The sequence below is a fragment of the Nannobrachium achirus genome (genome assembly GCF_963921795.1).
Source record: "Nannobrachium achirus genome assembly, chromosome: 24".
NCBI lineage: Eukaryota > Metazoa > Chordata > Actinopteri > Myctophiformes > Myctophidae > Nannobrachium > Nannobrachium achirus.
In genome coordinates, this window is record NC_137831.1 from 36761607 (window position 1) to 36822554 (window position 60948).

Genomic DNA, 60948 nt, shown 5'->3' on the forward strand with positions numbered 1-60948 from the left:
CCTATTGTATTTAAAACCCAGCGATTTATTTTAAAACATTAGTCTTTTTGCAGATATAAATTAACAATAAAACATACATAAACCATGCTTTTACCAGTAGACATTCGAGTACTTTTTCCAAGCAGCCACACAGACGAGAGGGGTGCATCTCTCCACTCCGACATGTCTCCTTTCCGACATGTCTCCATTCCGACACTAACCCTATCTCTACCCCTACCCTAAACCTTAGGCCCATGGGGAGTGTCGCCACTCCGACAATAAGAAGTCCATTTCGGAGTGGCGACATGTCGGAATGGAGAGAGCCTCCCAGACGAGAGACACGGAAAAGAAACACTCAATGCAAAGGGAAGGTCCCTCGACCATGCTCTCTCTCTCTCTTTAAGTAGGATAGAGTGAGCTTGATTCAATACAGAGAGAGAGAGTTCACCAGCGAATGTTCGCTAAATTCGACACAAGGGCGAATACAAAACAGACGCCTTTTCGCTTTTTCGAAATTCGCTTTGGTGTGGACGCTTCCATTGACTTTATAAGGTTTCTTTTTTAAAGTGAATTATACGCTAATTCGCCAGCGGTGTGTACGGACCTTTACCGAGGTACTCAGGGTCCATCTTCACCTTCATCTTCAGGTTGGCCTCCCCAGACTCCACCACACAGTCCACCACTGCCTCATCTGGAATAGAAAAACATCATGGGTTGGGTTGTAGAAGGTTGAATGTAAAAGGGAGGGAACAAATCAATTCAGGTTTATTTGTGTAGCAAACGCCATACACAAATTATATTATAATATACATTATGCCATGGGTTAATAAATATGTATTTCAAAAGAAGGAAAAAAAGTAACAATTTAAACATTTAATAAATAAAATAAAATACAATCGTAACATTTCTATGAATATGGGAAACGGGCAGCTCCTCAATAAACTCCAGAACAGGGTGGTCTGGGGGAGGGGGTTTAGGGATATCGAATCTGCTGTTGTATAAGGCCTTTTGTCTGCGGCATTTCGCAAAGTGGTCACTCCTGGTTCAATGTGGAAGGATATCGGTGTTATGCTCTTCCTCTGACTATGCCTCGGCGTTATAGTGAAATACGACTAGATTCTGCCAAGCGCCACCCAGCCTGCGTGTGATTGGTTGAAAGCCTTGCATGCAGCAGCCCAACCCCACTAGTCCCTTGGAGCAGTCGGTCGCAAAAGCAGTCCCCACTACAATATTTACTATTCAGGACCCCCTGGTTTACAACTTCTAACGGCGCTGAGTCGGCTCATGCGACCTTCGCAATGCTCGACATGGCGACTCGCTCGCTACCGCTCACTTGGCGGTGTCTCACGTGGCTCAAGGTCACCTGAGGCGGCGCACCTCCGTCAAGGTCAATAACTATACGGGAGGTGTGGATTGAGAGTCTAGTGATTAGCAAGCCAAGCCACTGAGGCCGGTGCCGAAATAGGGCATTCAGTCTGTAATAGAATAGGACAACACCCAACCCCTGTAAAAAAAAAGAAAGAAACACAGCCAAAAGCCCCGCCCAGTCGGGGAGGGGAAGCCTCGCGTACGGTAGGGGACAGAAAGTGACAACTGGCCAATCACAGTGCATCTTTTCCGGGACTTAGCAGAATCTAGTTAGCCTCGCGTAGCCAGGCTTACTCATCTGCGAAGAGAAAAGCCTGGTGACAATATCAGGCAGGGACTGTTCAACTTCCGCCGTGAGAATTTCAACGGAAAACGCATGACGTAACTTCCGTTAAACACAGCATTTCCGCCACTTCCGCTAGAACCAACTGTAAGTCATATTGTGGCCGGGGTGGAATATAGATGTGTTTCACTATCTACCCTCAAGTGTTCAATGTCATCCATTGTGTCTTGACCCATTTAGGCCTAACTTTATTTAACGCTTTAACTATTGATATACAATTAGCAGATATACAAGCTCACAGCGCGGCACCGAGTGCTGCACTGCAAGCTTGTAGATCTGCCATTTTTGAAAAAGACGTGAACGTTTGTAACTCAAATTTTGCTTCTAGGTGGTCCCTGGAACTTAATATTTTGAGATGGGGGTCCGTGGCCAAATACATATCATTTTGGGGGTCCTTCACATGAAAAATGTTGAGCACCACTGACATAGAAACAGTTTTTTTCAAAAAACCTTCAAAGACTTTTCTCGATTTTTCAAAAAATAGCAGATCTACAAGCTCGCAGCGCGGCACTCGGTGCCGCGCTGTGAGCTTGTATATCTGCTATTTTTCAATAGTTAAAGCACAAAATAATGCGTTCCCAGTTCCCCCTATGAAGAACATTCATGGGGTCCCGCAGTGAATCCTTGTACCCAGGGCCCAGAATTTGGTGTGACACCCCTGGGGCCAAAGCAAAATAGGAGGATTTAAGTGCTTAACTCATACTGTGCCCAGGCCACAAGGTGCCGCTAGAGTGCCAGACATTTCTGTATAGGCCTTCGCTCTAACATCCGTCTACAGAGGCAGTAGTGTCTTGTGATTTCACTGCACCCACTGCTATGGATGACGAGAGGAGGAAGTTAGCTAACAGTTAGCTATTAGCTTCTTTATTTTTTAGAAGCCCGATCTGAAGCTATTTTAGTCGCAAAAAAACTATGTCGCTGCACTGGGATTCTGGGAACACAGTTCAGAGAAAAAGGTCTCTAAAGTTTGTATTGAAGTGGGCGGCGCGGTGTGGCAGCGTTGCCCGATTACGGGCCGATGTAAACAGAGTCGCGGCCCCGGCCATGGATGGAAAATTAGACCGGGGCTTCGTTGAGGCCTCCGATTAATTAATTCGTTTTATTAAATATCCCGGACTAGTCCGGGATAGGCACCCCGGAATACGTCGCGCCGCCGACAGTATAGATTGAGTTTTTTTGGGGGGGCTCTAAACTTTATTTTAAACCATTTTCAATGGAATAAATCGTCGGACCATCTAGGATCACTCGTTGGAAAGCGTAGGACGAGCCAAGACCACCCACATCTCTACAAGCAGCTCAGGGTAAGTAAAATAGCAAAAAAAAAAACATTGTATTGGATTGAAATAAAGCCAAACTTGTTCGAGATAGGCACAAAAAGGGTTAAGAGTAGAACAGAGTCTTGAGCCTGGATTTAAAAGATTCAACCGAGTGGGCAGATCTAATGGAGAAAGGAATACTGTTCAACAGCTTTAAGGCTGCAACAGCAAAAGGTGTGGTCAACTCTGAGATTCAGGGCGGATTCACACTGCGGTCTCGGGACCGGTCTCGAGGCTACTTGGCAGATGTTTAGACCGGTTTTGACAGTGTGAAACCTGCGGTTTTCCTCAGAACCGGATAGCCTCGAAACCACCTCAAGAGGTAGTCTCGAGGCTGCTTGATGCGACCTTGTGAATGGTGAGCTGCAGTGTGAAGCAACCGTCCACAAAACCGGTTTTGATGTTGAACGTGACCTCATATAAATTCGACGAGTCAGGCGTCGCCACAAATAAACACTAGGTAACAGTTGTCGACATGGCCATAAGATCAGCGACGCGTTAGATTGCTTGCTTGCTGGAGATTTGCGCAGACGCTGACATCCAAACGCAATTAGACAATACCCACAAAAATGCAGACATATTTTCGGTAATCAGTGAGTAGGCCTATATGCGTGAGCGTGGATTTAACAGAACAATAGAACAATGCCGTGCTAAAGTCAAGTGGCTCAAACTACACTATCATAAAGTTAAGGATGCTCTGCTAAAAACTGGCAGCTCCACAGATGAAAAAGATACATTTATTTAACCCTGACATCCTAGACCTAGAATCACAACCCATCACCCGTCCAATAAATCCGAGTCCGTCAACACCGCCAACTTCTCTTCATCATCATCATCATCATCATCATCAGCAGCACCAGTAGCATCTCCGACTCCACTCTCCAGCCGAAGACAGCACGGGCATGTCCCGTTTTGGTGTCGTAGCGTTAATACTAGTGTACCAACGCTTTTTCGCCTCGTTTCTTTTTCTTTGAGGAAGCCACTGATTTGCACTCACTAGCACACTTGTTCTAATGTAATGTGCAGTGCATGCAGTGTGCCTGCTTGACGTGCTTGTTACCCTTAATGTGAACATTAATTAAGCCACACTGTGGCTTGTGAAAGCGTTTCAATTGTAGGCTATGTTGATTATTAAATAATAAAAATAATAACGTGCGCTGCGCTGGAAGTCTGACACAGTGACTCGCTCATCATCATTCATTCATTTCTGCGCCTGGAAAATAGCAGATCTACAAGCTCACAACGCGTCGCGGATGCGAGGCATTGTGAGCTGGTAGATCAGCGAACGTCACTCGACGCCTACTATACAGGTCTATTGATATGCAAATAGGCTTGTTTCTTTGTTAAACAGTTCTCGAGGTGTGAACTTCGGGGGGTGCGAGACCCCGACTCAGAAAAGGTTTGGTCGTCGGGGATCACTGCAACACTGTTCCACACTGCGCTGTCGCGCGTCATTGGATTGTTACATCAACTTTCGTGCCTGAATTTCTTGGCGACCAGAATCAGCAATGTCGCATAGTTGATGACGTCTGTATTCAACAGCGAGGCACTATGTGCATACCGCCACCTATAGGATCGGGACGTATTGCTAGTGATCTCCAGGGAGGCCAGAAGGCATGCCAATGTGAATGCTGGCCAGCGTGAACCAGCAACCGTTTTCAGAATCAGTTCTAATCAAACGGATTGCAGTGTGAATCCGCCCTTAGTCTAGTTCTCGGGGTGTCGGCTGACCTGAGGGGCCTGGTGGTGGGGGGAAAGGATAGAAGGTCAGCAATGGAAGAGGAGGCCAGCCCGTTAAGAGCTTTGTAAATAAATAGGAGAGCTGAAAATGTATTCTAAACCGCACAGGCAGCCAGGATGAGGGTAATATGGTCTCTCTATCTGGTACCATTTTGGAGACGGTACAGGGATCGATGAAATTGTTTTGAAAATCATTGCATTTTCTGCAGACATGAACAACGGGTGTAAAAAAAGTGTTTGTCAAAGACAGGACAGTGACCAAAAATGCACCCAAATAGAATGCAACCGCTGAGATGCTACAGAACTTTTTCAGCAGCTGAGATCATGGTTGATGTGCATATGATATTCACAAGAGATGGTGACTCAATTCCCTTTCCTTTATATTGCGAATTATTTGGGAACACATTTTAGTGTAGTACAGTACAGTACATGTACAGTATGTAGCAACATATTTGTTTTTGTAATTCTTTTAATAATATTTGATTTTATTCAGAAAGCTTCAGGCCTAAATGGGTTAACCCATTTAGACCTAAAACACCTTCTAAAACATAACCTAAGGTTTATGAAAACCTTCAAAGACAATGTTATTTATTTAAATGAATTATGTTGCTATATAGCAAATACTAATGACACAGAGTTGGCATCCGGTTTGAAACAACTTAACGGTGGCACCGGGTCTAAATGGGTTAATGACTTCCGATGTCATTTGTTTATCCTGTATGCGCGCATCCACTGTCCCCAGTGACCCACCCACTCACCCAGTACAAAGTCCTGTAAATGCTCGGGTAATCGTCTCTGTCTCTTCACCCGTCCTGGGCGCTCTGGACACACAGCCCTGGCTGATGAGGTTGGAGAACTCATCTTCTCCTGCAGGCTGGACTCCACAGACTGGTCTAGAATGAAGGAATAGAATGACTAAAAATACAGGCCATGATTTGACACGTCCTAAGGTGACTTCACACCAAAGAGACTACAAGAAACTCTTTCCAACTCCTGGCAGACTAGCAGTCTGTGGCATTTAGTGGCACAAACTAAGCACAAACTCTAGTCGGCAGAAAGAACATTGTTTTTGCAATGATCTCTGTCTGCCAGTGTGTTGCCAGGTCTGCTTATTATAAGCGACTCTAGGTCTTCCTGTAAAGTCGATTGTAAATATTCATAGTTGCAGGTTGCTTTTGTTAATGTTTATTTTCCTTAGTGTAGTTGCTTATTTGGGTCTTGCTTACAAAGCTGATGTAATAGGGCTGGTGGTAATAAAAAAAAGGTCGCTTCTTTTGGGCTTGTTTTCATAGCTTGTTTCACTCCGAATGTGTCAAATGTGGCAACACACTTACAGCCCTGTTAGCAAACAAACAAAAGCATTCAGTTCTAGCTTTGCTGATCGATTGGTATAGGAATATTATTTCTATGTATTTGATGTATTGATGTTGAAGTACTGATGTATTTATTACCTTTGCTTATTGTAAGTCACTCTGGACTGCTAGTGTCTGCTAAATGCCTAAATTGAATGTGAAACATAAGGAACCCTATTGATGAGGTGCTGTGGCATTTTCATCTGCTTGCCATGCAGTACCACCGGGAAGACAAAGTTACTTCCTTCACAGGTCTTACCAATTATATTATTGTGATATTCTGGCCACAATACTGCTATAGTGAGAAGTAGAAGAATAACAGATCAAGAACAAAAAACTAAAAAGGAAGGAGTGAGAGAGAACATAAAATGTACCGATGTCCAGATGATCTTCAGGTTCCTGTTTGATAGGAATACTCCTGTCTGTCTCTGGAGATTTCTTTTCCGGCAGGCTGGACTCCACAGACTGGTCTGGAATGAAGGAATGGTACAAGGACTTAGATGTGACATGGGTTTTATGGAATGTAGATAAAGGTTGAATGTACAACATGAAACAGGGGAGGTCTTTTTCAGAGCCCCTACATACAGGCCAAAGCTTCAAGGGATCCGAGTGTTAAATTTTGAAATGTCATGCCCAGTGCAAACCTCTAATTTGGTGTAGTATTCTTTTTAACTGGACCGACCTCACTGCAATGTCACATGACTGTGTGGTCAGAAAAGGTATTGCAGGCTGCATACAGACAGACACGCATACACACACGGCCACGTATAGGAGACGGTGTGACCACCGCTCAAAAAACTAAAGCCCTCTTGACTATTTGTCTCCACCAGCCGAAGGCATGGGGGAGAGTATGTTTTCCCCTTCGTCCGTCCGTGCGTCCTCGCAGTTTGTGTGCACCTAATCTCAGTCGCCGTTGGCTCGGTCGCTGCCAAAGTGAGCACACACATTCCCTGGATGCCAATCTAGAACCTCTGCCCTAAGTTTTTCAAATGGGCCTTTTCTAGTGCCACCTAGTGGCCGATGTTCGCAAAACACATTTCTGTGCACTACTCTTACAGATTTTGTCCAAAAATCCTACAAATCGGTAGGCAGTATCTCGACAGTCATGTGATCGACACAGATCTGTCCGATTTTGCATATTCCATCCTGATTGGCTAAGATTGGCTTCCAAAGTTTGTAGGATTGAGCCGTTTTGAACAAAATGCCTCAAATCCCAAACGCAAAGTGCAATTATCATGAAATCGCGCACACACGTTCCCACTAGGTCGAGGAAGAAATGCTTCATGGTGGCGCTATAACAGGCCGATTTGTGGTTTTACCTATAACTCCACCGATCAGTTTCAAACTTTGTAAGCGCACTCTCTAGAGGCCAAGGAAAAACCCTTTCCCTGCATTTTTCACATCAGCCTTTTATAGCGCCACCAGGAGGCCGACTTATGTAAAACACAATTCTTCCTATTATTCCTTGAGATTTTATCCAAAAATCATGCAAATCGGTACACAGTATCTCTATAGTCATGTGATCAAGTCCGATCCGTCTGATATTTCATATTCCATCCTAATTGGCTAATATTGGCTTCCAAAGTTTGCAGGATTGCTCAGTTTTTGAACACAATGCCTCAAATCATGCATGCAGTGTCCGATTGCCATGAAAAGTCTAAGGCAGGGGTCTTCAACAGGGGGTCCGGGACCCCTAGGGGGTTCCCAGAGTTACTGCAGGGGGTCCTCCAAATCTTTGTGTGATAGAATTTATTTTTCCTCTTTTTTATATTAACCACTTGAACTATAGTGTCCATATTCTGAGAACTTTAGTCAAAAATAGCAGATCTACAAGCTCACAACGCCTCGAGCTGCTCGGCTATTCTTGGCAAAGAGCTTTGGTGTAGAGGTGAAAAAGAGCAGACTAAGTACAGAGTGAAAGGTCAAGTTTATTAAGTATCGACGGTTCAAGTGGTTAAATATCTGAAAACACAAATTGACATGAATCCAAAATACAATGATGATTGTGCTGTCAAACAATGAAACTATATGAAACTATGAAGAGGTTTTGGTGGTCCCTGCTTCATCTCTCTCTCAACTAAGGGGTCCTTGGCCTGAAAACGTTGAAGACCCCTGGTCTAAGGTGAAGAACATATGCCAGCCTTTTTACATTGGCCTATTATACAGTAGCACCACCAGGACGCATGGCCTGGTGGAGACCTGTGCTCGGAAGAGCACTGCTTCTAGTTGTTCCTGGCTTTACTATGTCTCTCCCCACTAAACAGTATGCATTTCTGCCTTGCTGTAGACAGCTATAGGGCTGTCACGATTATGACATTTTACATGACGATTAATTGTCACTTAAATAATTGCGATTAACTTAATTTAATTGTGTTTTTGTTGTTGAAAATTGTAATTCTGTCTGGCTTGAAGGATTTGAATTTGCACTTGGCAGATATGACACAAGTTCACACAACCTAAATATACAAAGAAATGACTTACATATTTGACAATTTTACTGTACAGTATACTTTAAAAAAAAGAACATTCATAGTGGAAATAGACGATCTTCAAGCTCACAACAGGTTGCATCGCGAGTCGCAACGTGTTGAGAGCTTTGGAAATGTTTGAAAATTAAAAAATTTCAATGTAAACGTAACATATTGACATTATAGGACAATCTGGGACATCAGGCCTAATATAGCCTTTACCAATCAGAAGTCTGTCTTCTACACTACTAAACCACTTGAACAATTCAGTTCACCCCATTTTCTTTTTTTTTCTTCTTTTTCTTCCTACTGATTACTCATGCCATCGAGACTTGAGTTCAATAATATTGTTTTGTATTCGTCGAATTCCTAAAACAAAAATGTGATTATAGTAAATGTTGATTCCAGATGGGGACCCCAAAGCATTTGGAATCAATGGGGATACATTTATTGAAATCAATTTATTTTCTTAGGAATGCGTCAAGTACAAAAGATATTATTGAACTCAAGTCTCCATAGCGTGACTAATCAATAGAAAAAAATCATTTTGGGGCTGAACTACTGCTTTAATGACAGTTTCAATATATTTTCGGTTAACTGCCCAGCCCTGGCACAGTGCCCAGCAAGAGAGATCCAAAAAGTGCACACACAGGGAAATGACATTTGGACAGTTATGACCTTTTCACAACTGGAATAGTGAACAGTAGCCTAGCACAGCTAAACAATCCAGTCCACCCATGTTAACACACAGTGGGGATGTACTGCGGTTAGTTAGCTGCATTAGTATATAGTCTGGCTATGCCAGGCTATGTGGACAGGGCCCCAAAGAAAGAGCAGGAGTCTTACCGATGTCCGGGTCGTCTTCAGGTTCGGGTTTAGCAGGAACAGGGCTGGCTGGTGGAGAACTCATCTTCAGCTGCAGACTGGATAGGCCTCCACAGACTGGTCTGGAATGGAGGAATAGATAAGGAACTTTAATGTGACATTTTGTTGTAAATTAGGGGTCTTATTATGAACTTTGAATCTTTGTCACTCATGTGTTCTGAGTTTCTGACTTTCCAAGGAGTAGTGAATACAATGTACAGTAGGAGACAGGCACGTGCACACATAGACATCAAAGGGGGCTTGAGCCCCTGCCCTTTTACCCGTCTGTAAAAAAGTGCCCTCTCCAGACCATGAATGCAGTTTTTACTATGGTGAAAGAAATGCAAATGTCCTCTTTCCATGCCATACCTGAAGGCAACATTCAAGAGAATTGCCTAGTTCAAACTCTCCTGAACTTGAATGCAGCGTCTTATGTTGAAAGAATGGCCCTATCTGTGTAGAAATGCATGCCATTAACGCCACATCTCCAGTATTGACTTGATTACTTAGTTCAGTGTGGTATCACACACCGAAAATAGCCGACCTCCAAGCTCACAACGCGTCGCGGAGCTTGGAGGTCTGCTATTTTCGATATTTTCACCAAAACGCCCTTTTAGAAATTTCAGCCCCTGCCTCTCTAACATACTCTGCACGTCCCTGGTAGGAGATGTGCACTGTTGGCACAGAATCACATAAAGTATACATAACACCTGACCAAACCTAGTTCTATTGATCTTTAACATCATTTCTCCGTATTACGGTTGTGGAAAAGGTTAATAAAGAATTGAATTTCCATGTGTGCACTGTTTGGATCTCTTTGGCTGGGCACTATCCTTCGAGAATCCCTCAAGAGCAGTGGTTCCCATACGCACCGTGTTGTGAGCTTGTAGATCAACCATTTTCACTACTTCTTGAACATTTGTTTTCTAATTTATGGAATTTCTTACATTTATTTTTATTTATTCATTCTTTTGAGAAAATTTGACATTTTTTAAGATTTAAATAAAACTAGCCCTTACCCGTTCAAAGATATGAGCTCCAAAATGATGTGCAGTGTGTGGGTTATGGGATGTGCACTGTGCACACAGTATATGAGGGATGGAAAGTAACTTTAACTGGTGCTTGCATGATGTAGGAGCATCAATGTAAGAAACCCGTTTCGTTTAATGGCTACAGACCTGCCTGCACACCCCCAGTGTGTGTGTCTGTGTGTGTGTGTGTGTGTGTGTGTGTGTGTGTGGGTTTGTGTGTGATTGTGCATGGCCTGAACAACAGCGCCCCTCCCTTAACATGTTTGGTCACAAAAGGTACTGTAGGCTAAATAGATATAGATACACCATAAAAATGCTAATATACAGCATACGATTTGTGAAAGTGACAAACGGGCTTCACAGTTATGTCAGGTGTGTTCATATGCACATGATGGTGATGCGATTTCAGATCAATTGCTCCAGCCACCGAGGAGAAACGCTGTGACAGACAGACAGACACTCACTCACTCACTCACTCAGACATTCGCAAAATTATAGTATAGATGTTCAGAAATAATTATACCAGTAAGACTCCCTAATCGGGAGATAAGCAACCGTTGGTCGCTTATCTCTACAAATAGGCCAAAAATTAGTTGTACCAAAATCGTCCTGATGGTGGCGCTAGATGGGACAGATGCGTTTTGATTACATGACTGTAGAGATACTGTGCGATTTGCGTGATTTTAGGGCAAAATCTGTAGGAGCAGTGTCCAAAAATGTGTTTGAAAAAATCGGCCTGATGTTGGCGCTATATGGGACAGGTCCATGTTGATGACATGAGTGTAGACCGTGTACCGATTTGTGTGATTTTAGGGCAAAATCTGTAGGAGCAGTGTCGGTCGCAATAAAAAAATCAAACCTCGGTTCGAAGTGAAGCGGTGAACTTTTATTCTATGTGTTCTAGAGTTATGAACTCTGTGATCTATACATTCTTTATATTCTGAATGAATTAATGATTTTGTCTGGAGGGCCGAATTGTCATGTGAAGCTTGACCAATCCTCAAAGTATCCGATCATCAGACCGGGACGGACACTACACACATACGTACGTACGTACGTACGTACGTACGTACGTACGGACGGACGGACGGACGGGCGGGACAGATAAAACCTATTCATTCTTAACTGAAATGGCCATATATGGACATGGGACACACATTTTGCTTTTTGAAAAAGCCTATTCATTCTGGACTGATATTCTGGACATACGAGACAGAAAAAACCTGTTCATTCTGGACTGGAGTGACCATATATGGACATGAGGTGACATACATTTTGTTTTTAAAAAAGCCTGTTCATTCTGGACTGAGATGACCATATATGGACATTAAACACACATTTTGTTTTTGAAAAAACCTGTTCATTCTGGACTGAAATGACCATATATGGGCGTGGGACACACAAAGCCACTCATTGGAAGCGGTTCTCACCGCTTAAAAAATGTAGGAGACAAAAATAAAGTGTTATTTAGGCCTACTTGTGACGTGACCCATGAAAATGTGCCCACCGTTTGGGAGTCCCTCAGGCCAGTGGTTTTGCGCCAGGGCAATACAAAATATGTTGTTCAATTCCCCCCCCCCCCCCTGACTGTTTTGAAAATAGCCAAGCTACACACTCACAATGCCTGCATATCGTAGAAAGTGGGTTTAAATAGTTTTAAACAAATTGTGATTCTATAACATAGTATCACAATTTGGTTGGGGACAGGCTGTCACAATTATTACTTCTAATCACAATTATTTGACATAATCTATTTTTTTTGTCATGATCGTCATATTGTTTCCATGATGTTTCATATATTTTCAAACATTTTCCAAAACAGTGGAAATGGCAGATCTACAAGCTCACAACCTGTCGCGATGCAACACGCTGAGAGCTTGTAGATCGGTTATTTCCACAATCAATGTTCTTTTTAAAGTAGGCCTATGAAGTTGTCAAATATGTCAGTCATTTCTTTGTAGGCTATATTTAGGTTATGTGTCATATCTGCCATGTGCAAAGCCTAAAAGCCAAACAAAAAACACAATTAAATTGTAAATCGCAATCATTTGAGTGACAATTAATCGTCAAGTAAAACGTCATAGGCTAAACGTGACAGCCCTAGCTGGGGACCCCCTGGAACCTCCTCAAGGACCCCTGGGGGTGCCAGCTCCCCACTTTGGGAACCCTCCTATTTCAGACGTTGCTGTCGTCATAGCTTGGCCCCCATTCGTGACCTCCCCTCCCCCTCTCTATGTTGTAGATCTCTCAGAAAACAGTCTGTTTTTAACCCATTTCCAAACGTCCTATCACACATTTAAAGGCAGTTCCATACGACATACATACATATTTGTGTGAATACAGTGCGGTAAAATGTATATCCGTTGCGAAACAACTTTTTAAACCGTGTTTCTTTCTTGACCGTCACCGCCCGTGTACCGTGGTTAAACTAAAGGCGGAAGCGCGTTCCCGTTCAGCAGCATTGTGAGCTTGTAGATCTTCTATTTTCAAAAATACGTGTATAGTAGACCTATACGTTTGAAAACTTCAAATGGGACATTCTGAGTACTATCTACTTGTGTTAGGCTACTTTAAGTAGGCTACATTTTAGGCCAATACTTTTGTATGTTTTACATTACTCAGTAGGTCTATCTATCCCACTACATCTTGTTGAATCCAAATATTGTAGGCTACTTTCACCCCACAACGTTTAAAAATCTTTTGAAGATATAAATGATATTATAACATAACATACATTAACCACTTTAGCCCTATTTTAGACGTATAGGCTATTTGAAAATAGCAGATCTAAACGCTCACAACGCGTCGCACCGCGACGCGTTCTGAGCTTGTAGATCTGCTATTTTCAAAGATTTTGTACTTTTACATTTGGTACTTTAAGTACATTTCGCTGCCAACACTTTCGTATTTTTACTCAAATAAGTAGCCTACATTTTGAATTCCAGACTTTTACTTGTAACGGAATATGTTTTACACTGCAGTAACTATTGATACTTTTACTCAAGTAACAAATGTGAGCGGTACTTTTTTCCACCACTAGGGGGGAGCTAATCTGGTAGCCACGGGGCTACTTGTTGTTTAGCCCCTGTAAACTAAAGCCAAACGGCTTGTTTCTTACCTTTATAAATGAATGGCGCAGTTCAACGTCCAACAGTGAAGTGATGTGGTGTCGTGTTGAGTATTACCGGTATAAGCCTTTAGATACATACATCAGCACGTATCATCCAATTGTTTTGATCTGTTTAAAGAGACAGTCCACCGATCCTCGCGGAGAGAAAAACAATCACTCCGTTTCTCGTCTTCAGTTCTTGCAGTCTCTATGTTTGGAGGACCTCTGGTCGAGGAAAGTGCTGACCATATGTCCCACGTACTGCCTGTATGAAAAGAATCCCGCTCTCTTTCTCTCTTTTTAGCTCGAGACCCAAAACAAGACAGAAATTAGACTTCCCCCGGGACTCGAACTAGTGAAAATGGCAGATCTACAAGCGCAAAAATAGCAGATCTATTAGGAGTGAAATACTAGCTCGAGTGAAAATAGCAGATCTACAAGCGCACAAAGCATCACGGACTCTACAGTCTGCATGTTCGAAGGACCCCTGCTTTCGGAAAGGGCTGACCAGTCCCATGGACTGCCTGTATGAAAATAATCTCTCTCTCTCTCTCTTTCTCTCTCCCAAAAGAGAAATTGGACATTTCCCCGGACTCAAACTAGTGAAAACTGAAAATAGCAGATCTATTAGTGAAATAGCCCACTAGATCTAGTGAACATATAGCAGATCTAGAAGTGAAAATAGCAGATCTACAAGCGCACAATGTGTCGCTTTGCGATGTGTTGTTTGCTTGCAGATCTGCTATTTTTTACTATAGGCTATACTTCTTAACAATTATTCTTCTTTTTTTTAATTCATGGAATTTCTAAAAACAGATTACATTGTAGGCCTACCTGAGTTGACTGTGACTTGGACTGCTTTTCCCCCTCCCTCCCACAAAAATAGCCCAAAATCGCAGATCTACAACCTCACAGCCTGTCCCGTTCAAGTGGTTAATGTTACAAGTACAACCCTATTATGTCTTATTTGGGCCTACTATTTTTAGATCATTACTGAAAATAATTAAGAAATAATTTCATCATTTCAATATCTAAATGTTATTTATGAATCAAGCCTTGACTGTTGCATGCCATTTTGTAATGTGTAGGCCTATAGGCCTATAAACAATCCTAACCAAATTGTGAAATTGAATTGTTAATGTAATTATGTTTTTTTATAAAGACAGTAGTATTAAGATAGTGTAGGCCTACCCAAAAACATCAATAGTAGGCTAACTATTAAGTAGTAAATACATTTTATGTATTATGGTCAATTTTCACAGAGAAGTGCTTTTGGCCCACATGAAGTGGGATTAAAAACAAACCAAGGTATTACATCGGTTATAACAGAAGAGGCTTGTAGCCAATTCATCTCAAACAGGACAGACAGCAACTCAAACATAGCATAGCAATAGTAGCGTTTTGAGGTTGTTCTTAAAAATGTCCAGAGGCAGCTCCCAAGACCTGTAGAAGCACATTCCAAATTCTGGGAGCTAGAGCTTGTAAGGCTCTGTCGCATTTTGTTATTAGTTTAGGGGGAATTCCTCAGCAGCCCTTACCTCCCTGCATGGGCACATAATGTGGGAGCAGGACGGTCAGGTCAGTAGACTACTAGGCCTACAGTGCAGGAGAGAGAGAGAAGTTGAACTAAATGAAAATGAACGGACAAAATGGAACTGGAACAATCTTGTGAAAGGTCTTTTCTGGGGTTCTCTCACTTGATGAGATGACATTTTTAGAACTGACATTTTATTTTCTGTTTGTTGAAGAGCTCGGAAGACCTATACGTAATATAGGCCTACTGAAAAACCTCTAGCAATGACTTTAAAGCTTTAACTTTTTTTTTTTTTTTTTTTTTAAGATTATTATTATATTTTTTTTACAAGTAGGCTATAATACACAAAAGCATACAGAAAAGGTGTATTTTACCCCTCCCACCCCAAAGTTCCTGTTCCGAGAGAGCCATAACCCTGTCTTGTACCCTTATCAAGAAAAAAATGAAAAGAGAATAATAATAATAAAAATAATAATAGTGATATTTATTAATGAGGCAGAGATAGCTCTTTATGATGATGATCATATGGAGTCAAGCCCTCTGGGCTTTTAGCATTGTATACTGTTGTTATTCTCTTGATGTTGATTTTTTTGTCCTTGTTATTTCTTTCTCCTTTTTGATACAGTAGGCCTAATATGTGTATAGAGTAAAGTGGTTCCTGTGTAAATAAGTCGAAAAGCATACTAGGATCTCCTTTTAATTGACCTTGTACCAGTGATTTGTACTGTCATTTGTTCCTATCCAAACTTCTAATAAATGCTTCAATCAATCAATCAATCAATCAATCAATCAATCAATCAATCAATGTCAAATATAGCTGCACAGAGTTTCACATCAGAGGAATGAATGCCTTGAATTAATTGTCCTCTTTGTGTCAGTAGAGGGCGCCAGAACTGCTCCCATGTTAACACAGCAGCCTTTACGTTGTAGATCAGTGGTTCCATCTAACATATAATTCACCAAATGTCTGAGTGAGTGTCTGAGTGAGTGTCTGAAACAGCGTTTCTCCTCAGTGGCTGGAGCAATTGATCTGAAATCGCATCACCATTAGCATATGAACACACCTGACATAACTGTTTAGCCCGTTTGTCACTTTCACAAATTGGCCTCATGGTGGCGCTATAACAGTCCACTTTACGTTTCGGCCTGTAACTCTTGAACCGTAGGTCGGAACATTAAAATTCTTTTTTCCCTGGATTCCTTGGGTCAATACGCATCTCCCGATATAGGCCCCGCCCATTTGCGTCAGGATAGATTTTCCGCCATTTTGAATTTTCTCCAAAACACACTTTTTGCTCCTTTTCCTACATATTTTCTTCAAATGTCACGAAAATGGGTACACATGATCTCTGAACCCATGCAATGAACATAGTCAAGGGATATTTTGATAGTCCATACCGTTCGTTCGTAACGGGCCTCCAAAGTTAGCGGGAGGGGCCCGTTTTGCAAACAATAGCCATAAATCACAAACAAAACGTCGAGTCAACACTGAATTTCTGCCACAGGTTGCGGGTGGCTTACTCAACGAATCCCCAGAAGCATTTCCAATTCGACCCGTAGAGGGCGTCACAAACGCGCAAAACGTAACCGTTTTGTTCCAAAACGCGTTTTTCAGGCGGACCGACCCTCTCAAAAAGAAACACAGACCACTCTGCGGATGGTCTCACGGTCCAAACCGCTGCACACACACACACACACACACACACACACACACACACACACACACACACACACACACACACACACATAGCCATTAAACGAAACGGGTATTTCTTACATTGATGCTCCTACATATTATCATGCAAGTACCAGTTAAAGTTACTTTCCATCCCTCATATACCGTGTGCACAGTGCACATCCCATAACCCACACACTGCACATCATTTCGGAGCTCATATCTTTGAACGGGTAAGGACTAGTTGACATCTAATTCCCAAAAAAGGAATTAGACCCAAACTAGTGAAAATCGCAGAACTACAAGCTTACACATGCTTTTAAACTTTAGTTTAATCATTTAGGGGGGAGACAGAGTGCTCTGGTGTTTTAGACAGATATATCGTGTCACATCGTCAAGATGTGTTGACGGCGTGATCAACACTTACAAATTACAATACCCCTCTACCTGGCTGCTTTGCATAATAGCTTATCCACCTGTTTCTGCAAGACTTAACTGTAGCATTATCTGCGGGACACTTCCGGTTAACAGCAGACATACAAGCTCACGTCGCGTCACAGATGCAACCGTTGTGAGCTTGTAGATCACACTCGGCTGCGACGCCGGAAATGCCGCTCGCCTTCTGCGCGATGCACAATGGGATGTTGGAAAGTTGTGGATAGCCTACTTGAGCATGCCTCACCTACGTCCTCATTTACACTATATAGACGGCCAGCAGGACGTTCTGCAATGCCGACGAGGCTGTGCCTGGTCTCTGGGCAGATTTTCAGCTGGTTGACCTTACGGACATCATGCGTCAGAGAGATGATCGCGTTTTCGCCGAACTCTTGAACAGGCTAAGATTAAAGGGGAAGACCGATCCTCTCAGTGCCGAAGACAGGGCTCTGCTCACACAGGCTTGCACGGAAAGACGAGGTCGTCGTCCACAACTTGTTGGCTATAAAAAGTCTCTGCACACAGATTTTCACGATTCTGGTACAAGATTATTCGAAGGACAGATGCGCAGGCCAGATGAAGCCGCTGTACGAGCCCGACAAGCACAGCAACCGAAGGGACTTGGAAAGAAAAATCCAAGTTGCCCAAGGAGCGTGGGTCATGGTCTTTAGGAAATCTGGACGTCGAAGACGGGATCGTAAACAGGACTTTTGGAACAATAGCCAACATTGTTTCAACCACTGCAGACGGACACACGGTCGTGGATTTGCTTGGGCTCAGATTGGATATAGTCCCACGGCAGGTCAGAACTTCCGCAGGAAGATTCAAGGGCCAAACGATGACCTGGTGTACATCGAAAGGTCTGAGGAGGGCCTGACGAACAAATAACCTACTTAAAATAATCACACAACTTGTCTTTACTTGAATTACTTTATTTTTCTTTTTTACGGTAAATAGAATACAATTTATCCATAAATAACTGGAATTGGTTGACACCGCTTACAGCTCTGGCAGTGTCACCCACAGCCATCTCCAGACATCGGTTTAAACAATGCCAACAAACAATATTAGGAGTCCGGGATCGAACTGGGAACCCTCCATGTTCTAAGACGGCAACTCTACCCCTGAGCTCGGCCGCATGCATTCTTCTTGGCACAAAACAACAGGATCATTACACAATCTGAAGTTACAGAAAACATGGGCTTGATATTGGCCTTAACTTGCCTAAGTAAAGACAAGTTGTGTGATTATTTTAAGTAGGCTATTTGTGCGGTTGAGTCTATTTTAAATCTATATCAAACTAAAAAGAAATGTAATTAATTGAAACTAAAATAAAAAAACAACAAATTAACAATGTAACTAAACAATAATTAGGCTACATTAAAAAAATATGCATGCAAAACTGCATGCAAAAAAGGACGGACGGAGGGACTGACAGGGTGCAAAACATAGTCTGTCTCAGCCATGCCTTCGACCTGACGGTGACAATTAAGCTATGAAGACTAAAGCTATTAGGCCTACTAAATATACTGGCAATTCCCTGATACAAATTAAAACTAGACGGAAATGTTATAGGGACTAAGTCGAGATCCTGTAGAAGACATGTCATTTAATGCTTGGCTAAATAGCCTATCTACAAGCTCACAACGCGTCTTTGACACATTTCAGCTTAATTGTATGTATTTTCATCCACAAATCAGGCATTACGATGCCATCAAGGCCTGCCTAAATTAAGTTTAGTTGAAATAACCCTGCTTTGAATTGAATTTAACTTTGTGAGCTTGCAGATCGGCTTATTTCCCGGAATGTTGGGCCCAGAATATAGGCGTGCTACAGGGTCTGTGTGGTTAATGAACAATAAAAGTGATTAATCTGCCATGATATCAACCTGGTGCTGTTAGACTTTGATACTGATAAGCCTGCTTAAAGGACAACTTTTTTTTTTTTTTTTTTACAGCAAGGGTTCATATTTTAGATTGTAATTTAAGAACTTTGATTTCAGTGGGTGGGGGCATGCGTACAAGTGGCTAAATATCTCTTTTTAGACAAAATAAGCCCATTCCCAAGATGCACCGCAATCTTTCATGGGCAGATGTGACTTATGGGGGCTAGTAGTGTTACTGTAAATAGTATTAAAGAAATCGCCGGCTTTAATATTGTGTCTAAAATCGCCAACATCGCTAAAACGATAGAAAGTAGTAAATCAGATTAACAGGTTGTAACATTTTAAAGAGGTCAGAGTTTTTTCTACTGGAGCCCTACGTGCAGTTTACTGTGGATCATTATAGTTAATGAACAGTGAAACTGATTGACATCACACAAGGGACGTTCTATTTGAGTTTGAGGAGGTGAGAACACCTTCAGTTGAATTCAGACTCCCACGATTGTCTTTTCTTTCGGTGTCTCCTCTGCAGATGAAGGTAAAATGTGTCTTTGATTTAATCTTGATAGAAAACAAATGTTTAGTTCCTTTCAGTTGTGTGTGGTATCGCATTTTATATAGACTAACTGGTTATGGGAAATAAATGAATGTTCAAAATACGATAAGATAATTGTGATGTTCCGTTAAAGTCCACTTTTGTTGTAAAATGTATTATGAATCCTGAAGGTACCAGTCTTTCTTGCATGGTGTTTAATTGAAACATAAACTGTGCTGTGGACCTGTGTGTCTCGGTTGCATGAGGGTGTGCTTTACAAACATATCCTTGCTGGCCACACATCTGGCCGTTTGACACCCCAGTTTTAGTAGATCTCAGCCTAAATCACTATGCCATTTATTGAATATAGCCCATAGCCCCAGATAGCCCATTTTCTCTTCATCTCTTCACTCAGTGAAGGTCAGTAGTTTATTTTCTGTCAGTAAGTAAGCCTTTGCAGAGCCATGAGGCCCATAGGGCAGGAGTCTATTTCCTGATTCTATAGCGTGAGGCAGCTTGATGCACAAGTACACCCCGTGGACATGACGCTAGTTTGTCACAGGGACTTACCCCCAATCCAACCCTTGATGCTGAGTGCCAATAAGGGAGGCACTCTGTCCCCTGGTGACCGATCAGGGATGGAACCCTGACATCCGAGTCTCAGGGTGGACATTCTGACCACAAGGCCACTGAACTGGTCTCTGCCAGTGGTGCTCAGTAAAAGTAATTTTCTTTATCAATGTGACTGACAGAGGTGTTTAGTATAACTTATTTTCTCTGTCAGTGTGGCAGTGGTGTTCAGTAAAATGTATTTTGTCTGTCAGTGTGACAGCAATCTCTCAAGACAGAGTCAATGATGGAAGAAAGGAAGAGAGACAGATCGAGTGGGTGTCGCCCTTTCTTTGATGATGGGTTCCCAGATTGGTGTGACTGTGGTGTTCAGTAAATGTGTTTTCTCTGTCAGTGTGTGAGTTGTGTTCAGTAAAATGGCACAACAGCAGCATGGAGTCGTCCTGGACCAGGAACAGTTCTCCTGTTCTATCTGCCTGGACCTTCTGAAGGAACCAGTGACTCTACACTGTGGGCACAGTTACTGTAGAAGCTGTATTGAGGGTTGCTGGGACCAGCAGTATGAGGAGAGGAGAGTCTGCAGCTGTCCCCAGTGCAGGGAGACCTTCATTCCAAGACCTGTACTGAGGAAGAACAACATACTGGCAGGGGTGAGTGGATTAAAATGCACAACTAAGTATTGTCTTATTATTAGCTTATTCTCTATGGCCATAAAGTGTGGTACCATGGCATTGATCCGTCATTTCATTGTTCCTACAGCCCATTAGTCCGAATCTGGTGAATGTTAACCTGGTGAAAATACTATGCCTAAGCCTAAACCTAACCCTAACCTCAGTAAAACTATGCCTAAACCTAACCCAAACCTTAACCTCAGTAAAGCTATGCCTAAACCTAATCCTAAAACCAAACCCTAACCAAATTAGGACTAATGAGATGTAGGACTAATGGGATGTAGGACTTATGGGCAGTCCCCATAAAGTGGGTCATGACCGAATGAATGAAATAGCAGATACAAGTGGCTGAAATAGGTTTTCTCAGACAGGAGACTGGCCTCTCCCTTAGAGATAAGTTTGGTCATCCGCTGCTCCTTCACTTGGAAAGGAGCCAACATGAGGACACATGAATCACACCTGAAGTGCATGCTGATCACTAAAGAATTCATTATGCTGTACTTATGCTGGAGACATAATCAAGAATCAATAATCAAACAACGTTATGGTCACATCACTGGTTTAAAGTGGGTGGAACGTTTGCGGTGGGAGCCACCATAGAAGTCATCCCCAGTCCCCCAAACACTTACAGCGTGCCTGGCCACCGTCTGTTTGTATGGTTACACACATGCACGTCAGGGTGGATTTTGTCTAAAGGATGCTCTAGTCTACTCTAAAGGATATACTTTTGCAAGACACTGTACAACAAACATAACCAGTAAGACTCCCTAATCATCTCCTGTCACACTGCTGACATCAGTATGACATCACACCGTACACAAATGACCCTTATATAAGACCGGCATTATCTACCGACAGATTAGTAACAAGATGTCAAAATCGTTGAAGGTTGAATCTCCAGATATGGAGATAACCAACACATCACTCCATATATGGAGATAACCGACGAATCTCACTAAGTCTGACCTCACAAGCCCCATATTTGGACACGAACAACATATAACTCCATATATAGAGACATAGCTGCTGACATCAGTATGACATCACACTGCTGACATCAGTATGACATCACACCGTACACAAATGACCCTTATATAAGACCGGCATTATCTACCGACAGATTAGATGCAAGCAGGATCTTGACTCTGACACAACTCATCGGCTCATAAGCTGGTTCTCCCTCCATATATGGAGATAACCGACGAATCTCACTAAGTCTGACCTCACAAGCCCCATATTTGGACACGAACAACATATAACTCCATATATAGAGACATAGCTGCTGACATCAGTATGACATCACACTGCTGACATCAGTATGACATCACACCGTACACAAATGACCCTGACGGCACACACCAAGCAGTGTGATGTCATACTGATGCGGAGATATGAGCAGGGCAAAGGTGTGACATGTGACCGACGGACGGACGGACGGACGGACGGACGGCCGGTGGAGGTTTTGATACAAGATGTCAAAATCATTGAAGGTTTACCCTACTAACCAACTGTTTACCATAGCAACCATGTTTTTTCCTTAGCAACCAACTGTTTACCCTAGCAACCAACTGTTTACCACAGCAACCATGTTTTTTTTACCCTAGCAACCAACTGTTTACCCTAGCAACCAATTGTTTACCATAGCAACCATGTTTTCTTACCCTAGCAACCAACTGTTTACCCTAGCAACCAACTGTTTACCATAGCAACCATGTTTTTTACAGGGCCTGGGATTGATGACATCAGAAATCTCCATATATGGGCATGAAAGGGATTTTGTTTCTGGAAATATGTCTGTGGGGTGCCACATTTGGAATAAAACACTTACATCACACATCTGGATATCCATACAGCCCATCTAGTTTGCCTGTGTCCATTTATGCCCATATATCTGATGACATTGGGACAATGATCTCCATATATGGGCATAAAACTTATGTTAATTAGTAAAGCCTGGGGATCTCCATATATGGGCATGAGGGGTACCCTAAAAGGGCATCATCTGGGAATAGCAAATATAGTTATCCTAGAAAGTGAAAATCTTACATCAAAGGCCATAACTACCTACCTACCACCATACTGCATTCCTCATTAAACTACCTACCAGTAAGATGCCTAAGGGAGAAAAGCAAAGGGCGAGGTTGCACCATTTCTTGATCTTCTGGCCAGTGATGTATATCGGACCATTTAACCATATATGGAGACATCTGGTACCCATAGATATTCACAGATATGGGCTTAATATTGATGACATAAGGGATCTCCATATATGGGCATAAAATGGATTTGGTTACCCTGGCAACACAGGGATCTCCATATCTCCATATATGGGCATAAAAGGGATTTGGTTCCCCTGGCATCACAGGGATCTCCATATATGGGCATAAAAGGGATTTGGTTCCCCTGACATTACAGTGATGTCAGTGGCTGGTTCTACAGAGGGGATCTCCATTTATGGGCATAAAAGGGAATGTATGTATGATGATGTCAGATATCATAGACGTCATAGGACTTTCACATAACGAATAACTGAGTAAGCATGTAAACCCGTAAAATCTATATTTGGGGATGGCTGATTTATGACCTCATCATGATGACACGAGCAAACACAGCTGAATTGTATAAATGATCAGTGCCGAAACCAACAGAAGTATTTGACCAAGACTCTTGATCTTCAAGAACCCTGAGAACCTGTATTGTTTGGTATTTTACCATTTTTGGTGTTTGAAATGTTGAACTGGACTTTACATCGTGAAAGTGGATTCAATATATTGAGATTATATGGCGCTGCTGTAACAGTAGGGCATTTTTTACCCTAGCAACCAACTGTTTACCATAGCAACCATGTTTTTTTTTACCTTAGCAACCAACTGTTTACCATAGCAACCATGTTTTTTACCCTAGCAACCAACTGTTTACCCTAGCAACCATGTTTTTTACCCTAGCAACCAACTGTTTAACATATGGAGTTATATGTTGTTCGTGTCCAAATATGGGGCTTGTGAGGTCAGACTTAGTGAGATGTCATACTGATGTCAGCAGTGTGATGTCATACTGATGCGGAGATATGAGCAGGGCAAAGGTGTGACGTGTGACGTGTGACCGGCCGACCGACCGACCGACCGACCGACGGACGGCCGGTGGAGGTTTTGATACTAAACTGCGACCTACGGTCGCAACAAAACAGTCAACAATCCACAGTTGAAATGTTCAGATAGCGTTCCTATGATGAATTGTTTTCATCGTGAACCTCATGATTCCGGTTGCTGTTGTTGTTGTTTTGTCATCAGTGAGTGACCCCCACCCCCCTCTCTTTTACTGTTTACTTCCAGGTTGTGGAGAATCTGAGGCAGTCTACTGCCCAACCGCCAGTGGAGAAGTGCCCCAGGCATAATGAGCCAATAAAGGTCTATTGCCGCACAGACCAGCAGATACAGATACGCATCTGCATTCTGTGTGCCATGGATGAAGATAGGGGCCATGACACTATGTCAGCTCTAGCAGAGAGGGGTTTCAAACAGGTAGGACCCAATCCAGTCCAATCCAATCCACATTTAAAACAACCACGTTGAACCAACCTGGGAAGCAGAAGGTCCCAGGTTTGACAACCGGCCCTGTCAGAGCCCCAAGGGGAATGATGTGACTTATATTTAATTGCAAAACATTATTTTGGCTTAGTTAGTTGTCATTATTGACTTCATGATGAATGGATGGAAACCAAGCTGTCTCTTCCTACATTGACTTCTTGCAGAAAGAGGTGATAGACATTCAGCAGAAAGTCCAACAGAACATCCAGGAGAGAAAGAAGGAACTGAAAGACCTGAACCAGTCCATAGAAACTCTGAAGGTGAGCTGATGTCTGAACAACCTGAGACATTGTTGAGCGGTGCTCCTTAAGGAGCTAAGCTCCAACTGGCTTGCTCTGTCCTTTTGTCCAAAGTTTGTTGTGAAAACACAAAGCGTGGCTTACATCTGTCCTACATCTTTGCACACAGTGACAAAAGTTTGTCTCTCTTCCGTGAGAATTACGTCCTGTCCCTTTTATGCCCTTATATGGAGATCCCTGATGTCATCAATTTTAAGCTCATATCTGGGAATGCCCATACAGTATATGGACATATATTGTGTCAGTCTCATATAGCCTATGACATCAATGACCAAACATCTATGATGTCAGACTTCAGTCTTCTCCATATTTGGGAAAATATGGCCACATTTTAGTCCCATTTTGTTCAACTTAAACAACCAACCAGGTCTGCATTTTCTTGGTCAAAGTTGATCCCATGCCAAAGCGCCAGTGCTCGCCCAGCAGTCTGCCATCACCCAGGCAGTGACGTGCGCATGTGCTCGACCTTTTCGCTTCTTGCCCTTAGGGCGTCATACTGGTATATATACTATATTGTATTTACTATATTGTATATGTGTGTGTGTGTGTGTGTGTGTGTGTGTGTGTGTGTGTGCGTGTGCGTGTGTGTGTGTGTGTGTGTGTGTTGATGTCATGTCTCTCGGTGTCAACTAGAGTTCTGCAGAAGCATCAGTGGACACCTGTGACAAGATCTTCCGTGAGATGATGGCCTCAGTTGAGAGAAGGCGCAGCGAGGTTAAAGAGCTGATCAGGGACCAGGAGAAGACTGCTGTGGCTCATGCTGAGAGACTCCAGAGGCAGATGGAAGAGGAGATTGCCCGGCTGGAGAGGAGAAATGCTGATTTGGAAGAGGTGTCCAACACTGATGACATCCGTTTCATTCAGGTTTTTTTCTTTTTTTCATTCATTAAATTCAAGGCTTAAAGTTACTTTATTTTTGTCTCTGGAGAGAACTTTGTCTTGGAGACAAGGACCAGCTGCACACAATTACAATACCAAACCAACAAGGTCAAGTTTTTCCTGTTGATGACAGCAGAAGCACACCTCGTGGCGCACAAGTAGGCCATGTGTGGCCTGCTTGTACGTGTGGCGCAAGTTGGCACCTCGACTGAGTGCAGTTCTAGTAATAAGAAGTAATAATAATTATTATTATTATGATATTAATGCTGCTGGTAGTAGTATTTATTGACCAATTGTCAATCTCCTTGAATGAGAAATTCAACATAGCATAATGTATTAATGATCCAGATAATAATTCATAATTTGTCAACAGCACAACTGAGCAGGTGACATGAAACACAGATCAGAGGAGATATTCATTCAAAGCCATAATTGACATTAGGTCATGTATACAAATACACACAGGAACATCTGAGAATTTAACTGGCTGAGCAACAGTGATAACAGTGAATTAATCTATTGATCTCTTCCATCCTGTCTGTCTCTCTCCAGAGCTTCAGGTCTCTATCTATGTCCACTGCATCTCCAGTCTTGCCCAGTATCGTTCTGCATCCTCTGACGTCCTTCACAGATGTGAGTGATGCTGTGTCTGGTCTAAGAGACAAACTAGAAGACATCCTGAAGACAACCTGGCCACTGATGTCAGACAGAGGTATGTAGTGGTAGACAACTTATAACTTAAAGTTAAAATCACACCCAGTGTGAAGTGAGTGTTGCCTTTGATGATTTAATTTCATTGCGACCGAAAGTCGCAGTATACCATGAGAAATGTCATAGCTTGTCCGTCTTTCAGTCAGTACAGGAAGTGATGTCACGTGACATCACCTCATCAAAAATCTAACCCTGGATATTCATACTGTCACTGTGACATCACAGGTGATATCACAGTGACAGTCATATTATGTTATCAATATTAAGGACATATCTGGGAATGCCCATATTTTGTCATGCCCATATATGGGCATGTTTTGACATAACATTGTTGACTATCATGCTGGGGTCTCTATAATGAGTAACTGGTCCCATATACATCACTGGCCAGATGGCCAAGAATTGGCGCGACCTCGCCCTTTAGGGCGAGGTTGCATGTCACCCTGAGGTGTCTCACTAGTTAAAGGAGTAGTTCACCCCCAAAATGACTTTTTTTCTATTGATTAGTGTACCCATGGGAAGATCCAACGAGAGAGGAGCGCCGTCACAGGAGGAGCATCACACCATATGCAAGTGTCTCCACTACAGAGAGCGAACATCAAAGTGACAGCGACTCAAGCCAAGGCCAAGGACGTTTTTTACCGCAGCAAGGCAGAGGCAGGGGCAGGGGCAACCTGACTCTTTTCTAGGGTTCTCTTTCACTTGATGAGATGACATTTGTAGCCCTGACATTTTATTTTCTGTTTGTTAAAGAGCTCGGAAGAATGTTACTGAAACAATCTCTGGCGATGAATTTAAAGCTTTAACTTTAACTGTTTTACAAGTATACGCTATAATACACAAAAGCATACAGGAAATGTGTATTTTACCCCTCCCACCCGCCAAAGTTCCCGTTCCGAGAGAGCCACAACCCTGGTGGCTTGTACCCCTATCAAGAAAAAAAAGGAAAAGAGAATAATAATAATACAAATGTATTATTGAGACAGAGATAGCTCTTTATGATGATGATCATGGCTTTTTTTTGTAATTCTCTCGATGTTGATTTTTGTTGTTGTTATTTCTTTATCCTTTTTTGATACAGTATACTAGGCCTAATATAGGCTTTTTTGTACCAGTGATTTGTTCTGGCATGAAAAGCCTGGATCCCGAGGCTAGTAGTAGACCTACTGTCATTAAACTGCAAAATGTCCTATGCAAACTTCTAATAATGCTTCAATCAATCAATTAATCAATCAATCAATCAATGGCTGCAGTGTTTCACATCAAAGAAATTAATGCCTTGAATTCATTGTCCTCTTTGTGTCAGTAGAGGGCGCCAGAACTGCTCCCATGTCAACACACAACACAGCGGCCTTTACTTTGTAGATCAGTGGTTCAAAAGGGGAATTAACAGGTTGTAACATTTTAAAGAGGTCAGAGTATTTCCTACTGGGTGGAGCCTTGCGTGCAGTTCACTGTGGATCATACTTGTTAATGAACAGTGTGACTGTGAAACTGACTGACATCACACGTCAAGGGACGTTCTATTTGAGTTTGAGGAGGTGAGAACACGTTCAGTTGAATTTAGACTCCGACAATTGTCTTTTCTTTCGGTGTCTCCTTTGCAGATGAAGGTAAAATGTGTCTTTGATTTAGGCTATTCTTGATAGAAAAAAAATGTTTCGTTAATTTCAGTTGTGTGTGGTATACCTATCGCATTGTATAGCCTATAGGCTAAATGTTTACGGCAAATAAATTACTATTCGAAATTAAAGTCCACTTTTGTTGTAAAATGTAGCCTATTATGAATCCTGAAGGTACCAGAAACTGTGTTGTGGCTGTATGAATTGAATTGGAATGTAATGAAGGGGTTGAGACTTTGCTGAGACACCATCTTGTACCTTGCTCTTACTGTACTTACTGTACTCTGTACTCTGTTCTTGTTTTTTCTTTTTATCTTTTTTCATACTTCTCTGTAACTTTGTAAATAACCTTATACTGCTGTGCTGCCTCTGTCTGGGCAACACATTTCCCCCCTTGGGATAATAAAGGTATCTATCTATCTGACCAGTGCAGAGGATTTCACTGTGCTGATTGAACAGTGGTGGAGTAATATTTATGTGTGTCCCATTTTGATGGAGGCAAAGTCCTCCTGCATACCAGTAGGAATGAGAGTTTGGTAGGCGAAATGCCAGCCGAATAGTGACACATTTTGCGATTACAAGTTACAACACTAGCTACATTACTTCAAAGTAAACATGTGTCCCTTAAAGTCCGGAATTCAAAGTAAAATAACTCATTAGGTAGAATGTCCCATTTCAAGTAGCCTATAGAAATCATTTGAAAATAGCAGATCTACAAGCTCACAATGCGCTGCATAGCCACACGTTGTGTGCTTGTAGATCGACTATTTTCAATTGGACAAAATGTATAGGGCTGAAGAGATTAATGGCCTATGTTTTATAATAATATTCTAAATAAGTAACTAGTAACTAACGTTGTCCAATAGTGGAGTACACAGGAGGCTGAGGAGACACCACCCTGTAGACAATAGGGCTTCCGGTGTGTGTCAAAATTCCTAGCGGAAGTGCTGCGGTTAACGGAAGTTACGTCATGCGATGCGGGTCTGTTTACATTCCCCAGCGAAAAAACTAAAATAGATTGTAGCTCTTAACTCACTCTGAATAGGTGTAACATTGCTTGAATCAATGTTTTTGTTTGTATGTTGTTTATTGCGAGCATAACCGACGGAGCAGGAGACGCAGACCAGCTTTTTTCGTGCAGGGAATACGTTTGCAGGAACACCGCACTCACTGTGAAAAAAATACAGCTTCCGGGAAAATTCAGCCCCCCCTCCCAGAACGTCTTCTGCCTTCTATTGTCACCAGGCTTTTCTCTTCGCAGATGAGTAAGCCTGGCTACGCGAGGCTAAGGAGACACAGACCAGTGCGGTTGTCATCGTACTTCTGCGTGCACATTTGATTCTTTGCAAAGCCAGGTGATGGCCCAGTAACCCCCCCCCCCCATCACCCATAAACGGGGAAAACCTCCATTCAGAAACACCCCCACTTAGAAACATCCCCATTCAGAAATACCCCCACTGAGGTTAGGGTTATGGTTAGATTTAGGTGACACCTCCATTTAGAATAATGGAAGTCAATCTTCTGAATGGCAATGTTTCTGAATGGAGATGTGAATAGCAAGAATTTGCATTTCTATAAGCGAGTTGAGTATGCCTAGGCTATCGGCCGCCTACCAGAGAGGAGGAGAAGGAACTGGCTGAGCGACATTCCGAAAGAATGTCGCTCAGCCAGTTCTCAGGAGGTACCTGCTGAATACGCGTCTGGCCTGGGTGCCAGCTTGCTCGCTCCATTCCGCAATTTGTTGTGTCTCTCCGTATCACATCCTGGAAATTATTCATTTGACTCTTATTTCTGAACGTCAGTTGTGACATAAGCGACGTTGTTGCTCATTACATTGGATGATCCAATGAATAAGAGTAGGGTTAGAGTAGCTCGGTCATCAGCCAGCCACTACACACTGGTGTATTTGTCAGACCAATCAGAAGCTGCGGTGGTGTTCCAGCCGCTTTCTATGTCCCACCTCCCCTTGGAGATACAAGGCTTTCCAGACTGATATGGAGAGACAAAACAAATCGCAGAATGGAGCGAGCAGGCTGGCACCCAGGCTATAGGCAGGAGCCTATCTCCTGTTTCTATAACTTACCCCCAATCCAACCCTTGATGCTGAGTGCTAATCAGGGAGGCACTCTGTCCTTTGGTATGACCCGACCAGGGATTGTACCCTGACATCCAAGTCTCAGTGTGGACACTAACCACAATGCCACTGAACTAGTCTCTGTCAGTGTCTCTGTCAGTGGTGCTCAGTAAAAGTAATGTTCTAGTATAACTTAGTATAACTTAAGTTCTCTGTCAGTGTGATCGTGGTGCTCAGTCAAATGTATTTTGTCTGTCAGTGTGACAGTGGTGTTCAGTAAATGTGTTTTCTCTGTTAGTGTGTGAGTGGTGTTCAGTAAAATGGCACAACAGCAGCATGGAGTCGTCCTGGACCAGGAGCAGTTCTGCTGTTCTATCTGCCTGGACCTTCTGACGGAACCAGTGACTCTACACTGTGGGCACAGTTACTGCAGAAGCTGTATTGAGGGTTGCTGGGACCAGCAGTACGAGGACAGGAGAGTCTGCAGCTGTCCCCAGTGCAGAGAGACCTTCATTCCAAGACCTGTACTGAGGAAGAACAACATACTGGCTGGGGTGAGTGGATTAAAATGCACAACTAAGTATTGACTTTTCCTTATCTTATTCCCTATGGCCATAAAGTGTGGGTTATAACCGAAAGAATGAGATAGCAGATATGGCTGAAATAGGTTTTCTCAGACAGGTGACTGGCCTCTCCCTTAGAGATAACTTTGATGTACTCTGGAGACATAATCAATAATCAACATTACTAGACCTTACCCGTTCGAAGATATGTGCTCCAAAATATGTCAAACGCACCCGGTGAAAGTGTGTGAGAGAGAGAGAGAAACATTCCTAACTGTGAGAGAAAGGGGTGTGTGTGTGTGGGGCTACAGATCCCATGGCCTGGAGGAAAGGACCGTAACCCTGGCAACAGACAGCAGAGTTCAACAGAAGTGGTTAAGAAAACGCTAAAAAAAACTGCTTTAATTTGGGAGAAATGAAATTCGGGCTCCGTCAGTGTTGGTATAATGCTAATGGCCAATACCATGTGAACTTTGGGATCAGTTGCTGAAGCGAGTGAATAGATAAACGTAGATAAGCGTGAGCGTTAGAGCGTTAGAGCGTGAGCGTTAGAGCGTTAGAGCGTGAGTTTGCTCCTTTATTAGTAGGATGGTCACATCACTGGTTTAAAGTGAGTGGAATGTTTGCAGTGGGATAAGCAAGGTGACCGCAAAGCAGCCAAAAGGCACGCACATCTAAAGCCACAGTTGGCTGGGTGCTAGACTAAAGCAGTACATACAGGTAGAATAATAAAAGTCTGCACACCAATTTATGCTCCCAAAGATAAAGTTTACTTGTGGTAACATTTCGAGCCTAACAGCTCTTCATCAGACCTTCGGTCATCAGGTCTGATGAAGAGCCGTTAGGCTCGAAACGTTACCACAAGTAAACTTTATCTTTGGGAGCATAAATCGGTGTGCAGACTTTTATTCTTCTACATGTTTGCAGTGGGAGCCACCATATAAGTCAGCCCCAGTCCCCCAAACACTTATACAGCGTGTCTTGCCACTGTCTGTTTGTATGCTTGCACAATCGGCAGGGCAGATTCTGGATTCCTAAAGGATGCTCTAAAGCTGAAGGATGTACACCAGTGAAAAAACAAGAGATAATTTCAAAGGGGTCTGAATACCTTTGCAAGACACTGTACAACAACATAAAGAAACACTCGACACTCAACAGTTGAAAGGTTCAGACAGCGTACCTATGATCCTATCATTTCTCTCTGCTTTCATTGTGAACCTCATGATTCCGGTTGTTGTTTTTGTTGTTGTTTTGTCATCAGTGAGTGACCCCTCTCTTTTACTGTTTACTTCCAGGTTGTGGAGAATCTGAGGCAGTCTTCAGCCCGACCGCCCGAGGAGAAGTGCTCCAGGCATAATGAGCCAATAAAGGTCTACTGTCGCACAGACCAGCAGTGTATCTGCTTTCTGTGTGCCATGGATGATCATAAGGGCCATGACACTGTGTCAGTTCTAGCAGAGAGGGCCGTCAAAGAGGTAGGATCCAATCGAGTTCAATAATCCAATCCACTTTATGTATAGAGCACTTTTAAAACAAAAGTGCTGTAATAAAAATATACTAAAATACTAAAAACAAAACAATAAACCATTACAAAACACACAGGGGTGCAACATATAGACACCTCTCAACTCTCATTCTGAATCATTGAAAGCCAAGGAGTACAAGTGAGTTTTCAAATGTGATTTAAACACAGGCTTTGATTTGATGAGGTGGAAGATCGTTCCGCATTTTGGGCCCTAAAGCGGAACATTATATCCCCCCAGGTATTCAGCCTTGTTGGTAGGACCAATGAGAAGTGACTGGTCAGTTACTGTAGACCTCAAGACCCTTGTGGAGTTTTTGGGAGGTAGAGGTTCTGGTGCCAACCCTTTTAAAGACGTGAATTCATATCACGATCACTTGTTGGACAACGCATTGTCTAATGTTTGAAAGATCAATATGGAAGGGAAAAAATAAATAAACAGAACAATCATCAATAAGGTGGTTGTTTTGGGAGTTACATTAATTAATTTTCGTTGCCTTCTGTATAAAACCAAAACTGACAGACGAGCGCAACACAGGGTACATATCTGTGCCAAGGGCTGTGTAAGAGATAGAATGTGACATTGGAAGGGGTGACAACCCTTTTGTCTAAGTTAGTTGTCAATATTGTTAATTTCAGATGACACGTGGATGAAAACCAAACTGTCTTTTCCTACATTGATTCCTTGCAGAAACAGGTGATGAAGAGTAAGCAGGAACTCCAGCAGAAGATCCAGGAAAGAAAGAAGGAACTGAAAGACCTGAACCAGTCCACAGAGACTCTGAAGGTGAGCTGATATCATAAAGGAATTGAACGACCTGAGCCAGTCCATATGACTCTTTGAAGATGAGATCATAATTCCTGATATTGTTGAGCAGTGCTCCTTAAAGGGGAAGACCACCCATTTTCAAAATTGAAATATGTCATTAATATACCTTAGAGGAGTTGTGTGGAAATAGAAAAAAAAGCCCCCCCCCCCCCCCTTCTATGTTGCCTAGAACTGGAGGATTGATTTTGGGGTTTGTATTGTAAAGTACAATGTGTGATGTCATCAAGCTGTAAGGAGCTATGCTCCAACATCTGTGTGTGTGTGTGTGTGTGTGTGTGTGTGTGTGTGTGTGTGTGTGTGTGTGTGCGTGCGTGCGTGCGTGCGTGCGTGCGTGCGTGCGTGCGTGCGTGCGTGCGTGCGTGCGTGCGTGTGTGCACGTGCACGTGCATGTGTTGATGTCTTGCTGTTTTAACTAGAGTTCTGCAGTAGCATCAGTGGATGCCACTGACAAGATCTTCCGTGAGATGATGGCCTCAGTTGAGAGAAGGCGCAGCGAGGTTAAATCGCTGATCAGGGACCAGGAGAAGACTGCAGTGGCTCATGCTGAGAGACTCCAGAGACAGATGGAAGAGGAGATTGCCCGGCTGGAGAGGAGAAATGCTGATTTGGAAGAGCTGTCCAACACTGATGACATCCATTTCATTCAGGTTTTTTTCTTTTTTTCATTCATTAAATTCAAGGCTTAAAGTTACTTTTTTTTTTTTCTCTGGAGAGAACTTTGTCTTGGAGACAAGAACCAGCTGCACACAATTACAATACCAAACCAACAAGGTCAAGTTTTTCCTGTTGATGACAGCAGAAGCACACCTCGTGGCGCACAAGTAGGCCATGGGTGGCCTGCTTGTACGTATGGTGCAAGTTGGCACCTCGACTGAGTGCAGTTCTAGTAATAAGAAGTAATAATAATTATTATTATTATGATATTAATGCTGCTGGTAGTAGTATTTATTGACCAATTGTCAATCTCCTTGAATGAGAAATTCAACATAGCATAATTTATTAATGATCCAGAGAATTCATAATTTGTCAACAGCACAACTGAGCAGGTGACATGAAACACAAATACACACAGGAACATCTGAGAATTTAACTGGCTGAGCAACAGTGATAACAGTGAATTAATCTATTGATCTCTTCCATCCTGTCTGTCTCTCTCCAGAGCTTCAGGTCTCTATCTATGTCCACTGCATCTCCAGTCTTGCCCAGTATCGCTCTGCATCCTCTGACGTCCTTCACAGATGTGAGTGATGCTGTGTCTGGTCTAAGAGACAAACTAGAAGACATCCTGAAGACAACCTGGCCACTGATGTCAGACAGAGGTATGTAGTGGTAGACAACTTATAACTTAAAGTTAAAATCACACCCAGTGTGAAGTGAGTGGTGCCTTTGATGATTTAGTTTCATTAAGCTACATGAACTAAAGGAACAATGTTAAATCCCTGTCCATTCACATCAAGGCTGCTCAACAGCACCGCTGGGTGGCTGTAGCTGGTGTTGCTGTGCTTACAGGACATAATATGGATAAACAGATATCTCTGTCAAATGTTGGAGTGACATGGCTGGCAGGCTAAAACATAGAGTGAGAACAAGACATGACATCTATTCTTTTTAATATGGATACCTAGAGAAACAGCATCCTTCCAGCATGCAAGATGGTCACATCTCCAAAACATGACTAAACATGCATTATACTTTTCACTAAAAAGTGGAGTGAGGGCTGTCACATGACCAATAAGCCAGCCCCTATTATAGCCCACTTCGGTTACAATGAGACCATCTATTTGATGGAAAACAAAAGTTTTGAATTCCAGTCGGGACCAGAACAGCTGTTCGGTGCCTCTGAGATGTTGTAACTAACTGAATTTAGCTTGGGTACTGTGATTGGTCAAACATTCTGCATTTTTTTGCCTTCATTCAGCACTAGCAATTGAAAAGCAGGGGTAGTTTGGAAGAGGCACTTGCCAACTTCAGGGTTTTCTATACCAGCTTTTGTAGATGTGATAAAAGTAAACGCTTCAGAAAAAGCCATATAAGTGATAAAAACTCTTCCGAAAGATTCTTGTAAATGTGCTCACTGCTCAGCTTGCCAGTATTGTAGGCCTTTGACGTTCAGACTATGCATGCCTAGGTATAACTATGCCCAGGTATATCATCTCATCACAAGTAGACACTTGACATTGGACAACAAGATAACACAGCAAACATTACAAACAATATATTATTTTGATTTTAGACTATTTTACCACAACGCAATTAAAACTATAACAGAGCATATAAACGTATAAAGTGTGACAATGTATTCACTAATGTGACTTCTTCTCTGAACCCAGGTGCAGGGATGTGCTGGGCCCCTAATTCAGCCTGGGAAAAGGAGTTGGCAGCCGTTGGCCCCGCACCGCAATCTGTTTGCTTTCCAGGTGTACTTCAGAGGAGGCAAGCTGACACACTGAAGCCTCAGACCAGAAATGACTTTTTACAATGTGAGTACTTAGTGATCTGATCACTAACACACACACACACACACACACACACACACACACACACACGCACGCACGCACGCACGCACACACACACACACACACACACACACACACACACACACACACACACACACACACACACACACACACACACACACACACACACACGTTTATGTTTATAATTATGCAAAACGACTTCTAATAAATACACTTTAAAACAGATGGTAGTTGACTTCCTGCTCATACCCGACTAACTACTTTTTCAAGGGGAGTGACACCCACAGCCATAATACTAAAGGAAGCGACAACGATTTGGTACCACCCAAATATTCTCATTTTACTACTCTGACACTAATATGAAGAATGCCTTGACACCATCCCTTAAAGACAAGTGTTCGTTCAGAGTTCTGGTCAGTTTCTGATTAATATAAAATAGTTTGGGTGATTTGGAATTAAAAATAGATTAATCCACAAAACTAGTACTTTGGGAAAGGCTTCCCAAACTACAGTTGGGAGAGTCAACTGGTACACAGGTTCCAGATGACAGCGTCTCCCTTTTTGAAGAAAAGTATGGTCGTTGCTTATTGTGTATTGTTCTTAAGACAGAAGTGGCAGCCTTAGGCCTATACTCTGTCAAACAACGCACTTGTGTGCCGTAAATAGGTGATCCACAAGCTCACAATGTGTCACAACTGTGACTTTTTGAGCGTGGAGATCTGTTTGGAATATTTTGGATTATGTTTTTCTTCTACAATGACAAGGTTAAAATAGAGTGGTCAGGGTTGACACATCATGATGCGTTGTGAACTTGTAGATCTGTGATTTTCACCACAAGACTCCATCGTACAACAAAATATAAATGAAGCTTTACATGTCTGTAACTTTGAGAGTGTATGGAACCAAATGGACCCTTAAAGGGATATTCCATTTTCAACAGGGTTAACAGGGCTTATCCACATACACATCCATTGTAACTTCAAACTCCATTTTAACCATGATAGATTCATTAAAAACACCCATTATTCTTTCTAGTGACTCATATTACCCTCCTAATATGTGAGCAGGCCGTGTTTTTTTCCATAACTTTTTTCATTTATTTTTAATAATTATTTGGTCAAATGGAAAAAATGAAATACAAAAAAGTAATTATTACAAATAAATGAAAAAAGTTATTGAAAAAACACGGCCTGCTCAGGTATTAGGAGGGTAATATGAGTCACCAGAAAAAATAATGGGTGTTTTTAATGAATCTATCATGGTTAAAGCTATACTATGGAAGTTGCTCAACTACTGGTCAGTAGCGGTATTGCTTTTTTCTGCTGTTTTTCATCCGGAGTCGCCGCGGACCACCAGAACGGGGCCGCGCAACCGCGCGACCACCGCGACCGCCTCCGCCTCGCCGATACGAATCCGTAGAGCCGTCTCCCGTCATTTAGACCAGGATTGGGGGAGTATCATGCAAGATTCCTTCACCAGCGTAAACACTGTTGCTGACAGAAGCTACTTCCTGAAGAGACGGCAAGACGTGCTGTGATTGGCCAGTAGTGTATGATCGGCGCTGTGATTGGCCAACGTTTTATATGGATGATGCAGATGACGTAATTTTGCCGGGAAATCCGGTCCCCGGCCAGGATCATAGAAAACATATTTACAGAAGGCTTTAGGGGCTTAAATTAACAGAGTTGGGGTTCTAAAACTTTAGCGATTTAATAGTTAGGACAATTTTAAGATTAGTTTTATAGGAAAATTTACATAATGGCTTTAAAATGAAGTCTGAAGTTACAATGGGTGTGTGTGGGGAGAGGCCCTGGGCATGGAGGGCCTGGTAACATTTACATAAAATATCTAAATATTGAATCAAGCAAATTTCATAAAAGCCTGATTAGACAATAAAATGACCAAAGGTTTTTTGAAAGTGGAATATCCCTTTAAAGAGTTCTTAAAGTGGAACCAAGAGGACCATTTCAGGGTCGATGACTGGGGACTGTTTAAGGGTCTTTAACTCTGAGAGTGAACAAACAAATGTACCCTTATGGGTTTGTAACTCTGAGATTATTATTATTATTATTATTATTATTATTGCGACCATAGGTCACAGTATGAAAACCGGCACATCTTGTCTGTCAGAGGGAGGGTGGGTCAGTAACGCCTCAATGTCTGTAGTCTAATAGCTGACCTGTTGTGAAATCACATTGTTGTCACATCACATTGTTGAAAATGTTATCTACCAGTATCCAAAGATTTGCAAAAATGTTCACGATTACAATAAAAAAATAAAAAAGCAGATTCACAAGTGCAGCACAAAGTGACACACTATGAGCTTCTAGATCTACCATTTTTGAAAATTCCTAACATATATGTATATATTAGAAATTATTAGTATTAGTATAATAATGTGTCTATGTTATTATGAAGTTATATTGTGGTTGCAAACTGGTGTTGTTGTGTATGTTGTTCTCTCATCAGATGTATGTGAACTCACCCTGGATCCAAACACAGCACACAGAGATCTCACTCTGTCTGACAACAACAGAAAGGTGACACGTGGACAGCCGCGATCATATCCTGACCACCCAGACAGATTTGACTACTGGATACAGGTTCTGTGTAGAGAAAATCTGAATATACGCTGTTACTGGGAGGTAGAGTGCAGTGAGAGGGTTTTTATATCAGTGACACACAGAGGAATCAACAGGAAAACATTCGGTAAAGACTCTGGGTTAGGACACAATGAAAAGTCCTGGTGTCTGGACTGTGATAACAGAAACAACAGTTTCAGTGTCCATCACAATGGGAAGGAGACTAAACTGTCAGTCTGTCCCTCTGACTCTGTCCATCCCGTCCACCGGTCCAACAGAGTAGGAGTGTATGTGGACCGTTCTGCTCGCACTTTGTCCTTCTACAGAGTGTCCTCTGACACTCTGATACACCTGCACACCTCCCAGTCAACATTCACTGAACCACTCATTGCTGGGTTCTGGTTGGGGGCTGGTTCCTCAGTGTCTCTGTGTCAGATGTATTATTTCTAATAATAGGAGGAGGAGCTAGGTCCACCGACTCCTCCCACTGTCTGGCTGTAAATGTGACAACAGAGCCCATAGCCTGTGGTAAAAAAGCTAAGAAAACAGCAAAAAAAATTGGAAAGTGAACAAATCGTCACAATCGTCTTCATAGGCCAATGGTCAAGGTCCGTGTGCAAGTTCACATTGATTGGTCAACCCACTGAAAAGAAAAAATGGATGCGGACAGATTGGACAGACAGACAGACAGACAGACAGACAGACAGACAGACAGACAGACAGACAGACAGACAGACAGACAGTCTGTCCGTCCAGACAGACAGACAGACAGACAGACAGACAGACAGACAGACAGACAGACAGAGGATTGATCATTAGGTTTTCTGTTTGTAATGTTTTCTTAATGCCTTTGTTGCTCATTGTATGATAGTTTACCAAACCCATCTTTAATTGTTATGTTTTAACAGTGACATATTCTTTCATTCATAGCTATACGATATGATTCAATGATTTTAAATTGATAATCGATATGGATTTATGGATGTTATGGATATATTTGGAGGGATTTCACACATTTATAGATAGAAGTGTAGCAATATGGAACCCATAATGAATTAGTCATTAAGTAATTAAAACACTCTTTTTTGTCTTAACATTACTAAATACAAGGCAAAGGTTATCGATACAATTGATTTTCTGCATTGAAAAACGATTTCAGTCACATGATACGATATGTTGCTGTTTTCAAAATGTATGCACTGATGCAATTACTGTATCGTTACACCCCTATAATGTTTATTTGTTTATTCATTTGAATGGATCCCATTAGCTGCCGCCTTAAACGGGCACTAATTTTCCTGGGGTCCAATGATGTAATGAGCTATAATTGTATTTATTTGTTGTACAAGTCAAAGCCACATCTTAGAACCAATGCTATGTAATAACCTATGACTTCATTTATTGTGTGATGGATGGTTAGATGGGTTGTACAGTGGTATGCTTTATATTCAGCTGCATATAACTCTTATATAAATGCTTTGTACAGCATTACAGCAACCTGTATAAGTCTAGCTGCAGAAAATGTCAGTACAATCATTCTATCTTTAAATGAATGTATTAAGGATCTCAACGGAAATAAGCTTTGCCTTACCTGAGTTTCCTTTTAGTTTAACTTGTATCAGTGAACTCTAATGTTGTGAAACTGTACCTTTTCCTATGTAAAACTTCTAATAAATACCTCAATCAATCAATAAGAAGCACACGCCACAAGAAATCTGAGACTTACATTTATATATAAATAGGGTTGGGTATCGTCAGCGATACTTTTAATGGTATCGATTCAATGACGTCGATACTATCGGTATCGGTTAACGTAAAAACAAACGATACCTTGTTTCGATACTTTTGAATGCACCCCTTGCCGGTCGCATCTGTAAAATTGGGCTACTGAGAGTTTAATGACTGCTTTAGTAGGCTACACTCGTTACTGTGAAAATAGCCAAGAATAGCCTATAATGTTTATTATTATGATAATGATCCAACATCTATAAAATAGCCCATAGAAAAAGGCAAATAATAATTATAATAATAATAATAAATAAAAAGTATCGAAAAAGGTATCGAAAAAGGTATCGTATCGATTCCCAGGTATCGAAAAAGGTATCGTATCGATTAAAAGGTGAACGATACCCATCCCTATATATAAATATACAACACAACATTCTAATGCAGGGGTCTTAACTCATCTGGTGCCGATCCCGAACTAGTTCGGCTTTATTTCAATCCAATACAATCTTTTTTTTATTAATTCACTTACCCCGAGCTGCTTGTAGAGTCGTGGGTGGTCCTGGCTCGCTAGCCGCTAGCCAGCTAGCCATTCTACTCTGTCCGACGATATATTCCATTAAAAATGGTTTAAAATACATTTTTGAGCTCCCCAATGTTCACCCGATGTTCGGCGCCGCTTCCGATGAGTACACGAGTGTGCCGATCCCGAAGTAGTTCGGCTTTATTTAATTAAATGAATAAAATGATAAGAGGCCTTCTGAAGCCTGGCTTGATTTTCGTAGCTACTAGCCGAAAGCTAACAACGTCCCGGCCGGCCGTAATTTGCGAACGCAATCGCCAATCTCCGCCTAATCCAATGAAAGGCAGCATCTTTAAAGGCTTATATCTCTTTTTTGTGTTTTAGGAAAGCGGCGCGAGGTTTATTTACGGCGAAATTGCCCAAAAATGATCTTTTAGATGACAAAATGGGAATAGCCATTCTGTTAGCATCTTCATCCGGGACATTTCCATGCCGTGCAGGAACGTGAGCACGTCAGGTCCTGGAAGCTGAAGTCCTGGAAGCTAAAGCGCTCGCCTATGAGAGATGCGCTGGCATTCCTTGGCCCCTAGAGGGCGCTGGCGCTCAAAGAGTTAAAGGAGTAGTTCACCCGAATGCATTTGGGTCCCCATCCGGATGGGGACCCCGGATGGGGGTACATTTACTCACATTTTTGTCTTTGGTATGCGACAAATACTAATATTATTGAACTCAAGTTTCCATGGCATGAGTAATCAATAGGAAAAAAAGTCATTTTGGGGGTGAACTACTCCTTTAAACATTGTTCGGGCCAAGGTCCCCTTAGCAGAGAGAAATAAGCAGGGATCCCAACTATGTACTGTACACAATAAAGTTACAGATTAAACTTGTTCATAGTTTTCATGGCTAGATTCTGTTTGACAGCACTGTCATCAGTGTTTAAATTCAATTCAGACCTTCAACCACTAAAACCCTCAATACTTTGCAAACTTAACCTTTGGCCCTATACTAGGCCTGCTCTTAATAATACATTGTATTTGTATTGCACTTTTAATTCACAGGGAATCTCAGAGCGTTACATGGTAAAAGAAACACATCATCAATAATAGAATGTTAAAAGCAAGGTCCCACGATATTGCTGATAATTTAACATGAAAAGGCTTTCTGAAATAGGCCTGTTTTAAAATAGTCCAGGGTCTGTGTGTGGTGCTCTCAAATCAATGGGAAGGCTGTTCCACAGGCATGGTGCTGCTGAGCAGAAGGCCCAGTCCCCCATGGTGTGTAGATTTGTAACAGGGACATCAAGGAGGAATCTGTTTGCTGATCTGAGGTATACGGGTGGAACTTTGTGGAGTTTGTGGAGGCTTAGTTTGTTTCTGTATGTACCGGTAGGTAGGTAGGTAGGTAGGTAGGTAGGTAGGGAGGGAGGGGCATGTCCGTTTATGCAGTTATGAGTGATTATCAGGAGCTTGTAGTCGATCCAGGCTGAAACGGGGAGCCTGTGCAGTGAGAAAAGGATGGGTCACATGGGTGTAGGGCAGCTAGGGCTGTCACAATTATTACATAATCGTCTAATCGTGATTATTTTACATAATCGTGATTATTTTTCATAATCGTCATAATCGTTTCCATGTCAAAAATAGTGGAAATAGCTTGTAGATCGGCTATTTCCACTATCAATGTTCTTTTTTAAGTATAAAGTTGTCAAATATGTCAGTAATTTCTTTGTATATATAGCTTATGTGTCATATCTACCATGTGTAACTTCAAAGCCTATTAGCCAAACAGAAATGTAATTATCAACGTCAAAAACACAATTAAATCGTTAATCGCCAATTATTTGAGTGACAATTAATCGTCATGTAAAATGTCACATCTTCGTGACAGCCCTACATGGGTGTTATGAGATCCTGCTTACAGACTGTCATTAGGACCCTGGCAGCGCTATTCTGAATGTACTGCAGCTTCTGAATACTCTTGCCTGGAATCCCAAAAAAGAGTGTGTTGTAGTAGTGCAGTCTAGAGTAGATAAAGACATGGACAAGTTTCTCTGCATCCCCCACCCCCTGCCAAAAAATAGCAGATCTACAAGCCCACAATGCTAAGAGGTGTTGTGATCTTGTGTAGATCATGCTATTCTCAGTGAACTTTCCCCCCAAAATAAGGATAATAGGGTTCACCCTGTGGTAACTCTGAGGACCCGTAGGGGTCCCGGACCCCTGTTCAAGACTCATGTTGGGAGTGCCTGCTGGCCTACCGGGCCAGGCGCACACATATGCTCAGTGTAGCCTGACAGTGCGTCGCTGGTTCCGTGGTTCGAGTCCCAATCTCGACTACCTTTGCTGCGTCACTCCCCATCTCTCTCCCCATGTCCTGTCAGTCTATTGTCCTGTCAATAAAGGCATAAAAGCCCCAAAACATATTATCTTAAAAAAAGAAGACTCACGTTGAGAGTGAGTTGATATGTAATGATTCACTAAACAATGGAGAAAATCATTTGCTTATTGTATCGCTATTAAAATGACGTTACACACCTAAAGATTATTAGGCCTGTTGTATACATTACAAACCATAATGCACACTCAGGTGGTATCCCTGCAGTGTTACATAATGACCTGTAGATAGTGCCACATACAAAGATAGCCTATATATCATACATGAACTGCAGTCTAATAATCCAGTATGAGAGAGTGTTTTTTACTGGTGATTCAGTCAGAGTGTATGAAAGGGTGCGCTCGTTTTATTGTCCACGACATTGCAAGCGGCGCGAAGGCCAGCGGACCTTGGTCCTGCTCTTCGCCCCCGAGCGCCGCAGGCGCGAGTGGCCGCGAAGAGCGGGCCAGGGCCGCGCGGCCGGCGGAGCGCCGCGCGAGTTACGAAGCCGTGGTGAATGCAATCGTTACGGCCTGGGCAAGCCCACGATAAACGCCCGCGCAGTCCGGTGCGCATTTCCGAACGCACCCTTTCCCCACACTCGGACTGAAACACCAGTAAAAAACACGTAATCCAGTATACTCTACATGTGCACACAGGTGAGCACACACAAAGTTCAAATATGGTTATTTTGTGGGTCACAGCCTGAAATGGTTGAGCCAATGGTGAGAAGGAACAGGGACCCCCTGCTTAATATATTGTTTTGCATTGCCCCCCCCCCCCCCCCCCAACTGGGCCTTCAATAAAGTCAGCCTATTGTGCCTTACCTTCATATACAGCCTACAATTATAGCCTACTATACGCTATTATTTACTATTACATATTTACAACATAATGATGATTCATACAGTTATAACTATTGCTGTGATGCTCATATTAACATATATAATTAATAATAATAATACAATGAAAGTCTGTCTGTCTGTCTGTCTGTCTGTCTGTCTGTCTGTCTGTGTGTGTGTGTGTGTGTGTGTGTGTGTGTGTGTGTGTGTGTGTGTGTGTGTGTGTGTGTGTGTGTGTGTGTGTGTGTCTCTCTCTCTCTCTCTCTCTCTCTCTCTCTCTCTCTCTCTCTCTCTCTCTCTCTCTCTCTCTCTCTCTCTCTCTCTCTGTGATGTGGGAGGAGGGGAGGAGTGGATAGGAGGGAGGGAACTGGGGAGAGCGAGCAAACGGCAGGGACATGAAAAGCTCAACTAGACTCCCTCTCCAAGTGGAGAAACGCGTGGAGGGACAGAACTGAACTGAACCGAAGGAGACCCAGACTGAGAGAACCAAACTTTTATACACTCTATAATCCACGATGCTGGGGTTGGCGGAGGAGGCACACGGGCGCCCCACGACGTTACTGTGTGCGAGAAGCTGTTATCGATGCATGTAACGGTCTTAACGGATCATTCTTCTGAACAGATAGAAGTGAAGGATCCAGCCTCGCCATGGAAGGAGAGACATCTGCGAGAAGCGCCGCAGAAGAACTCCTGATCAGGACTTCACTGCTCTTCTGTTTGTTCAGCAGTGAGTTGGCTCATCCATTGCTGTTTTGTTGTTGTCCCTCTATAATAAATTCTCAGCGGGAGCATTAGTTATTTAACACCTCATCCTCGGTGGGGCCGTTGTTGTTGAACCAGGTTGTTCATAGTTAATTCATGACGTGAACTCGTCATCGAGAGGTTAAACAGGCTGGGAGACGAACACGCGCCGTGCGCCCCAGCATGCGCCTTTAGCGCACAGTTTAGCCTAGTTTGTATAAAAGCCCAGAGGTCTTCAACAGGGGGTCCGCGGAGGTACTGCAGGCGGTCCGTGCAACAGCAATTGTTGCTTGATAGATATATATATTTTTTTTTTTTCAAAAATCTTTAAATATTTTTAAAACCTTTTTCATATTTATGTTAAAAATAAATCATGATTCTGTCCATTTTGAATAGCTTGTAGGTCTAAACATGATTAGGCTACTGTGTAAAGGACAGAATGTTGATCGTATTGAGATTGGTTCTCAGTTAATAAGTAGCCGCAAATTGCAACACTAGATCTTTTTATAATCGGTTGAATCTAGGGTTGCAATACCTCCCATAGGGATCCAATGCATGAAAACAGTTTTTTGCTATCTGATTGTATTAAACGACTTCAAACTCACCAATATTGTGGCTCTATGGAAAGCTTGGAATTTACTCTTGCTATCTGCAAAGTGTTTGTTTCTGAAAAATCCACCGTATAATTGTTATGATTTATTTTCTGTCAAGAAATCCGAGCAGACATGGTTTATTTTCTAAGTGTTGAACTTCGGAAGCGCTCGTCTTCTATAACGCCATGTCCCGCTGCCTCCTGCATTATGTGACATTTAGAACCAGGTGGTCACAGGACCGTTGAGGGATTTTCCACGAGCGCTTCCAAACTCCAGGACTTAGAAAAAATGATCTCCTGAACCAAATTTCTTGGATAGAAAGTAGCTCCTAACATGTCTACTGTGGATTTTTCTGAAACAAACACTTTGCAGATAGAAAGAGTAAATTCCAAGCTTTCCATAGAGCCGCAATATTGGTGAGTTTGACGTCGTTTAACACAATCAGATAGCAAAAAACTGTTTTGATGCATTGGATCCCTATGGGAGGTATTGCAACCCTAGATTCAACCGATTATAAAAAAAAATCTAGTGTTGCAATTTGCGGCTAGTTAATAAGTAGCCTATATGTTTAGAAATGGTAGAGGTCCACCCTGCTTAATGTTTAAATAAATAAATAAGCAGGGACCCCTACCACCTCGTAGGGGGTCCCTTCTCAATCTCCCCATCAGTTTGGGGGTCACTGGCCTGAAAACGTTGAAGACCCTGCCCTAGACTACTTCGTCCTGACAGTGACAAATAATTCCTCGATTCCTTCCTAAATCTGTCCAAAGGGGAGTGGGACCCCCGGGGTTAATGTGGATATTATTATAAGCTCCATTATATTCATCAAAGCCGATGTGAAAGATCATATAGCATACTTTTATATGGATTTGCTGAGTTGGTAATGATGATATTGCATCAACTTATAGACATACAAAAAGAGTGGGCATGTAAAATGTGCTTTTTCCAGACTTAAATCATGTATATTCCACTTTATATCAATGCCGACAATGACTGGATAGGCATAAGCCTATACAGGTTTTGTAGCAATTGTAGAACTTTTAGACCTTAATTTGTAAAATGTTCAAGCATGTTCTAATCATGCACTTTATATTAAATGTTTTAACATTTTGGACAAAATGTTCCCACTCTTCCTCTATACTAGCTAATTATTAGATCCATTTAATATACTGATCTTGCCATGTAAGTCACTCTGAATAAGAGCATCTCCTGAATCTTGAAATGTAGATATTTTAGCTAATCAACGCTCCTTTTCAAATTGAGCTGGGAGTTCATTAAAAAAGTTCCTTTACTACTGCCTCTAGCTAAAACACATGGCAGCCAGGAGGAGTACACTTTTGAAAGCCGTGGGCTGTAGCTACAGCTGAGTGTGGGGGGAAGGGGGAGGCATAGGGGGGAACATGGTGCCATTGTCTCCCTGGGTGTCAAGAGACAGGAGCCAGGAGAGAGAGGGGGGGGGGGGGGGCTAAGAGTCAGGACCACCCAGAATGAGAGCGCCTACTACAGCAAAAGTGTTGTCTGGGAGAGTGGGGAGCTCTGCTGAGGCTTTCACCTGGAAGTGAAATACGTTTATGAATAACCGTGCGGTGCAACAGCTCCTCTCTGTAAAGGTCTTTAGCACAGGGGGTCTTCAACAGGGGGTCCGGGATCCCTAAGGGGGTCCTCAGACTAGAGATACTGCAAATTTTTACACAAACCACGTGAATCCTCGCATCCCTGGGGTTAGGGTTCGCCTAACCCTATTCTAGGGCACAGACAGAAAATCTGATATTTTTTGGCAAAGAGGTTTGGTGTACAGGGGAAAAAAAGAGCACACTCAAGCAAACTCAAGTACCAGGCCAAAGGTACATTTTCGATATCAAAGTATTGAGGGTTTAAGTGGTTTAGTGTCTGAAAACACCCATTTAACTTGAATCCAATTTGTAGAGGGGGTCCCTGCTTCATCCCTCTCTCAGCTAAGCGGGTCCTTGGCTTGAAGAATGTTGAAGAACCCTGCTTTAGCAGAATATAATTTATACAGAGGGGTCAAAATGCAAGGCCTGTGCTCTGCTTTCTATGCCCATATATCTGCTTTCTATGCCCATATATCTGCTAGTGCTTTCTATGCCCATACATCCCTGAATTCTTGCATGGTGAGTATACACATGCACAGAGCATTCAGGTTCTGGGAAATTTCTGAATGGAAACAGATGTTTTCTTAGCCAGCGGAAACGCACACACGTACTCATTACGTGTATCTGAATGCACGCGCGAATCAAGAATAGCCCCCTGATTGCATTGCTTTTTATGCATCTGACCTTTCAAAGGCCCAGTCAGTCACGCCATACTCTGCCACACCATGCTTTGCAGCTTTTCTTTTCTTTTTTTCTCCCCGTGACAGAGGAAAGACAAACATCGCTCCCAGTTCACAAAAGCGAGGAAAAACCTTCAAACATAAAAAGGCTCTGCTGTGTCATCACCAGCGCTGCGTGTCTGGGCTAGTACACACACAGCTGTGTGCACACTGTGCTGTTGAATTAATAGGCTTTAATGACACTGCGTTCAGCTCATCGCAAGCAGACACACTCGCAAGCACAGGGGTGTCGCACAAAATTCGGGGCCCTGCGTACAAGGATCCACTCACATTTTGTGCTTTAACTATTGAAAAAATAGCAGACCTACAAGCTCGCAGCGCACCACGGACTGCCGCCCTACGAGCTTGTAGATCTGCTATTTTTGAAAACATTGTGAAAAGTCTTTGAATATTTCAAATCCTTCTAAGGGTTTTTGAAAAAACTATGTTTCTATGTCAGTGGTTCTCAAACCTTTTCATGTGAAGGACCCCCAAAATGATATGTATTTGGCCACGGACCCCAATGTCAAAATATGTAGTTCCAACTTCCAGGGCCCCCCAGAGCAAAATTTGAGTCACAAATGTTCGCTTAAAAAATACATATATTCAAAGATTTGCACACATTTTCACGACTTTTCAAAAATATGCAGATCTACAAGCTCGCTGTGAGCTTGTATATCTGCTATTTTTCAATAGCTAAAGTATAAAATAATTCCAGGCCCTCCACCTTGGGCCCTAGTAGTAACTCAGTCCCACTTTCCCCCCTTGTGACGCCCATGCTCAAACATACAGTACATGCACACATAACGCATGTCTGCCAGACTGGATCTGTAAGCACGCCATCAATCATGTACCTCGGATGGCCAAAATGCATCTCCTGATCTTAACTGAATGGGCATGCTTTGTGTTTTGAAGAAAGGCACAAAGATTTAAAGACGGGCAGCAGATCATTGAAAAGCTGGAAACACAGAACCAAGTAAATGTTGTATTCTCATCTCATCAACACAAAAGATGTTATATCCATTTTGGAAATCTGTGTTTGAAAACTCAGACCCAAGCTCCATATGAATTATGAACAAATCATCATCATCATCATCATCATCATCATCATCAATGCATTTTGTTTCTCTGTTAACAGTAGAAATGTACCCAGAGTCAGAGCATTGCAAAAAAGGTGGTTTGGAGTGTTCAAGATTTACTACGTACCGGTACATTAATATAGACCAATACACCTGGCAACTTCCTCCACTTTCAGTGTCATGGTTCTTCTGTTGTCAATCAATAGGGGCACCCGCTGGCCTGGGGGCCCAGGCGCGTACCACGTAGGCTCGTAGGTACCTGGGCTGCTGCTTTATCTGCAGTTTTGGAGAACCTTTCACATAGCCATGATGAAAAATAAAGGGCAACCGTTTTGGAGAACCTTTCACATAGCCATGATGAAAAATAAAGGGCAACCGTCGGGTAGACATGGATTCATAAGTAAATATAATATTTGGCCTACCGTGATTCCAAGTTTCTTTTATTTGATACGATGAATCTGTTTTGGTGTTACTGAATCACACAGGCACATAAGGGTGGCTGTGTTTTTAAAAGGTGTGACTTGTGTACAGGAAACACTTTAGGCCTACACGTGTTTAAAAGTAGCGGATCTGAACCACACAGTGCTCTTTTAAGTGTCCACACTGCCAAAGTGCTCTGTGCTTCCATAATGAGTCAACTGTGTCCTTAATTCTGCAAGACTGCTTTGAGGGTATAATTAGAAGCCGTTGGGATGTGGTTGTTTGCTTCTAATGCTTTGAGGTTAGTCCATGAAAGGTTTCATTAAAGCACATTAAAGTATCATTTTTTTTCTTCATCTGGGTAAAAGGTTAAAAGGAAAAGGAAAGTGTGAAGTCTTTCCCCAGAGAAAATACATTCAAGCTGATGTCCCTATTTTGGAGAGAGAGAGAGAGAGATGAGGTGCGCTCACCACTGGCATCACCAGGAATGCTGGTCCCTCATTGGCTGTTAATGATGACGTTGCCAGAAATGCTGGTCCCTGATTGGGCTACGAGCTTAAACACACACGGCTACCTACCTACATATGCTGCAGCCGAACGCAGTACTTGCGCTCTCTGCTTGCGCAAGTAATTACCTCTTACAACATTTTTGCATGTTCCAGACAGCGTGCGGGACCTTTTTGTTAGACTTTATTATCAGAGATCCCCTTTTGAATATTACTAAATTACCTCTTAAAAACACTCCATTTTGGGACTGTGCAAATGGTCAAAAGTCGTAATATTTAAAAAGAGAAGTTATTTCCCTTAATAAATAATGGAAATATCTATTTACTATAGCCTACGGGATGTTTTTTAAAAGGAAAAACGAACATGATTCATTAACGTGTGTGTGTGTGTGTGTCCAGCAGGCAGTGATGCACAGTGTAATGGCTGCTTGGAGTACTGCTGTGAGGGCTCGCCACCTTTCTGTTGTTCCTACTACGCCTACGTCGGAGACGTGCTCTCGTAAGTCACACACACCATAGAATGTAAAAAAAGAATGGACAGAGGGAACACATTGCACCCATTTGTTTCTACAGACCGGCCAAATCCACCATCTTGGAATTTCCGGTCTTGAAAAGCAACCCGGAAACGAATCCTATTGGCCTGTTCTCAGTAGAACCTGTAGAAGTCCTAGGGGCACGGTGGCGTAGTGGTTAGCGCTTCGCCTCACAGCTAGAATGTCCTGGGTTCGATTCCCGCTGGGGGACGCTGGGGGCGTGTTCCTCCCACACCCTAGTAGGGTTGGCGATAGGGCCTTTCTGTGTGGAGTTTGCATGTTCTCCCTGTGTCTCCTAGGGTAATGCCCTCACAAAAACATGCAGTTGTCCTAGAGGCATACCTTAATCAAAGATGTTTAATATAGTAAGATACACATTCTCAATTTGTAGCCACTAGAGGAGACATGATGAATCCTACAAAAATCCTGCAAATGGTCTTTTTTGACCCTCATTTTATTATGAAAAATGTGGGAATAGTGTGATGATTGTGTCCAATACACCAGTGACCATGGGGCTAAAGAATGGTTCAGAAGATGTGTTCATGTTCACTCTTCCATTGGAATGAATAGATTTAAACCTGCTTCCCGTCTCCTAAAAAGGCGTCCGGAGATGGCGAGTCTTGCTATTTCCGCCTTGGCCTTAATTCAGAGGTGGGCAGCTTAGATGATGGAGAGGGCCAATATATTTTCACACTCACTCCAGAAGGCCACATTGCATATACTGTCAGGCAGAAACCTCTTATCTCCGTATTGTAACTCTTTTTTTGGAGCGGTGAAAGCGCTCCCAATGAACAGGTATATCCGTGGGTATGTGGCTGGCTGGCTGGCTGGCTGGGTGGCTGGCTGGCCCTGTCCGTAGCCTGGGCAATACCTTGAGTGGCCACACACAACACACTAGTTAAAGGAGGGGCGCTGTTTTGTGCAGGCCAGGCACACTCACCACTCACTCACAGGCACAGTTTACACTCACTCACTCACTCACATAGGGTACAGCTGCTCAAATTCACCGCTCCACTTCGAACCGAGGTTTGATTTTTAATGAATGCCCTACTTCGTCATTCTATGTCACCCAAAAATAGCAAAAACAGCAGATCTACAAGCACAAATCCCCTCGCACTGCAGTGCGTTTTCAGCTTTTAGATCTGCTACATGCCCTTGGGCATCCTACATTATCGTCAATTTTAAAATGGGATCCATATGGGACCATAATTACCAAAACACATATCATGATAATTGAAAGAAAACTAACAGTCTGTTTGTGTTTATGGCAGAAAGGATCTTTCTGATAGAAAGGCAGGGCTTTCTGTCTCTCTCACACAAACGCACACGCACGCGAGCGTACACACACACACACACACACATGTGCACGCGTACACACGCACACACGCTCAGTGTTCATCTAAATGCTGACAAACACACACCAGCTGTTGGGTCACTTGGGTGTCTCGTCACCTTTGACCTGTGCATGTCACCCTTTCAGAAGGCCGTTCTCGTCACTTTCTTGCACCATACAGCTGTGTGTATGTGGTTCTCCTTCTCATGCCAAGGACCCCCGAATTGATATGTTTTAGGCTGTGTGGAACCCTATTTGAAGAATGAAAAGAAATACGTTTGGATTTTTTGATCATTTCAGTATCTTGTGCAAGGTCTAGGCATCCCTTCTCACTCTCTAGTCTAGACCATACTGGCAGCCCGGGGGCCACATAACTTCAAGCGGCCCACAGGTTAATATCGTAATGCTGATATATTATATTAATTCCAAACATGCAAAACAGGACCTACTTTAATATTTTCAGTCGATATTAGTAGTTTTGGAATTGGATGACTAGTATTAAAATGTTGTTTATATCCAACTTATTTGTACTAAAGTTCATAAAGTCAGCATATTGTAAGTATAACTAAATGCATTTGAGTATAACTAAAAGATTTACTAAAATGCCAGTCTACAAATGGAAAACATGCCACATTATGACACATTTTGCGTTTAGACTGGCTATTAGGTACTTATTCGTAACAGTAGAATGATGGAGTCGGACATTAATTTATGAAATAAGTTGCTTCAAATATGGAGATAAGAGGTTTCTGTCGACAGCAACAGTATGCAATGTGGCCCCCTGGAGTGAGTGTGGAAATACATTGGCCCCCTCTACCCCTCTACCCCTCTACCACCCCTGCTCTAGACCTAGGGTTCCCAAACATTTCAGGCTGTGAAAACCCCAAAATAATCATATGTGAACCCTGACAAGCACTTGGAATGGTAGGCATTACATTTGGCCAATTTGGTATTTAAAAGAAGAAAAAAAAACAGCTAAAAGTCCTTAAATTGTCACTCTAGAAATGTGCAGTGTCTTTATACATTAGTTTACTGTTGAGTGAGAAAACACTGTTGCACATTAAGCTAATCATCTGGGGACCCCGCTTGAATATCGCAAGTGCTCAAAACCGATCATTCTTATACATTCTCTAATTGGTTTAAAGTTTAACTTCTAAGAGTGGAGTGAAACTCTTCTTCATTCCTTTGGCGGAGGCCCCCCCTGGAGTCGTCGTCCCCTCTAGTACATACAGAATTACAGATGCCCTTCTCTCTCTCTCACACACGCGCATGCACGCACACACACGTACACACGCGCACACACACACACACACACACACACACACACACACACACACACACACACACACACACACACACACACACACACACACACACACACACACGTGCGCAGGTCTAACATTATTAGCTCAGGTGTCGATCAATTGATTGTGTGTTCAAAGGAGACGCAATGCCACATCATTGACGTGTACAGGAAACAAGCTTGTTTACAGGAAATTGGTACGAGACAAGACAAAATCAATCCAGCTTTTAACATGGGTGCTTATGGACAGACAGACCTTTAGACCTTTATTGATTCCTGTGGGTGAAATGGCAACACGTGAGGGAACGAAAGGGAAATGTTCACACTTTTGCTCATCTCACCTTAGAAAAACTTTATTATGCTTCAACCAAGACCTGATGAAGACCCATTTGGGTCTTCATTCTGGAGGGTCCCTGGCACAAAACATTTTCAGATGGCGGTCCGTGGCCAAATACGTGAAAACCTTGTATGTCCAAAACCTTTTGCATTTTTCATTTTAAAAATGATTTAAACTAGTGAAAACAGCCGATCTACAAGCACACAACGCCTCGCACCAACAGATCAGCTGTTTTCACTACCTATGTAGTGAAAACAGCCTCGTTGTCGCGAGGTTTCCACGCGACAACGACGATATGAATGTGGGAGTTTGAGTACCACTGATTTAGAAGGCATTCATAGAATCTGCTTCAGGTCTTTTATGTCAATTGTGTTCAGCCAATAAATTGAGTTAATGAATTTGTGTCCGTGTGTGTGTTCGTGTTTCAGTGGGACTGCGATCTCGGGCATTGTCTTCGGCGTGGTGTTCCTCATGGGGGCAGTGGCGGCCCTGTTCCTGTGTGTGTGCATGTGCATGAAGAACGGGCGCGGCGCGCGCGTGGGCGTCTTCAACAGCTCCTACATCAACACTGTGACCCAAGGCTACCCGGGTAAGACATACACGCACACACACGATTGCGTCACTATACTTGTGAGGCCCTCAACATTGTAGCTCAGCGGCTTTGAATGAAATTTTTAGACAGGTATGTTTTTTGGGCTACCAAAGCTAAAAAATGAAAAAGTTAAAAATGCCAAACTTCTGCGAGGGGTCAATGTGTTCCTGCAGGTTAACACCAGTGCACTACTCCAGAGGAAATGTTGGGTAAAGAATATTCATAATAATAAAAAATTAATAAAGTTACTAAAATGTACAACTAAATAAGGGGTGGGCATCCTTTTTCTTAACCATTTGTCCAAGGCTGCCAGAAGATGTAAACCATTGCTATGATATCATAGTGTAGGCTGCTAATTAGAATACAATATAAGCGATATAATAAGTAAATAATTTAACAAGGAAACATAACAAAGAGTGAGCCAATAAATGAATAATGAATGAATAACGCAGACAAATCACACGCTGACTTTCTGGGATAGATAAAAACTACAATGGTTGTTTTTGATCAACTTCAAGCTATAAATAACCCAATCTGATAAACCTGGTAGCTCAAAAAGTGGTGGTTTCTCCACTGCCTGGGAAACCACCTCTCTAAACACTCTCTAAATAATACAGACGGGTCATAAGAGCCCTACCTCTGTGTTGTTCACAGCCATCTACTTTGCCGGGGGACCCGATGGCGTTTACCGCCGTGGATACAGCGACCTGCATGCCGCGCACAGCGTCACGGAGGCCCCTGTGCATCTCTTCCGTGTTTGACATGACAGCACAGCGTCACCACGGATGGAAATTCACCAACCTTTGAAAAATCACTGAAGTCTTTCCGATCCACCCACGGGAGCCCCCAAAAGATGCCCTCGGGTGTGTGCTAGAATCGGATGATAATCCTTGTCCGTAAGCGACCATCTATTTGAAAGATAGTGGCTCTCGGGCCCCACTATGTGCTGTTTTTCCATTGTCTCCTAAAGACGAGGAAAAGTTTTTTTTCCCCGTTTACGTCATCAACGTGTCAGGTGACATCCAAAGAAAATATATAAGTGGTGCTCAAATCTTTTAACACGTTAGGTGCCTTAGACGGAGATCTCCGTTTTAGGCTAATAAGTATACACTTCTGTGCCAGTGTTTTCAGTGTTTTTACCATGTTTTTCAAGGGCGATCGCGCGCGTGCACACTGCCGTGCGTGTGCTCCGATTCGTTGCGGAGCATTCTATACTAGTGCTACCAATGCATTTCAATGGGAATGAAGCGGTTTGTTCCAGTCCCATTGAAATACTTTGGCAGAATCCGCAAGAGAAAGATCCACAAGCTCAAAACGCGAAGCTTCACACCGCGTTTCGAGCTTGTCGATCTGCTACTTTTTAAGCTGTTGTGTGACGCCGTAGTGTGATCAATTAGGGGCATTAATTTACGAAAAAACAAAGTTAAAATATGTAGATAAATGGTAAATGTTGCATGTAGCGCCTTTATCCAAGGCACTTTACAGAGATTGTGCATTACATTACATTCACCCACACATTCATACACTGATGGCGGAGGAAACCATGCAAGGCACCAACCTGCTCCCCGGTACAACTAGGGGTTCAGAGTCTTGCTCAAGGACTCTTCGACATTAACTCTGGGGGAGCCCGGGATCGAACTGGGAACCTTTCGGGAACCCTCTGTGTTCTACCCCGTTTCTCTAGCAACTGCAGCCCCAGATAAGAGGTTTCTTCCTGGCGGCAACCCAATGCCTTCTAAATCCTACGAGTTTTCTGAAAAACACATGTTGCTATATAGTATATAGCTGAAATCTAAAATGACACAGATGCTTTCTCGGTTTTAATGGATTGAAGTATATTCTGTAGCTGAAATCTAAAATTAAATGTTACAAAATGTATCATACATTTGGCAACATTACCTAAAACTCTCCGTATCATTAAATGTCCTTTTCAAGCTCAGATTTGAGTTCAAACTACAGCATTTTAAAAGGCATTTTCTTTCAAGGTATATTGATATAAATGCGACAATTACAGTAGATGTTGCAATTACAATGCACAATTTGGGCATTTGACAGGCAGACCTATCCAAAGCTTATGAGTGGGAAATTAAGAGTAAATTACCTTGATCAAGGTAAATCTTCACATAAATGGAGTACAAAGAAACCAATTTAGTGCTACAAATTATCGAGGATAATAACAGGTAAACATAACACCTATCAAGCTCAAAACACTTAGATTTGGTGTAGAGGGGGGTAGAAAGAGGGGGTAGAAAGAGGTATTATGTGATTAACTGCTCTTTAAATGAAAGTTCTTTTCCAGTTTGAGTTGCTGGACTTTGGATCTATTTTCCCAAAGGTAAACTGTCTTCAAACCCCTGTTTCTGTATGTCGGGACATGATATAGAATTCATGTCTTAAATCGCACATAATATCTCATCACTTCTAATCTTACCTCTTGTTTGATGTAGTCTTTGGTTCATATTATATATATTTATTAATTATATTTATTATTTCACTGTACACTTGCAATGTTTGTACATCTAAGTATGTTTCAGAGGTTTACATTTCTTGCCTGGAAACCAGACGAATCTGAAATTGTTTGTGCTGCACTTTCTTTCAGTTGAGCACTTGAAGCCATGCGAACGGCAAGAATAGGGCATAGCGGTGGAAGTGGTTTTCTGGTGCCACTAAAAAATCTGACATTAATTTTAAAATAATTGATATAAATAATTGTAAATCTCTATGGTAAAAATGAATCTCAGATTATTATTGTTATTTATTTTTTTATTTTTTTTGAGTGGCACCAGAAAAAAAAGAAGAAAAAAAAATTCAAATTACCTCATGTGAAAAGGTTTTTGAGTAAAGGATGGTATAGGTATACCGGTAGATAGGTGCTATATATGGGTATAGATACACTATTGGCAGAATAGTGACTTGTGCTTTATTTGTATTTGTAATAATTGCAATGAACTGAATTATTTGTATTGTAATAATTGCATTAACTGAATTATAGTTTAATTAAACTACTCATTTGGCTGAGGGCCCCCTGAAAAATCCCCTCAAGGACCGCTGGGCGTTCACAGACCCCACTTTGAAAACCACTGGATTTAGGCTATATGCCTGATTTTGTTTACACTTGAATATCATCGTTGTGGTCAGCCGTAGACTTTTTCAATAAAGGTGAAATGCCTTAAGTGTTGTTCCTCTTTGATCTTAAAATAGAAACTTGTTGGTGCAATACATGTTTCTGATTGTAGACTTGTTTTCTGCAACGCTGTCAATAAATCTCCATTGCCCTCATCTTCATGCTCATCACTGTATAGTTCAGCAATTCAACCACTAGAGGGCGTAGCTCTCCTATCAAAGTTGTAAAATGAGACAAGTATCTTGGTGCTTGGAGTAGCTTTGACTATTTAGTCTGTAATCTCTTCATATTATAAGTAAAACTTTAGACCTATTTGCATGAGAAATCATAGCCTGTCATTGCCAAATAAACTCTAAACTAAGAAAATGTATCTCATATTGTATCTTGGAAAGGCTACCTTACAACACTATAAAAATGTAAATTTGCTGTCTGAAATGCTTATTAGTCAGTTAGGCAAGGGTAGCTTAGTATGAAGCTTTTAAAACAAATGTGAGGATTTCTTTCCCAGGATTTTTCAGTCACTTTTTGTGACAAAATGTTCAACTGTATTTAAATGTATCTCTCTCTCTATTCAATTCAAAGGGGCTTTATTGGCATGAGAAAACATACGTTTACATTGGCAAAGCAAAACTGGACCAACACAATTAAAACAAAACAATGTATGTACAATTAAATGGGAATGCCAAGGTCATTCGATGTACAGTTTTATTGAGGTTAAACTTATGTTTAAGAATAAGGTTAGGTTTAAGCATAGCTTTACTTAGGTTACGTTTAGGTTAGGAATATGTTTATATATGGCATAGTTTTACTGAGGTTAAGTGTAGGAATAAGGTTAGGTTTAGGCATTGTTTTACTGAGGTTACGTTTGGGAATACCTGGTGGCACCCGCTCCGAGGTCGCCGGATTTGACCCCGGGGCTAGGATGTTTCGGGACGAGGCGAGCATTCTTATATTCTTCACCCTAGTCTTAGCTTGACACTCTCGTAGATGTATTTCATCGATGTTGACATTTTCAATCTACGAGTGTTTTAGGTTTTAGGCTTCAATCTCATGCTGCCCTGGAAGTGGAGCCTGCAAGGCCCCCCCTAACACGCACAAATGAAAAATATAAGCTGCTTACCCTCTTGCCCCAAATGTTCACTAGGCTTGCTGCATCTTTGCACAATGTATTATTCCATATTTTTCAATAAAGAAGCGTTCTAATCCCGTCTGTGGCCAAACACATGTTTTTTTTCCCCGCCTTGTTTACTTGCTGTTTACATTGACTGCAATTCCGGCTTTTACCGGATGCGCTCCCTCACAGAGATAGTGTCCCAACTCTCCACTCTTATCCTCCGATATGATAAACTCACTGAAGCTCAGACCCTAAATTTATCTGTAACACTTAGGGGCCTGTTGGGGCGACGACAGTATGTTAAAACAGGAGGGAAATACATTTAGGCTCTGTAAATTGTATAACTTGTTGTCTCAGGTTGGTTCCATTTCCCATAGCTTCGCTTGATTGGAGCAGCAGCATCTTCTCATAATACCACTTTTAAACGTGGCGTCCCCTATTTTAGGCCCATTGGGAACTTCCGACAGAATCGGCCACACGCGTGAACAAAAAACACTTGTTTATTGAAAAATATGGACTAATACATTGTGCAAAGACTGTGAGCCTAGTTGACATTTGGGGCACGAGGGTAAGCACCTTATTTCTTTTCATTTGTGCGTGTTCGGAGCCTTGCAGGCTCCACTGGTGAGATTCCAGGGCAGAATTCCAGCTGAACCCTGGCGCTCCTAGATTGAAAAAGTCAACATCGATGAAATACATCTACGAGAGTCTTAATCTAAGGCTAACTTCACCCAAGAGTTTTTTTTGTCATTGGTTATGTTTTCAAACTCTCCTCTCTCTGTCTCTCTCAGGTCCACCACCTCCCTACACCTACAACTACGAGATGTTCCCCTCCCCCCTGCACCCCCCACCCTACACCCCCACGCAGCCCAGGGCAGACGGCTACTCCCCTCCACCGCCTTACCCTGGAGGCTGCGCTTACAAGTGACCCCCTGCAGGGGGCACTGAAACCACAAACCATTTTAGCGTGCCACATGACCTGTACAACCTGTCTTGTACTTCTTCTGATGTCAAGTTAACTGTGGTATGAAAATGGACCCATATGGTCCAATTCAAACACTCACGGTAACAATTAGCTGTGTTTTAGGGGGAAAAACTGTGAAAGGTGTTTGTTTTTTCCCCCCCAAGTGTGGGCGGTTTACAATGCTGTGCACATCAAAGGAAGCAACATGCTTTTCTCAAGGTGAAGATGTAATTTGACACAACACGTGGAAGTTTTTTTTTTTTTCTCTCCTCATTTTATTTTAAGGCAAAAGACTTTTGAGGGCACAGAACATGGTCCCCTTGTCCCGTGAGACACAGCAGAATAGGTGCTGTCTTTTTGAATTTTGTGTCCTACTTTTTTTCTTTCTTTCTTTTTTTTTGTTGTCGTTTTGGACGTTTGGTCTTGAACGTGATTCGGGTCATTGATATCGCTTGAAAGAAAACAAACCTGTATAAACTTGAGTATTATACTTGCTGGACGGAGGACTTAATGATTAGGTGTGTTTATTATTTTAACTGCAGTGTGAATTTAACTTCCGAGAGTGTAAGAATGAATGAGAATGAAGAAAATAAATGTTTAGTATTCTTTTTCTTCTTTATTTGAATCTTTTTGACTGTTTTTAGTTTATTTGTCATTTTACACAGCGTTAGATGAACACTGAAGGTTTTACTGGACAAGTGGACGTACGATGGTGGATTGGCCTTTTTCTGACTTTACTTGAAACCAAGGATTATACTATTTATAAGGACGGATGGTTGGAGTCGACCAAATGAGCCCATTAAGAATTGAGGCTGATTAACAGTTTTATGAAGAAATAATAAAAAACATTTTCATCTCAAGGACCACCCAAAATTATATGTATTTGGTATATTCGTGGACCCTCATCTCAAACTATTTTGTTCCACGGGACCCCCCAGAAGTAAACATTTTAGTTAAAAAATGTTCACTTTAAAATTTTTTCAAAGATAGTAGATCTACAAGCTCGCAGCGTGGCACAAAGTGACGCGCTGTGACGCGCTGTGAGCTTGTATACAGTATCTGCTATGTTTTAATTAGCCAAAGTATAAAATGACGCCACTGCTTTCCCGGGTTTAATGGGTTGATCCAAGTGTTTGTTGTTTCTTTGCTTTTTTCCCCATAATAAAACTCAATGGCCCGGATGTCATCCTAGTTTTATGGAAAAAGTAATGAGATTACATTTATGAAGAGACGTTTGATGTCTGTAAAAAGTGAACTGCACTTCTTTCACTGACAGTGGCGTCAGTTCAGCAAAAGCTAAGATATGGCAACATGACTGGTGTCTTGCACGTGCGCGACACCAGTCATGTTGCCATACCTTAGCAACAGGCATGATGAATTTATTTTAATAAGTATATTTTATTTGTTTCCCCTGTAGCCAAGGTATGGTAGCTGCCATACCTAGCCATACCCAATTGACGCCTCTGTTCACTGACATGACGGAATTAAGCTGACATGATGATGATGATGATGGCATAACATTTGCATCTGGATTAGCCGCGTCTAAAAATGCTGTTCTGGCGTTGCTTCTGTAAGAGCAACGTTTTTGTATTGTTTTGTAAAATGAAATGAGGATTAAAGTGAGTTTTTTTTTTCAATCATTTGAATGAATGAATGAATGAATCTGTCGATTGATTGAATTGGCCCTTAAAATGAACGTGTTTCGTGTTATGCGTAGGTAGTGGTACATCCTGGGTTGAGGTTGTATTATTTGTGTTATACTTGCATTTCTTTTGCCAAAATACAATGAAATAAAACAAAACCATTGATAGATTTTTATTTGGTAAAAGACACAAGCGCAACACAATATAACTTAAACCTAGGCTATAGGCCTACACATTAAACCCTGGCTATAGTAGAGTCATTTTTGGACATCGGTCATTATCTCTCGGTCGGGCTCTAGGCTATAGGCCTATACTCTAAACCCAGGATATAGATATCAAATTTTTTATCCCACGGTTTTGTTACATTTTTCAATCAGTGTCAATTGCCTAAGCTGTAAAGGCCCATTCCCACTGGGCCAGATAACAGATATCTGGAGATATTTCTCCAGATATTTTTCCATTCAAAGTGGATGGTAGACACAGATAAAAAAAATATCAATCACAGATATTTGTCACAGATACTTTTATCTGTGGCAAATATGTTTTTTATCTGTGTCTACCATCCACTTTGAATGGAAAAATATCTGGAGAAATATCTCCAGATATCTGTTATCTGGCCCAGTGGGAATGGGCCTTAATCCTGGGCGCTACTCTCCCTCTGCCAACCTTGGGAGAGCCCCGAACAGAGCTCATGCTTCCTTCAACGCATGAGGAGTGAGCATGCCGCTTCTCACCACCTGACGGGGGAGTTTCCCCAGTAGGACGTAGTGCATCACGTTGGAAGGAACACCTTATTCCAACCAGTCCCTTTCCCCTCCATAAACTGCTCTTGCTGACCAGAGGGAGGCAGTACAGAG

The 60948-nt window shown here is 42.2% G+C and overlaps 2 protein-coding genes across 3 annotated transcripts; both read left to right on the forward strand.

Annotated features, from left to right (window-relative positions):
• Positions 1-17790: 17790 nt before the first annotated feature.
• On the forward strand, positions 17791-38467 carry LOC308280264 (E3 ubiquitin-protein ligase TRIM65-like; the record flags this gene model as incomplete). Its single annotated transcript, XM_080720524.1, has 14 exons — positions 17791-18074; positions 20614-20851; positions 24205-24393; positions 24624-24719; positions 25392-25622; positions 26190-26349; positions 27956-27961; positions 30351-30598; positions 31903-32082; positions 32821-32916; positions 33375-33605; positions 34118-34277; positions 35289-35438; positions 37905-38467. The coding sequence occupies 14 exons, from the start codon at positions 17791-17793 to the stop codon at positions 38465-38467; spliced, it is 2832 nt and encodes a 943-aa protein (XP_080576650.1).
• Positions 38468-43936: 5469 nt separating this feature from the next.
• Positions 43937-58881, forward strand: cyyr1 (cysteine/tyrosine-rich 1). Of its 2 annotated transcripts, none has more exons than XM_080720190.1 (4): positions 43937-44204; positions 49551-49647; positions 53083-53243; positions 58276-58881. In XM_080720190.1, exons 1-4 carry the CDS (start codon positions 44126-44128, stop codon positions 58410-58412), a joined length of 474 nt encoding a protein of 157 aa, XP_080576316.1. In that variant the 5' UTR covers positions 43937-44125; the 3' UTR covers positions 58413-58881. The 2 variants fall into 2 exon arrangements, with proteins under 2 accessions (XP_080576316.1, XP_080576317.1); XM_080720191.1 differs by lacking the exon at positions 58276-58881 and adding an exon at positions 53901-54022.
• The last annotated feature ends 2067 nt before the right edge of the window (positions 58882-60948 follow it).

Bases quoted from the DNA above. Each gene is read 5' to 3' on its own strand.
- cyyr1 (XM_080720190.1), top strand. From the start codon at position 44,126: ATGGAAGGAGAGACATCTGCGAGAAGCGCCGCAGAAGAACTCCTGATC. The intron at 44,205-49,550 runs GTGAGTTGGCTC...TGTGTCCAGCAG, and splicing joins GCTCTTCTGTTTGTTCAGCA to GCAGTGATGCACAGTGTAAT. The intron at 49,648-53,082 runs GTAAGTCACACA...TTCGTGTTTCAG, and splicing joins TACGTCGGAGACGTGCTCTC to TGGGACTGCGATCTCGGGCA.